The 72,089-nt window shown below is 36.5% G+C and overlaps 5 protein-coding genes and 1 non-coding gene across 8 annotated transcripts in view; 4 read left to right on the forward strand and 2 right to left on the reverse strand.

The window, feature by feature from the left end:
* LOC132165695 (transcription initiation factor TFIID subunit 4b) overlaps positions 1–2,844 on the reverse strand; it is an 8,823-nt gene extending 5,979 nt beyond the window's left edge. For all 3 annotated transcript variants that reach the window (XM_059576354.2, XM_088511845.1, XM_088511846.1), the window contains exons 1-3: positions 2,738–2,844; positions 2,541–2,646; positions 1,347–1,894 (exon numbers count right to left, since the gene is read on the reverse strand). In XM_059576354.2, the coding sequence (XP_059432337.2) occupies positions 1,347–1,894; positions 2,541–2,646; positions 2,738–2,776 (693 nt within the window). In that variant the 5' untranslated portion in view covers positions 2,777–2,844. The remainder of the gene's footprint in view (positions 1–1,346; positions 1,895–2,540; positions 2,647–2,737) is intronic.
* Positions 2,845–21,866: 19,022 nt separating this feature from the next.
* Positions 21,867–42,996, forward strand: LOC132166551 (UDP-N-acetylglucosamine transporter UGNT1-like). The gene is made up of 10 exons (XM_059577388.2): positions 21,867–22,003; positions 31,114–31,190; positions 38,368–38,529; positions 38,625–38,758; positions 39,231–39,361; positions 39,459–39,503; positions 39,608–39,705; positions 40,073–40,180; positions 42,621–42,677; positions 42,780–42,996. Exons 1-10 carry the CDS (start codon positions 21,877–21,879, stop codon positions 42,852–42,854), a joined length of 1,014 nt encoding a protein of 337 aa, XP_059433371.1. The 5' UTR covers positions 21,867–21,876; the 3' UTR covers positions 42,855–42,996.
* Positions 42,997–50,059: 7,063 nt separating this feature from the next.
* Positions 50,060–51,916, forward strand: LOC132165272 (uncharacterized). Its single transcript, XM_059575764.2, has 4 exons — positions 50,060–50,147; positions 50,241–50,340; positions 50,655–50,754; positions 51,782–51,916. The coding sequence occupies exons 1-4, from the start codon at positions 50,060–50,062 to the stop codon at positions 51,914–51,916; spliced, it is 423 nt and encodes a 140-aa protein (XP_059431747.1).
* An 8,678-nt stretch (positions 51,917–60,594) lies between these two features.
* On the forward strand, positions 60,595–61,416 carry LOC148583030 (NAC domain-containing protein JA2-like). The gene is made up of 2 exons (XM_088511784.1): positions 60,595–60,939; positions 61,249–61,416. Exons 1-2 carry the CDS (start codon positions 60,595–60,597, stop codon positions 61,414–61,416), a joined length of 513 nt encoding a protein of 170 aa, XP_088367910.1.
* A 2,409-nt stretch (positions 61,417–63,825) lies between these two features.
* Positions 63,826–63,932, forward strand: LOC132166831 (small nucleolar RNA R71). Its single transcript, XR_009438632.2, has one exon. It is a non-coding gene; the product is annotated as a small nucleolar RNA R71 (small nucleolar RNA).
* A 4,630-nt stretch (positions 63,933–68,562) lies between these two features.
* LOC132165273 (serine/threonine-protein kinase PBL34) overlaps positions 68,563–72,089 on the reverse strand; it is a 4,470-nt gene continuing 943 nt past the window's right edge. Inside the window, exons 2-6 of the mRNA XM_059575765.2 lie at positions 71,553–71,872; positions 71,314–71,449; positions 70,638–70,771; positions 70,435–70,558; positions 68,563–69,398 (exon numbers count right to left, since the gene is read on the reverse strand). Coding sequence (XP_059431748.1) covers positions 68,947–69,398; positions 70,435–70,558; positions 70,638–70,771; positions 71,314–71,449; positions 71,553–71,872 — 1,166 coding nt within the window. The 3' untranslated portion in view covers positions 68,563–68,946. The remainder of the gene's footprint in view (positions 69,399–70,434; positions 70,559–70,637; positions 70,772–71,313; positions 71,450–71,552; positions 71,873–72,089) is intronic.

The following is a 72,089-nucleotide window of genomic DNA, read 5'->3' on the forward strand; positions in this document are numbered from 1 at the left end:
CTATGTTGATTTCATTGGGATAGATGCTATTTTATCAAATTATTCTAACCAAAATTGTGATGAGATCTATATGGTGGAGAAAACTTTTCTATCAAAGATTGAAAGGGTCTTTACGAGTTCTTTGGGGATTCTCATGACTTGTGGGAAGAGCAAAGCACGAGAGAAGCATGACAAGTCTACACAGCAAAAAGGTGTGTGGGGATTTCACGACAAACATCAATGTACTTCGATGATGAGAAGCGTCACGCTTATTGTGGGATGTTACCTCGTCTTTATTTTGAGGAACGGCGAGTGGAATAAGTTGACTGGGCATCTGAAGGACCGTGGAAAAAACCAGCCGAATTCGAGGACGAATTCTCTCCAACGTGGGGAGAATGATGCAGATATAGTTTAGAACGGCTTATCTTATCTTATCTTATCCTATTTTACACTTCATTCTTTTGTTTAAACTAGGTTTCTGTGTTAGTTTGTTATTCTATCTTATCTTTCAGTCTTTCATTTTGAATTAGGTTATTTGTTAGTCTTTATTTCATTGTTATTTTAGGGCTAGGAGTCTTGGGCTATAAATATATGTTTATAGCCTTTAAAAATTCAGTTTATGATTATTATTGAGTTTGTTTAATAAGAATTACTCAAAGTTGAGTTTCTTTGTGTTTTTCCTTAAACCATAGATAAAATCTATTGTTTAAGAAGATTTCTTTGATTCTTGTGATAGAATTACAATCTTAGGAATATTTATCCCTTCTACTTGCTGTTTTTCTTGTTCACCACAATCTTACGCTGCATCAGTTGGTATCAAGGACGAATTCTCTCCAACATGGGTAGAATGATGCAGATATAGTTTAGAACGGCTTATCTTATCTTATCTTATCCTATTTTACACTTCAGTCTTTTGTTTAAACTAGGTTTCTGTGTTAGTTTGTTATTCTATCTTATCTTTCAGTCTTTCATTTTGAATTAGGTTCTTTGTTAGTCTTCTATTTGGTTTAGTCTTCTTTCATAGACTTCTAAACCAACTTTATTTCATTGTTATTTTAGGGCTAGGAGTCTTGGGCTATAAATATATGCTTATAGCCTTTAACAATTCAATTTATGATTATTATTGAGTTTGTTTAATAAAAATTACTCAGAGTTGAGTTTCTTTGTGTTTTTCCTTAAACCATAGATAGAATCTATTGTTTAAGAAGATTCTCACAATCTTAGGAATATTTATCCCTTCTACTTGCTGTTTTTCTTGTTCACCACAATTCTACACTGCATCAAAAACTAAGGACACACCCAGTTCATTCACACAAAGAGACATGTACAACACCATATTAGTTAAGAAACTGGTATTAAGGGCCCACCTTGAGTTTAACAAATATTGTTTGAAGTTGCATGGCTCTGTCTTTATCAAGTTGGGCTTGTAGAACGGGCAGCAATACGCCAAATGGTACTTGCCCTGGTTTAGTACGATTTATTGGGTTGCTTGCTTGCTCTGTGATTGTTGCCTGCTGATTACTCATCTTCTGTAATTTTGCATATTGAGATTCTCCTTCTAGACTAGGTCTCCTATCTGGCTCATCTATCGGTGTACGAATTTTTTCAGAAACCTGCATTTCAGTTGTCTGAGGATTCTGGAGGGAAGTTGGATGCCCCTTCCCCTGTTGACAATCATCTTGGGACTTTTTCTGTGGCATTTGGAGGTGCTTGAGTTCCTCCTGGACAGTATTCTGTTGCTGACTTTCAATAACAGATCCATGTTGCTTTAGCTCCATTCCAGATAAAGTATGTTCTTGCTGCTGTGCACTTCTTTGGTCTTGCTCAATTTGAGATTCACTGCTTTGATCTTGGCTAGCATTTTGCCACTGTGGTAATGACTGACTGGAGGTATGATTGCTTCCTTGGGACAAAGCTGCTTGTACATATCATGCATAATCAATAAATTGCAAGACAGGATATTTTAATCTATTCATAGCACATAAGAGAAGGCAAAAGACATTTTATTGAAATGTTTGGGCTCAATAGCTTCCATAACATAATTTCCATGCATGAATGCGCTTTCCATATGCAGACAACACGGTAGATTATTTGATAAAAACAAGATAAAATGATTTTCATTTCAAACACATAATCATAGATAACGACAATAAATTCATGCTTGCAGGAAATAAGGGGTTGAGATGTCAAGCTTCAACCCACGAAGTAAGATTTCTCCTCCACATAATGAGAAATTGCTAATATTTAATTCCTTAGATAACACCTTTATGGAAATTTGAGCAACTTTCTATAAAAAAAAATAAATAAATAAATAAAAAGAAGAAAAGAAAAAGGAACGACATTTGTGGATGAATTCAAGTATAAAGCACCTTCTAACCTGAAATTCTGCTAATTAAGTCTGTTTATAAGAAACCTCCCAAAAAAAAAACAAAATGCTTGTCCAAAGAAACGTACAAAACTTAGGTAATTCCAAAGCTACGCTCGTACACTATGATTAAAGAACCTGGAAATAGGGGGGGAAAAGAAGAAAGAAAGAAAGAAAGAAAAAACAAAGGACGCACCATTATCTGAATCAGGGGGCTGAGAAGTTGAGGCATCTCCGCCTATGTCTCTATTTAGGGCAGCCTGGAATGCCTCCACAACCGCCCCTGAATGCATACTCTCGTCCTGTGCATATCAAAAACTCAAAAAGGTCAGAATTCCAATCCCTTATGCTCAAAATTGAAGATATAGAGACAGAGACGGAGAAAGAGACAACCTCATCTTCTTCAAGGAGCTTCATTATGGAAGGGTCCATGATATTCTCTATGCACCACAACCTTTGGAATTTCTGATCTCGCAGGCGGGCGATCAAACAAATCTAGGTCCTTTGGTATATATACTAAACGATCCGGCTTAGGTGCGGTAGTTCAAAACTATCGCACCATGCGGCAGCCCAAAACGACCCAGTTTGGGTCGTTTAGGGCAATAAAAAATAATTTTTTAAAAGAAATAATATAAAATTTATTTAATATTAAAAAAATCAATAATTTAAAAAATAAAAATATTAAAAAACTAAAAAACTCTACTGCACACCGGCTTCATCTTCTTGTTGCTCCTCTTCTTCTTCTCCGGCTCGGTCATTTCTTTTCTTCTTTTCTTCTTCTTCTTCATCTCCCCCAGCTTGCACATTGTTTTTTGTTTTTTTCACTACCATTGACCCTTTTTTCAAGGCAAGCATAATTTTTCATACTTCATCCATGGAAAATGACAAAAGCTTATAAACACTACAAAAAAAATGCCATTTTTTGACGTGGCAAATAGTATCTATTTTTTGCCACGTCAGTAAATGTTGACGTGCCAAAACTGGTACGTCAACAAATTTTTTTTTGTTGACGTGCCAAAAGTGGCACGTCAACATTTACTGACGTGTTGAACACAACACATCGGTATTTACTGACGTGTCAATATTTTTAAAATATTTTATTTAAATAACTTAATAATTTTATATTTACTAACGTGTCAAAGTTAGACACGTCATTAAATACTGACGTGTCAAAGTGACACGTCAGCAATTTATTGACGTGTTAGTTTGACACGTCAATATTTACTGACGTGCCAAAGTGACACGTCAATAAATTTCTGACGTATCACTTTGACACGTCAGTAAATATAATATATATATATGATCTGGTTTATTTATACTATATTTATAAATAACATATAAAATGATCCCAACATTATCAGGTTTAATATTGTACAATATGATCGATCCCAACATTCAATAAAATTAATTTCTACAAAAGAAACACTTAATTTACTTCCCATTTATAACACCGGTACATACCCCATTTCAACATTAAAAAATATAAGACAATTAATTTCTAACCGTTAGCCATGCATACAAGAAAGCGCGCATGCTTTAATATATAGCAAAACCAAAAGGATATATATATAACATTTTTCTTGTTCATTTGAAATCTCATTAAAATAATTAAAGTAACATTAGTCATATTAAAGTTTTGACATATATATAATATAAACCATGCACGTTATATATCATTTAGGTTTGAACCATAAATTAATGGTACAGTTGTTGGTAAGATTGCACTCTCTTCACACCAACCTTATCTATTTTTAATACTATTTGTTTATTCAAGTTATATTTGTTTATTTGTATGTCGTAATTTCGAATTTTTTTTTTTCCCTTGTCTTGTTCTCATCTTAAGTTTACATGTCTATGTATGCATGTATATATTTGCAGTTTACATGCCATGAGTACTTCAACAAAAGATGCAGCAACTATAAGCTTGCAGCTCAGTTCAAAGATATTAATTTGTTCATTGATCATTTACTACACATTTCTATCATTACATTAGTTTGTATTAAAAATAAATAAATAAATAAACATGATATATATATATATCATGTTTATTTATTCATCTAACTTTTATTTTTTATTAAGAAGGATTTTAAAGGAAAATGATACTCAAAATCTTTCCACATTTTTATTAAATAACTCTATTCCTGCTCTTGGCCTTCCAATCCGGATTTATTTGATTTATTATTCTCCATTCGTTTAGTATAGAAATTAATAAAATAAAAACTTGTTTCATGGTCTATGTCTATTTTTTTTTTTTTTTTGGACGAAAAAAAAAACGATTTATTTGCAAATGAAATAAAATTGTCGTTGTCTCTACTATACCCAGGTTTTCTTCTTCAATTCTTTCTTCCTCGTCTTCTACTTCTTCTTTTCTAGTCAAACAATCAGACCATTTTACAAAACTATTTTAGTGTACAACAAACAGTTATATATAGTACGGGCATGATGACAATTTGATATTTTCACCGTGCCCATATATATATGTTAAAACTTCAACATCAATAATGTTAATTTAATTATTTTAATCAGATTCTAAATGAACGAGGAAAATGTTATATATCCTTTAGGTTTAAACCATGCACGTTATTAAATTTTTATTTAGAATTAGATCAGTGTGGGTTAACCACATCTTACTTATTGAGTTACTTAATTAATATATCTTCATTCATCTTTTTTACTATTGTTAATAATTTTTACGATCACCTTATTATTTAGTTTGAATTTGCCAAAAAAAAAAAAAATTAGTTAAAAGAATTTCTAACGTGCCATTTATGGCTCGTTAGAAAATTTCTAGCGTGCCATCTTTGCCACGTCAGAATTTCTTTTATATATATATTTTCCGTTATTTTCTTCTTCTTTTTTGTATTATATATATATTAATTAATACATATATATACTACTGACGTGCCACACGTAGCATGTCAGGAATCCCTAACGTGCCACATAGTGTGCCTTGGGAAGGCCAGCACCTGCTGGCCGTCCCGTCGCCCACTCCTCCTTTAATTTTTTTTTTTTGTTTTTCCCTCTCTCTCCCTTCATTATTAGCAGTACTCTTTCTTCTCTCCCGCCCCTCAGCTCCCCCATTTTTTCCTCTTTTCTTCTCCTCCCTCAGCTCCGATCGGCTCTCCCTCACTTTTCCTCATCTCCTGCTCTCTCTCTGTCAGCTCAATCTCTCAGCTAGCACATCTCACAGTAGGTCTCTAGCTCACTCCCCATCTTCGGCGGCCAACTCCACTTTGCCGTTGCCGTCTCCGGCGATTCTCCTGCCGAAACTGCTCCGTCAATCTCCTCCATCTCTGCTGCAGGTATATATATATTGTGTTGTTTTATCAGTTTTATGTTTTATTTTGTCATGAATCCACACGATGTTTCGTTAACGCACTTGATTGAGTATTTGTGAGCATTTAATTGAGGTGTTTGTTTGTTTGTTTGTTTTTTTTTGTATATATATTTATTAATTAACGTTGGATATGCACATGCATGCAAAATGATGTTTCTCATGCTAGCTAGGTTTTTGTTTCAAAATATAATTGTATTTTAAATGTGGCTTCAGGTTTTATTTTTTTATTTTTTTTTGTTTAACTGAAAATGTTAGCTTATTAGTAAGGAATTTATAGAACATATATTATGTCAATTTTAATCATTCATTTCAATTGTTTGACCTTCTAAGTACGTGTAGTACGTGGTGATATATAATATTTATAGAGATTTAATTTAAGACTTTTTTTAATTAATATTAAAAGTTAATGAGTCTTAATATTGAAAGGAATGATTAATATTCAAATGAATGAGTAAAAAGTCATGACTTTTAAAAAAAAAATATTTTTTTCTTTCACACTTTTGTTTTGAGTTTTTTGATTGGTAGTTGTTCACTACATGCACATTACATCAACACACTTAATTAAGCTGTGTATTTGGTAAAATTTGATATATATCTCATGTAGCATTATGAGTCATGCATACGTAAGGTAGTGGATATTTTTAGGCCTGTAAATGAGCCGACACACTCGACAGATCGCTCGATACCCGCTCGACTTAGCTCGACCCGAACTCGAGCTCGACACTGTACTAGCTCGCTCGTTACTGTTGAAACTCGCTCGATTAACTAGTGACACATACCCGGCTCGCTCGATTAAACTCGACGAGGGCTCGTGAGTTCGACTCATTTAAGTCGAGATCGTTTAAAGCTTGCCCGACTCGTTTAGGGCTCGCGAGCTCGACCCGATTATCGCTTGACCCGACCCGACCGCACGAGAATGTAACTATGTTTATGGACTATGTTATAAATCAATAATAATCATATATTTAATGTGTATACAATTAACTAATTAAGGGTATAACTCGCATTATATTTATATGGACTATGTTATTAATTATAGGTTTAATGTCCAATTCAAAAAAAAAGAAAAAAGAAAAAGGGTTTAATGTCTACAATTAACTAATTAAGGGTATAACTAACATTATATGTACTATGTTATTAATTATAGATTGAATGTGTAAACGATTAACTAATTAAGGGTATAATTAACATTATATGGACTATGTTATTAATTATAGATTTAATGTGTACACAATTAACTAATTAAGGATATAACTAACATTATATGGAATATGTTAATAATCATAGTTATAATTTTATAATTTAATAACTTAGTTAATACTTAATACTTAATATATACTAAATTACAAAACATAAGAATGAGAATGTATGATATAACTTATAAGTTATAAGTAACTACAAAGGTAGTTAATATGTAACTACTAACTAGTTATATACTTTTTTTTTTTTCCTGAGCAACTAGTTATATACTAATTATGTTACTTGTTGCTAGTTAATAGTGTGTGACATTATTATAATTTAATTGTAACAATTTAACATATTAATTATTACATATATGATATATGAATCATATAATATATCATATATGAATCAATATGATTTGAAATTATTACAAAGATACTAACATGTAACACAATATACAAAGTTGATTATAAATTATTACATATATGATGTATTGATTGCAAATTTCAAATTTAATATGTAATTAATGACAACTATGTTTATGAACTATAGTCTATATATGTTACTTACTTACTTGTTTTTGTCTTAGAGATATATTAATTAGGATTAGGAGACTCAAAACACTAAAACAACTAGACATTATAGACTACTAGTTAGTCTAGTTACTTAGTTAGTAACCTAGGGATAAGTTGATAACTAAATAATTTAACATGATAAGTTATTAATATTAACTATTAATTACTACTATTACACTACTAGTTAGTCACTTAGTATTTAGTAAGTTAGTGTGTTATATATTAATGGTGTTAAGTATAACAAGTTAACATATTAATTAAAATTGTAAATAATACTACATATAATATGATAATAGTGATTAGTGTGTGTGACATAATGACATTATTTGACAATACTAATAGTATGTGAAAATGTGAGCCGTGAATGTAACTATGTTTATGAACTATATTATTAATCAATAATAATCATAGATTTAATGTGTATACAATTAATTAATTAAGGGTATAACTAGCATTATATTTATATGAGACTATGTTATTAATAATGGGTTTAATGTATTAGTGTATGATATATTAATTACAAATTTCAAATTTAATATCTAATGTAGCTATGTTTATGAACTATAGTCTATATATGTTACTTGTTTTTGTCTTAATGACATATTAATTAGGATTACGAGACTTAAAACACTAAAACAATTAGACATTATACACTACTAAATAATGATAAATAATACAACCATTTTTAAACCTATTTAGTATTTAATTAAAATTTTGTTTTAGAGTTTTTATGGGGTACTATTGCAAGCACAGTTTGCTGCGTACTTTAGTTAATTATCTATCTTTGATGTTTTTTGTTCTGTTGTGCTTGTGTTCTCTTTCGGTAGGTACTGCTTTTGAGGGTTTTCACTCAAACTCTCCCCCTCCCTGTTTGTTTGTGTGTGCCGCCGATCTCCTCCGCGCTTGCTTCGCTGCTCATCGCTCGCTGTCGTGTCTTTTCACGCGCCCCTCCCGTGCCAAGCTTTTTGTGCCACCTTCCGCGGCGTTTTCCGGCCAGCTCGCGATCGGCCTCCTCCGGCTGCCGTGACCCGCTTTGAGTGTTTTTCGCATTTATTTTCCTGTTTTGTTGTTTTTCTGTTTTGTATTTCCTTTGAGTTCCCCTGTATTTGGTTTTATTTGCTGTAATTTATTTTTCTGCATTAGTTTTATTGTTCCCTTTATTTCTCTGTATGGTTTTATTTATGCTTGTAATAAGGCTTTCTCCTCCTACTTTGTTGCGCCCGGTTGCTGCCCGATATTACTGGTCCAAACCTTTGGGTTGTGGATGTGAAATTTATCCTGACTTTCGAGTCGAGGAGGATGAGTATCGGCTTGTGGGTTTTGCTCTCAAGGCTGAGGAATAAGCGCTACCTATGCATTAGATGGTGTCTGTTTGATGCAGATCTGAGTTTTCAACCTGATATTTAGTCATAGGTTAGCAGATGCTGTGTTTTGGTTGATTTGGTCTGTTGTTGATGATTGTATCTTTAGCTTTGACTATGATTTACTTCAGAGCTTTTTGCTCTGTTTGTAAGAGCTTTAGGCTCGCAACTTTTATCAATGAATGAGTATGATATGTTTCAAAAACGGCTGTGATTTAATTGATACAAATTTGTATTTAATTGTAACGGTTTTGATCATTTATTGGATAATTAAGAGACAAGCTCATCTAAAATCACCCATACTAGATTATTCTGATTATTTGAAATTTGAAATATTTCATCTTAGAATCATAGCCGTCCGATTTTAATTGATTTAATAATAACCGTTGGATTTGATAAATGGAATACAGCTGTAATCCATTCCTAATGTGAGAGTTATATGATGTTTTACATAACACCTTGAGCTCACAAATCCGTCGTTCTGAATTTAATTCGAAAATAATGATCAAAATAAACGGTCAAGATCATTTATTGGATAACACATGGAACCGGATTCACCAACTCACGCACGCGGAGGATAAATTCACTCTCGTACTCCCCCACACATGCACGGTCTACGAGACTACAGCAATCTCGGTTTTCATGCAGGCTATCTCAACCGTCCACAATTTTGTGATGAAATCGAAGCCGTTGGATGCATTCAATGGACGACAGCTGTAAACCATTTAATTGCGTAGGAGTTATATGGTGCATCTGAATCGTTGTAAGCTTCCCCTGATTGAGCTAATCCAACGTCCTTTATTGAATGAGAAGATAAGGATCAAAATAAATGGTCAAGATCATTTATTAGATAGCTAATAAGCGAGCTTATATGAAATTACCCATACTATATTATTATGATTATTTGAAATTTGAAACTTTTCATCTTATAATTATAGCCGTCGGATGTAACTTGATTTAATCCAAGCCGTTGATTCATCTCTTTCAAGCTTCCAGCAGCCTTAACCCCAAAACAAAACTTCAAAACCCTCTCTCTATCTCTCGCTCTCTCGGCAGCCGCTTCAATTTTCAGATGAAATCCTAGATCAAAGCACTCTCTATTTCTTTCTCTTTCATTGATTTTTGTTTGACTGTGATAGATTTTGGCTTGATTGTTTGTAGATTGGGTATGAGTTTGAAGGTCTTCCTCTGGGATTCTAAGTTTGAGGGTTTTCCATCTTCGTGGAAGCCGATCGCCCAAAGGTACGTTCCAATGCATAATCTGGTTGCTTTTTTTTTTTATTTTTTCTTGACGATTTCAAATCAAAATAAGACCATATTACTTTGATTTTGATTATGTGTTCGGGTGTTCTTTAGGGTGCTCTGTGATAGTCTACTCGGGATCTCAAACTGTAAAAGAAATGCTAAGTTTTAATCCTATATATGTTTTCAAACACTGATACTATTTTTTTTCTTTGTCAAAACAGTATCGAAACCATGACAATATGTGCTAAATGACAAAGGTAAGGTTTCAATCTTATAAGTTATTTGCATAACAGTATAGAATGACATAATGACATAGAAAATCTCATAAAATTGGTAATTTTAAGTTTCTGTATTTTATATTGTCTGAAAATCTCATAGAATTGTGCTTATAAATATCATGTTTATATCTTTATGCTATTGATCTATTTTTTCATTGAATGCAGTGTGGTGTTGGCAGGCTGGCAGCTGGTGGCTAGGTTGTAGTTTGTAGTCTCTTTAGATGAATTTTGCCTTTTGATCATTTCACTCATATAAGTCATTTGTAATTTTTTCAATTTCATTTGTAATTCTGGTTGTAATTTTGTTTGTAATTTAATTCTTCAATTTGATTTGTAATTCTGGTTGTAATTTTGTTTGTCATTTAATTTGTCTTCTTCCATTTGAAGTTGATTGTAATTTGGAAGGCCTAATTTCATGTTTTTATAATTTCTGCAATAAGCAAGTTTTTATTTTTAGGTTTTCCCATGAATCATGGCTCTGTTATAACTTATAAATATAATTGTCCTGAATTTGACCTGATTTAGTGAATCTTAGATGATTTATAATTGACTTTTGGAATCTTAATATCTTATAAGATTCAGTGTTGAATTTTAATTGTTTTAGGGAATATTAATCTTAACGAGCCGAGCTGCTCGTTTAAGGTTCAAACGAGCTTTTAACCAAGCTCGAGCTCGGTATCACAAGGTTTTAATTTTTTTATCTAACCCAAGCTCGAGCCGAGTCGAGCCAATCGAGGGCTCGACTCAGCTCGAAAGTGCCCTTTCACGGTCCTGAACTCGATCCCGAGTGTGTCAAATTCCTTAATGAGCCGATCTTGAGCCATAGGTTTCAAGCTCGGCTCGAGCTCGAGATCGGCTCGTTTATTTGTCTTCCTAAATGAGCCAAGCCGAGTTTGCTAATACCTGGCTCGGCTCGGCTCATTTACAGGCCTAGATATTTCATACATTGTATACGAAATTAATTGGGTTTGTGGTGTTTTTCACAGGGTACCATGAGTACTAGGGGGAAGACAAGAGCACGGAGGGGCTCGTTCGTAGTGCGGTAGTCTATGTCGCATGGGTCTCCGCCAGACCAACTTGATGATAGCGAGCAACAAAACGTTGCTCAGCTTCTGGGGATGCAGGAAGGATATCGACCAGTTCTTCCAGCTGCTATGGAACGGGAGATCCTTGTCCCTGCTCTATACGGTCGGACAGGCATAACCCATATGGGGTATTGGCCTGATTTGTATCCGTACAGCGAGTTAGGACAGAGTTCTCAGGGCGATGTCGAGCGGCTTTACAGCCAGCATAGCGCAGGTACGGCCGAAAGTTTTTTTAAAGATTGGAAGTTTTGAAAGTTTCTAACTATATTGGTACGATATCAATTATATTTAACTACAACTACAACTTCATAGAATTCTAAACATTCTAAAAAAATACAAAGCAGGTTTTGAGGACAGTGAGACAGAGGCCGAGGAAGACATGCCTGGTGGGGCACAGGCCACGAATGACCCGCAACCCACCGACCCTGCTCCCGACGACCGATTAGGCCCTTCGCAGGTCCGGACCATAAGTAAGTGTATATGCTCGAATGTCATGCATATTATTCGAAATAACTTACATTGGTAATTTTTAATTTGTTAGGTACCGATTCTGATGGAAACACCATTATTGAGGTGTTTACCATTCTTGACTCGCACAGGCTGCCGGGAGTCCCTGCCGGCAAACGGATCATAATGAAGTACAATGCATCATTGCAACCTGTTGGATTTAGCGCCTTGAGGTTTAGACAGATGACCGGAGACGTAGTAAGGAGCATAAATTATGTCCGAATATTGGATTATTGGACGAAGGTACCAAAGCGTACCAATGAGGATATTTGGGATGCCTTGATGGTATGTATTACATATTATGTCAAGCACTCCTAATGTATATATGTATATATACGCTCTAAGTTGCACATGTATATGTGTGTTTATATCTATATACATATACACATATTTTAGGTTTTTTTAATTTCTCAATGTTGAACTTGTGCAGGCATACTTTTTCGTCACACCCGAATACAACTTGAAAGCCGTCAAGAATGAAGCATTTCGGGATATGGGCAAAAAGCTGCGGACTTTGAGGCACGACCTTAAAAAAATTTGTGCAATTATGGAGAAAGATACTCTGGACACTGTACGGGCAAGATTGGGGGAAGAGATGCTAGGCACGTACAATGCCGTTGACTTGGATATCTTATTGGAGAGATGGTGTAGCCGGGAGAATAAGGTAGGTCATGAGTTAAACTCTTTGTGTTGTGTAGTGTCATTAATTGTAATTGTGTTAGTATTAACATATTAAAAGTGTTAACTGTGTAGGATTATGCGGCGAAAATGAAGAGCTTGCGAGCATTAAATAATACGCCACATTGCACCGGATCAAAGAGCTATGCCAGGTTGACACATGAGGAGGTAAGTGTGTAATTTATCTTATACTTATAAATGTAAACATGTTATCATTTGATATATTTAAAAATATATGTATGTCCTATTTTATCTGCAGGCCGAACATTTGGGCAGTCATCCTACTCGTGCATAAAATTATATCCGCACACACATGAAGAAGGACGGTACATATCCGAATGATATTGTGAAGGAGAGATGTGTATGCTACTCACCTTTCATATGTTGTTTTGCTTATATATTTGATAAATTATTTGTGATTAACAATTGTATGACCCACTGACTCAATAATTAATGTGACATACAGGAAAGGATGAAGGAGCTTATTCCCACCGACCCTGTAGCATCGTCTAGCATCACAAAGGGAACGGTCAGGTGGGTGCCAAACGACGCATTCGCACAAGCGATTGAAAATAAGCTTGAGTATGCCGGTAGGGTTCGGATGGCTAGACCAAATATTCTGCCTGTGCGGGGGACCATACACTCATACTATACACCGTCACATGCACGGTCAAAAAATGCCAGGCACTCCACGATATCACAAGAAGCACTTGATAGAGCGCTTGAGGCGAAGAGGGCAAAGCACAAGGAAGAGATAGATGCCTTGTTGGCCGAGAACAATGCGCGGGAAGCTCAGCAAGTGGCAGAGCAGATGGCTGAGAACAATGCGTGGGTAACACAACAGGAGGTTGAACGTCAGGCACTGTTTGACGCCCGTTTCCGCCAAATCGAGGAAATGATGCGGTTTAACACCGCATCAGACAGAGCTTCCCCACTTTTTTCGATGGTGCAATCGTCGGTCGACAGTGGATCAGGTAATGACTTTTTTTAATGGTCAATTTAGGTTTATATATATATATATATATATATATATATATATATATATATATATATATATATATGTGTGTGTGTGTGTGTGTGTGTGTGTGTGTGTGTGTGTGTGTGTGTGTGAACTTCTAAATTTAGAGTTTGGATATGTTGTAGTCATTCTTATTAATTAATGATGTTGTAAATCCTATTGAATTTGGTTAATATATCATGGTTGGTTTGGTGATGAATGTGGGTTAAAACTTTGCATTTGAAGTGTTTATTGGTATCATGAGATAGACCACTATGGTCCTTGTAAAATATTAAGAATCTAGTGTATGTGATTGTGTGAGAGTATGAAACGATCAAGTCTACACTAGATGAATATCATAATTTTAAGTAGTTAATATAACATGATTTGAATATATATAAACTCCTATGTGTTAATCTCCTCAACAAATTAAAATATTACGGGAAGATTATCAAAATGCTGCATGCACTATATTTATATTTCAAATTGTTGACTTTAATTTGGTCTGGTATGAAATAGTGTTGGTTGAGATAATTATTTAGAGTTATTCATGGGCGTATAAATGGATATAACTGCATGGCACAAAGCAATACATGCATATCAATATCATCAAGAACAGTTGTTCAGAAACTTAAGTTTGTAACTTTAAATATAAATAGATATAAATGCACTCAATTCTAGAAAGGGTGCTTTTCCTTTTTGTTTATCATCTCTTCTATTGAACCCCCAACATTAATAACCTATATGGAAGCTCTATAATTGCAATGGAAAAAAGAAAAAGTTCCTATGTCTCACATAATTGTCATGGCAAAAACGAAGTTTATCTTCTCATGTCTATATATTATTGATTGATTTGTGATCATATATATATTGACTTAATTTTTTTTTTTCTTTTTTATATGAATTTTCTGCTAACTTCAACGTTTTACCTATTTTTGTTATATCATTTACTGTGGAAGAATCAACAACTGAGTTGGGTGAATATTCAGGCATTTTTCTTTCACTTTACATCGTGACGTTGCTCGATGATTGTATGTATTATCATTTGCAGCTAATGGATTTTATTTGTTTGGTGATTGTTTTATCGGTGAATATTATTTGGTGATTGTTTGTTTTATCATTTGCAGGTAATGGACATCGTAGAGAGGATGCTATCGATGTCAATGATCAACATTGAACGTCTGGTTGGCTATTCACACTTGTATATAAGTTACTTTATTGATGTAATTGTATTTGTGATAGTTTTATTGCTGATAACAGAGATAATTAAATTGGTGTATATTATGTTATTTGTGATTGGCCATTTGCACTTGGTATATATGCCATTTTTTGTGTCTTGAAGTTAGTTTTGGTGGATAGTTTGTGATTGATGTTAATGGATATGATATATGTTATTTGATGGAAAAATTGTAGGATATGACTTGTGATTGATGGAAAATTTGTATATTATTTGCATGGATTTGATGGATAGATTGTATATCAGGTTAATTGTAATCTAAAATTCGGGTATAGTCCTAAAAAAATTCACAAAAAATATAGGGGAGGAGGAAAAAAAAAATTTTAAACTAACCAAAATTTCTGATGTATCAAAAAATGACACGTCAGAAATTCCTGACGTGTCACATTCCATGACACGTCAGGAATTTCTGATGTGTCTATGGTACGTTAGGAAATTTTTTTGATGTGTTAAATCCAACACGTCAGAATTTTCTGACGTGTTGGATCTAACACGCCAGGAATTTCTAACGTGCCATCTTTAGCACGTCAGAAAATTTTTCATTCCTAACACCCACAATCTTGACGCCTGAAACACGTCAAAACCGATACGTTAGAAGGATTTTCTGACGTGTCAGACCACCTGACACGTCAGAAATGGAGAGTCAACAAAAAATTAGTTTTTTTTTATAGTGAAAATTCATTTTTATATAAAATAGCCATGGATGGACCATTTTTTTTTTTTTTAAATCCTAAAAGGAAAAAGTGTGAGAGTTAGGGGAGATGAAGAAGAAGAAGAAGAGGAGGTGAAGATGGAGAAGTTTTTTCTTTGATACGAAGCTTTAGGGAAACTCTTTTTTTTTTTGGAATCCAGGGAAACTTTTTTGCTCTGATACAAAAGTATATAAAACTACCCCAGCCAATTACCCAGAAATCAAACAAGAGCAGGGCCCAATAAAACTCACAATCTTTCCAAAACCGACACTTTCTTTCTATTCTCCAACATTTTCTCAGTAACCAAACAGAATATCCACAAACTCAAGCCAAATCCAGAAAATCAATAGAAAAGAAACTCCCAAATTCAATACCCATATGAAATAGGACCCAGAATTTATACCAATTGAAATGAAGTTTTGAGTTTAGAGGCCTCCTGGCTCCAGCAATGGTTCACCGGAGTGTTTAGAGGCCTCCGGGCTCCGGTAATGGTTCACCGGAGTATTTTTTAAAATTTAAAATTTTTTCTGGAATTTTTTTTTAATTAAAAAATTTATTAATTTAAATTAATTTTCAATTAAATTATTTTTTTATTAGGAATTTCTTTGCACCACTCGTGGTGTACAGAAATGAAAATCTCTGCACCACTCAATTTTATTTTTCTCTCTTCTTTTCTCAATTTTTTCTCTCTTTCTTCTTTTCTCCGGCCAGTTCTCCATTTTCTCCATTTTCTCACTCTCTCTCTCTTCTTTTCGATCTCAATTTTCAAAAACTCAAACCCAAACCCAAACCGAAAAAATCTTCAAAAAATCAAAAACCCAAACGTCAAACCTAACAAATCTTCAAAAACCCAAAAATATTCTTATTTTTTATTTTATTTTATTTATTATTTTTTTTTTTTTTAATGTACCCAGCTTCTCTTCTCCTTTTCTTTTTCTTTTTCTTCTTCTCTTCTCCTTTTCTTTTTCTTCTTCTTCTTCTTCTGCTTTCTTCTTCGATCTGCTGCTTTCATTTTTTTCTCTCTAGATCTAGAGGGAGCTGTCGTGCAGTGTTCAGAGAAGGGAGATTGAGAGGAGAGAGAGAGTGTGGGGGAAATAAATGAAGAAGCTGCTATGCAGCGTGCAGAGAAGGGAGATTGAGAGAGGAGAGAGAGAGTGGGGAAATAAATGAAGAAGTTGCTGTGCAGTGTGCAAAGAATGGAGATTGATAAATGAGAGAGAGAGTGTGGGGGAAATAAATGAAGAGACAAAGAATAAAAAGAGTGAAAAAGTTGAGGGGAAACAAGAAGAGAGAAAAATTTTAAAATCCTGCCTATTTTTTTACGACATGTCAATACCGGGTATCGAGGGGATTCCTGATGTGCCATATGTGGCATGTCAGGAGTTTTTATAAAAAACTAAAACATAATTAATATATTTTATGACGGTCTGACGGGCAAAGCACCACGTCAGAATTTTCTGACGTGGTAAATGTTGACCCGTCAGAAAATATATAATTTTTTAAGTTTTAAAATCTTAAAAAAATTTTTGACGTTGAAATATTTAACGCGTCAAAATTTTTTGACGTGCTAAAACCAACACGTCAGAAAAATTCTGACGTGGCACTATTCACCTGTCAGGAAAAAAATTTCTGACGTGGCAATTTTGCCACGCCAGAAAATTAGTGACGTGGTGACAAAACATGTACTATTGCCACGTCAAAAAATGCTAATTTTTTTGTGGTAAGATTGTTATTGAGATGATAGTTTGAGGGGGTTCAGTGGATTTTACCTTATTAAAAATTAAGAAATTTACTCCGTTTAATGAAATAAATGCTCACTTTCATTCATCAAATGTGTTATACGAGTTGTGACTTGTCACCTTCCTATTTAATTAGGCGGTTTCAAAATTAAAAAACTTTTCCCGTTAAATAAAATAGGGAAAAATACAAAATCAATTCTTGTGATTTACCTGATTTGTAATTAAGTTTCTGTGGTATTAAAATGAATTCAAAGATCCTTAAAGTATGCCAAAAAAAATAATTTACTCCCTACAACCAAATTTCGTTCACTAACTTAACAGATTATAATAGCGTAAAATGTTAGAGCCAATAAAATTGTGATACTTATCTTATTGAAGTTAGTATCACACTAACAAAATCTGTTAAATTAGTGGACGAAATTTGACAAATACTTTAGAGACCTTTGAGCTCATTTTGATACCAAAAGGAGTTAATTATAAATCAGGGAAACTATAAGGACTAATTTTACATTTTTTTTTTTTAAAAAAAAAATCAGATCTTATATTAACTCATAGAAATCTATATCGGACCCAAATCCGATAGCAATCAAGAATTGCCTCCCCCATTTGGACATTCCTCATAGTGCCACTCCGAGCCATTATTTTCGCACCTGTAATGCTTTAAAGTTTAAAGTTTAAAGTTCCACTTGTGTCTCGTACAAGTGGGATTCATACATGCGAGAAAGACCCAGCAATGTTTAGAAAATTGCTGGCTAGCAATAGCAGCAATTTGAGCCGTCCGGTGCAGTAAACGGTCCAAAAGAAGACAAATCATTCAGGCCACGTCATCGATTCGCGTCAGGCTTAAAAATTTAAACCCAGACTAAAACACAACATTTCATGCAATGAGTCAGCCCCCACTCTCCAATCTACTCAGTTCCAGTTCCACCGTAACGACTCAACAACGGAAATAGATTTGGAGGCCACCGAGTCACCGACGACCTGAAGCGGTGTGGTTGGGGGGACATGAAAGGGCAGATCATTTGAACGTTCTTCTCTCCTCCAACTCGGCCTCTTCATGGCCACTTCATCCTCTGCTCAACCAACCACACTCTCAAGTCTCTTTTTTTCCTGAAAGTGTTTTTTTTTAGTTAGATGGGCAAATAGTTACTGCCATCGTAGATGTGAGTTTTTGCAGAATTCTGTGATTGGCTGGAATTTTAATTCGCTAAGTTAATGTTTGATAGAATGCCATAACTTCTCGGTTTGGTAGTGTTGCTGTTGCTAGTGGAGGAGAGGTATTTGATTTCTTGGAATTTAATGATTAGTGAGTATGCGCAATCTAAAGAGGAGCTTACTCTTTCATGGGTACGGTGGGTTTTTTTTTTTTTTTTTTTTGGGAAAATGCTTGCTAGAGAATTCTCTTGCGTGCGTAACACATGGAAATATGGAAGATGCCTATCATTTGTTTAAATCAGATGCCAAACCATGATGCTGTTAGTATTAGATGGGCAAATAGTTACGATATATGGGTATGAAAAATGCGGTTTTGATGTTGCTAGAAGTTTATTTAACGAGAAAATTATACTTTACCCTCTTAAAGTTGACAGCGTTTTTCAATTTGAATCCCAAAATTTTAATTTTTGCAAATTTATCCCCCTAAAGTTTAATTTTTTTCAATTCAGCTATTCCTTCAATTAAATGCACTTTGACTGACGGGATAGTAATCATGTGTGCCGCAACTTGATCACTTATGTGTAATTCTTCCCCAAAATGCCCCTCATCAAAGTTTTTTTCCCCTCTCTCTCTCTAATTTCACTTATATGGAGATTTCTCAACAACCAAGGTTAGGGCTTTCTGATGTCGCTTTTTGATTCCTCGTAATCTCCTCCATAACATCTTTCCCCAAAGGCGCCGGAGAGGTTGTCTCCAACCGCGGCTACAAGGAGTAACGCAGAGCCCCCAGAAGAAATCAAACAAATTAGCTTAAAAAGTTAAATTTGAAACAACCACGTGGAAAATCAGAACACCGCAAGACATTGAAGAAAAAAGAAATTGCACCCAAATCGAAGACTGAAATCCCACACCCACTACCCAAAAACAAAAGATAATCAAAGCCCGGCCAATTGAAGAAAACACCGGCAGAGAAGTGTGAGGGGAGCGACAGTTTCAGGGAGATGGGGGGCATTTTGGAGAAGAAAGGTGCATAAGTGATCACGTGCGTCGCACATGATCACTATTCCGTCAGTCAAAGCGGCTTTGACTGACAGAATGGTTGAATTGAAAAAGATTAAAACTTTGGGGGTAGTTTGCAAAAATTGAAACATTGGGGTTCAAATTGAAAAATACTGTCAACTTTGAGGGGGTAAAGTATAATTTTTCATAAGATTTCATAAAGAGATCGAGTTGCTTGTAATGCTTTGATGTTCAAAATGATTATTGCTTGTAATGTTTTAGTACGTATAAGATATCAAGTTAATTAACCTCATTTAGTCCCACTCTATTTAGCTCTGTTCAAAATTTCTGTCTTATGTAAACACCAAAAAAGAAAAGAAAAAGAAAAATGATATAGTAATTATAGAGCATTTACTATCTTTACAATATTGTTAATTTTTCACAAGATGCTGTTTGATGAGAAATGAGGTAGGTGAAATCAATTACCAAAAATGATATTCAAACAAATCTGCAAAATTTCGATTTAGTTGAGATTTGAGAATTTGAGGTCTACATTGCTAGCTTCAATTCAAGCAAGCAAGCAAGCCCCAAGCTTAGAAAGAAAACACAAAAAAAAAGCCCCCAAGCACTACATAACTCCTATGCCATGATCATCATCACTGCAATGAGTAATTATGATCATTTACATTTACAAATAAACTTTGTACAGGCATGCCCCAGGCAATACAGACCTTCAGAAGAATCAGAACCATGTGTCCAACTACTACAATGAGAAGTTTATACCTTTACAAGAACCCACATCTACGAATGTCATTTGAAGTTCATGACTTCAAATTGATGGTACGTGGAGAGAATTTTCTCCCTCATGCACGGGGATAGGAGGATGTGCACAACTTTCCAATAGTCACACCCTTTTCCACTTGCACGCATCTAAGTTCACTGAATTCATCAAACCCAGAACCTTGTAAGCTTCGGAAACCCCGGGTCCTGAAGTACAGTGTGTGAATTAATTAATTTTTTTTTTTTTTTATAAGTAATACAATGTGTATATTAATACAAGCCATGACCATTTTTGATCTACCAAATCTCTTTCCGACATTCTATCAAACAATAGACTAGCTAATTCAACAAACCGGCAACTCTAAGTCCAGCCAATCACATAATTCTGCAAAAACCCGCATGACATCTACGATGGTAGAGCATTACAGGCCCTGCAAGCAGAAAACATGAAAAACATAAGACTTCATCATAGTTTTAGAGGCCGAGTTGGAGGAGAGATGAACACCCAAGCGAGTCCAGATTTAGCCGCTTCATATCGTCCCACCCAAACTGCTCCAAGCGAGTCCCGATCTAAGACTGGGAGCTTCTTAGCCTCATGACCGTGGATAATACGGATCCCGTAGAAGCCAAATAAGCTGTGGTGGATGTCTACATCTAGGAGGCGGTTAAGGAAATCGCCGGTGAAGGTACATGTGATGATGGGTTTTTCACACCAAAATTTTCAGCCTAAAACCTTACCTCCACGGAAACAAGCACGCACCTTTCTCCGGTCGTCGAAGGCCTCCAAATCCATCTCCATTGTTGTGCCGTTACCGTGGAACTGAGAAGATTGGAAAGTGGTGGCTGGTTCGTTGGAATGTTGTGTTAGTCTGGGTATCAATTTCTAAGCCTGACGCGGATCGATGACATGGCCAAAATGTGTGGCTTGTTTTGGGCCATTTACTGTAACGGATGGTTCAGATTGCGGCTATTACTAGCCTGGCAACTTGCTCGACATTGCTAGGATCTTAATCCGAGAAATGATGTCATATAAGACGAGTAATGTTAGGTATCATTTTTTTATTTTTTTAAAATTTTTTTAAAGTTGATGAGGGCTTTAAAATTACAATTAAATTTTATATGAATTATACTTAAATTTTGATCTAATGGTAATTTTGAAAGTTATATCAACTTTAAGAAAATTAAAAAAAAATAAAAAGACGACACCTAATATTACTCTTCGATTACATTGTAGCATTTTCCTTTTTCTTATGACCATTTTAGCCATTAATCGGAGAAGATCTGAATCCTCTTTAGTGTCGGTGCCCGAGTTGTAACTTGTCAATTTCCTATTTAAATAGGCCGCGTCAAAATTAAAAAACTTTTTCCCTTAAATAAAAGAAATCAGATTTTGTATTAACTCATTGAAATCTAAATCAGATACGCCATCATGAATTGCCTCCCCCAGTTGGACATTCCTCGTAGTGCCACTCCAAGCCATTATTTTCACACCTATAATGCTTTCAAGTTCCACTTGTGTCATACAAGTGGGATTCATGCATGCGAATGCGAGAAAGAGGACGTGCACTATAAAAATGCGAAAAGCAACGTCTCGCCAATCAAATCGTAGTCTTCACTGTAGACTGTTTTATTTTATTTTATATTTTTTTTGTTTATCATAGACACAGTTGCTTCGCGCCTTGGCCATGGCTTCAGAGAAGAATCAAAAACTCCCGGTTTCCGAACCCTCAAAGAGCGACGAGAGCTACAAGAAAGGCTCAGCCCTTACCAGAAAAGGAGCCTACGCTGCCATCTCTTACATGGCGTCTGCAGGTTTTTCTTCCCCCACTCTTAATTCCATTTTTTTTTTTTCCTTCATGCATGATTTTTTTTTTGGAAGATATTTCCAACGTGAATCGTTTCTGCTCTGTTTGATTGGTGAGAAAATGTAGGGAAAGTAGAAGCTACAAGTTAATTGTAATGTTTTGGAGTTTATTCTGAGAGGCTAGGAGAGGAAATGGACCCCAGTTTCTTAATTTGAAAAACAAACTAGAGTGATGAATGAAACGGTGGAACTTTGGATGGGATTCGGCTTCTTGCACTACCGCTTATGTGCAGTTTTGAACTACTGCAGGAAGGAATCAATGGATGGGTAATGGGTGGCCCCACTACTCAATAAAATATAATAAATAAATTATTAACAAATAAAAATTATAAACAAATCAATACTTCAAAAACTAAAAATATTAAAAAATAAAAACAAAAAGCTTTCAAAATCATGAGCATCTTGAAAGTTCTCCTTTCTTCTCCTCTTCCTTCTATCCACGAGTTACAGAGCCTTTTCAAATCTCCATGTGCGGCCGCAAAAGCATCCCTGCTCGATTTCCCTTCCGACAAGAAGGCCAAAACTGCGGTTATCCTGATTTCAACCTGAGCTGCAACGGTCAGAAGTATAACGGTTCTAAAACTTCCTTCCTCTGGAGAGTTCTTTGTCCGCATCATCGATTATATGATGCAACAGATACAACTCTACGACCCTAATAACTGCCTTCCACGTCACCTTTTGCACTTCCATCTTTCTGGGTCCCCATTTTTTGCTGCATATTCTCACAAATCAAAGGGCCTGGGGGCGGCTTTGCTACCCCATACCGGCCATAGATCACCCTCAAAAATCAAATTATTATTTTTTTAAAATTTTTCTTTTGGCCTTGTTGGGGTGACCGGCCGGCCACTCCAATCGACATGAGGAGGTGGTTTGGTCACTTTCAAATCAGCCATTTTGCTTCGGAGGTGACTGAAGCATCCTTGGTTTTCTTTTTTCTTTATTTTTTTGGCTTTAATTTTTTAATATTTTTAGTTTTTTAATTATTAATTTGTTTATAATTTTTAATTTTTAATAATTTATTTATTATATTTTATTGAGTGGTGGGGCCCACCCATTACCCTCCATTAATTCCTTTCTGCTGTAGTTCAAAATTGCACCAAGAATGAGTAAGCAAAGACTCAGAGACAAACCAAGAGCACGGTGCAATTTTGAATTACCCCAGCTTTCACTACGGCATAGAAGTCAAATCCGAAAAAATGAGTAAGCAAAGACTCTGAGACAAACCTAAGAGCACTAGTATTGAGCTGGTTATATTTCCTCAGGAAAGGTTTTGAGGAGAAAAATGAAGGCATTAATAGGAAATAAGATAATATATCTAGTATATATATTGATGCAATTGAGGACACAAATTTGTTAGCATTTTTCTTCTTCTTGTAATATGTTTTTTTTTTTTTTTTTTTTTTTTTTTTTTTTTTTTTTGACACCGGTTATGGATTAAACTAAAAGCCTAAGAGTATATACAATGTTGAGACTGTGGTAATTGTTATTCGATTGACAGTATGAAATTGAAGAAGGGCAGACGATACTCGAAAAAAAAAGAGAAGACATTTTCTTTTCTTTTGTACATGCTCTGACTGAGTCACACATGCACCCTAGTATCAAAAGATGTTTTTTTTGAAGTTTTTAGAACAAGGGTGACACTGACAATACGTGAACTGTAACTTTTACTACGACACTGACATATATGGATCAATGAAACAGCTATCTTGATATTTATTATTGTCAATAGCTGTTAAAGTTGACACATAGATGAAAATAATTTCCTCACATTCCCATCTGATTGGGCTTTCATTAGCTTAAATAAAATTGAATCCTAGGGCTATTACAAAGAGATAGTGACTTACTAATTAAATGTATACGTTACAAAGAGATAATGACTTCTACGTTACAAAGAGATATTGAATCCTACAACAATTGTTACAAAGAGATAACGATTGCTTCAACCCATAGATAGATTTGTTCAATTTACAAATTTGTGTCTCCCCCTTTCGGCAAAAACCAGGTGAAAGTACCATATATACCTCTTCATTAAGATCACCTTGTAAAAAGGCATTATTAACGTCAAGTTGATGTAGAGACCATTGCTTGATGGATGCAATAGAAAGCAAGGTTCGAACGGTTACCAATTTTGCAACCGGTGCAAAAGTCTCATGGTAATCTAATCCTTCAATTTGAGTGAAACCTTTGGCTACCAAACGGGCCTTATAACGCTCAATTGTTCCATCTGATTGGTATTTAATCTTGTACACCCATTTACATCCTATGAGTTTCTTGTTGGGTGGAAGAGAAATAAGGCTCCAAGTATCATTTTTTTCAAGAGCTTCAATTTCTTTTTCCATAGCTTCCCGCCATAATGGTGATTTCATTGCTTGAGAAAAGGTTCTAGGCTCATTTGTTGAACAAATAGTAGAAAGAAACCCTTTGTGTGCAAGTGAAAAATTAGAAAGAGAAATATATTGATGGAGCGGGTAAGGTGTACCTTTCAACTTAGAGTCAGATGGAAAAGGTAGCTCGTCATGAGTAGCAATGGAGCATTGATAATCAGCCAAGTAAGAAGGTGGACGCCAAATGTGACTAGGCCGATTAATTTGCAGACTAGTAGGAGGAGTGATAGGATTTTGCTCCACACTAGGTGGTTCTAAATCCAACTGTTCAATAAGAGAGGTGATTGCATCATGTTTAGCAATAGGAAAATCAAAACTAGGATCATCACTTAAAGGTAAAGGAGTAACATCTGAAGATGAGGTTGTAAATTTAGATAAATCACGAAATGGAAAAATTCCTTCATGAAATATGACATCTTGAGAAGTAAAAATGGTTTTAGTGGCTATATCAAAAATTTTGTAACCTTTTTGAGCATAAGGGTAGCCAATAAAAATGCCAGGTTTACCTCGTTGGTCAAATTTATGTTTAATGCTATGATTGTGAGCAAAACATAAACTCCCAAAAACACACAAATGAGAATAATTTGGTTTTGAGTGGAATAGAATTTCATGTGGAGATTTTCCAGATAAAAGAGAAGATGGCATTTTATTGATCAAATATGTGGCAGTGAGAACGCACCCACCCCAAAATTGTAAGGGTAAGTGTGCTTGAAAACGAAGAGCTCGAGCAACCTCAAGAAGGTGTCGATGCTTACGTTCAACAACACCATTTTGTTGCGGAGTCCCGACATAACTTCGTTGATGGATTATGTCACGTTCTGAAAAATATTTTTGCATATCATTGGAAAGAAATTCAGAACCATTGTCCGATCTAACTTGTTGTATGCAAGAATTGAATTGAGTCTTAATCATGGAAAAGAATAATTGCAAAATAGTTTTAGTCTCAGACTTGACATGCATCAAATAAACCCAAGTACATCGACTAAAATCATCAACAATGGTTAAGAAATAACGAGAACCATTTAAAGATTGTTGGGAAAAATTTCCCCAAATATCACAATGAATTAAAGCGAAAGGTCTATTAGTAGTAATAGAACTAGAAGAAAATGGCAAACGTGCTTGTTTGGCTTGAGGACAAATTTTACAAGCAGAATTATTTGAACAAGAAATGAAAGGAATATCCTTAGCTAAATTATGCAAAGTACGATAAGACATGTGTCCAAGTCGCCAATGCCATAAATCAATGGAAGAGATTTTAGTAACTACCATTGCCGAAGCAGCCTGAAAATAGTATAGCCCCTCATGAACATTACCCTGCCCAATCGTCCTCTTCGTTGACAGGTCCTGAAAAAAACATTGAGTAAAAGAGAAAGTCACTAAGCAATTATTAGTTTTTGCTAGTTGACTAACAGATAAGAGGATAAATTTGAATGATGGGATGAAGAAAACATTCTCAAGTTTAATGGTGGATGAAAGATTAATAGTTCCAATATGTGTAATAGGTACATTCAACCCATCAGGAAGTTGAACAAAAGATGGAGTTGGACAGGCTTTATAAGAGGAAAACAAAGATAATGAGTAGCACATGTGGTTAGTAGCTCCTGTATCAATAATCCACATCGAAGCAGAGTGAGCAATAAGTGCTATACCTGCTAGAGAAACACTAGAATTGATGCTACCTGAAGAGAGCATAGCAAGTAATTTGTTGTATTGCTCTTGGGTGATGGGTGGTGGTGACACCATGGCACAATCTTCAGCTTTAGTGGTCTTAGCAGGAGCCTCGGTCTTCTTTGGAGGATACCCAACAAGCTTGAAATAGCGATCTTTAGTGTGACCGTCACGGCCACAATGATCACAATGGTAGCATGGCTTACGGTTGAGTTGGCCACCACGATTTGTGGGCTTGGTGGTAAAAGTTGCAGCATCTGGAGTTGAGGATAATGAAGAATGTATCTTTTGTTGTTTTTCTTCTTGACGAACGAGTGAATAAATTTTGGTTGTGCTAGGAAAAGGTTCCATGAGAAATATTTGGCTACGAAGTGCAGCATATCGTTCATGAAGGCCTTGTAAAAATTCCACCGCCCTATCTTGTTGAAATTTTTCTACAGTAGTTCTCCCATGTCCACATGTGCATGGTTGGATACTTACAAGAGATTTGAGCTCATTCCATAGTGACTTGAGCTTTGTAAAATATGTAGAAACAGACATATTGTTCTCTTGTTTGAGAGAAGAAATTGACTGCTTCAACTGATAAATTTGTGGTGCATTGGATTGAGAGAATCGCTCCGAAAGATCCAACCAAATCTCCCTTGCAATCTCAGCATATAAAATACTGCTACGAATCTAACTCGAAACAGAGTTGAGAATCCATGAACAGACAAGATCATTACATCTCTCCCATTGAGGAAGATCAGTAGGTGAATCTGGCTTAATCAAGGTGCCAACTACAAAACCCAATTTGTTTTTGGCACGCAAAGCCATAGCGATAGCACAAATCCATGTGCCATAATTATCGCCAGATAGAAGAGGTTTAACAAGCACCATGGTTGGAGTATCCGAGTGATGAACATAATGAGGATCATTGATTGATCCCTGTGAATCACTGCTCTCAGAGGAAGAAACTACTTTAAGTTGTGCTTCAGCCATTGTAGAATGAGCAAAAAACATACGAATAGTTGAGGAAAAAAAATGTCTAAAAAAAAAATCATTGCCTAATGCTCTGATACCATGTTAAAGTTAACACATGGATGAAAATAATTTCCTCACATTCCCATCTGATTGGGCTTTCATTAGCTTAAATAAAATTGAATCCTACGACTGTTACAAAGAGATAATGACATACTAATTAAATGTACACGTTACAAAGAGATAATGACTTCTACGTTACAAAGAGATATTGAATCCTACAACAACTGTTACAAAGAGATAACGTCAAATTCAATTAACTACTCAACATAACGTCAAAAACAAATATCTTGGAGCAATAAACAAAGAGTAACGTCAATAATAGCTTTGGTGTCTCTTGGTTGCAGATTGGATATTTGTTTTGGTAAGTAATTCAAATTCCCTAAAAGTGCATAGGGGTGCAATATACAAGAGAATCCCTTATTTATAGAAAAAGAAGAACAAAACTCCAAAAAATTAGAGAAATTAGAAACAGGCAAAGTATTGAATGCTAGAATTAGAGCAACATTTTCTTCAACTCTAACATTGTAGTCTTACGATTTTCAAAGCTCTTTGCATTTTGCTCTCTCCAAGTACACCACATTAAACACAAATGAGCCAGCTTTCATATTTCCAAAGCAGTATATTGTCCCATTTGTCCTCTCCAATTCACCAACAATTCTCTCACCCTTCGAGACATAACTCATGCAACATCAAACAAATTGAAAAAGCGAACTCCATAATTCTCGTGTAACCACACAATGAAGAAGGAGGTGATGACTACTCACTTTCTTACACACAAAACACTATTTTTTTTTTTTCTAATTAAAAGGGGGAAAACAGAATTACAAGGGAGGGTCCTTCCCACTCTGGATCCGAATGGAAGAGAGAATAGGGGAACCTAAGAGAATGCTATCAAAAACAAGATGGGTAGCGGCCCATTTAGCTAACGCATGTGCACGAAAGTTGGTACATCTGGACACTTTCAAAGCATCCCAGCTTCGAAAGAGAGTAAGATCAACACAAATGTCAGAAATTATAGAAATAAAATGCTAAGAAGAAAAAAGAGCAGGCTGATTCACTGCTAAAATCACCAAAAGAGCATCCCCTTCAAGAGAGAAAACATCCAAGCTAGAAGACTGAGCCAATCAAGTAGCAAGAAGAGCAGCCATGGCTTCTCCTAACAGGACATCAGAGGAATGGAGCTTCAAGGTAGGAGCAGCAAAAATCTCCCCAGAAGAGTCACTAAGAATAGTTGCGGCAACTGCAAAATTGCCTTTAATGGCAACATCAAAATTCCCCTTGATACAACCCACAAGAGGAGGAATCCATAAGGAGGGGAGAGAAGCATGCTTCCAGGCCAAGAGGTGGATGCCCAAACTAGAATGAAGCTGCTGAGTAACCTTAACCGGATCTGGATGGGAAGCCTCATGAATCAATTTATTCCTGGACAACCAAATTAGATCCAAAGTGAGAGCAGCAAAAAATTGAAAATGACGAACATCTGAAAAAGGAATAGCCAACTTTTCAGCTGGATAAACAACAACAAGAATCCACTCATGAATAGGTCTGGATGAGTATGAGGATATCACGTTTGGCCAAGAAGAGCTACTACAAAGAGCACGAGCAGATAACACTCCAAGAAAATATGAGTCAGGGTCTCAAGAGGACCTTTACAAAAAGGGCACACCCACACATTAGAATCATTAGAGACAACAAACCTACCAATATTAGCCTTAGAAGGAAGCAAATCCCAAGCAATCTTCCAAAGAAGGTGCTTCAAACGAGCTTGAAGCTTAAGGCCCCAAAGAGCCTGCCAATTTGCCGGAGAGAGAGGGGAAGATCTGCTAGCTGAAGACAAAAAGGCTTCATGGGCAGACTTCATAGAGAAAAGACCGGAAGGAGAGGGCGCCCAAGACCATTTATCTACTGAACTAACCTGAGGGATATGAATGCTGAGAATGTTTGAAACCGTGGAGGGAGAGAAAAGATCTCTCAAAAGATCCACATTCCAAGAACGCACACCAGAGAGCAGAAGATCAGCCATAAAAAAAATCAGGGAGCTTCGTAAGAAGAGCATTCGGGCTAGGCTTAAAATTTGGTTGAGAAGGAATCCAAGGAGAACTCCAACTAGGGATATTCATGCCAGTAGAGATAGACCCACAAGCTCCCTTCTCCACCATCTTCCTATTCTTCAGCAACCCTTTCCAAATCCAAGAAGAAACAGGATTATAAGGAGCCTCCAAAAAAGAAAAACCATGCTGCAAATACTTAAGGGCCTCAACCCAAAGAAGAGGTTCATTTGAAGTCAACTTCCAGCCAAGCCAAGCCAAGCCAACAAAGAGTTATTTAGAAATTCCATTGAGCTAATACCTAGCCCACCCAAACTCTTTGGCTGGCAGATGCTATCCCAAGAGAGAAAAGAGAGGTTGTGCCTTTTTTCTTGAGGGAAGCCCCACCAGAATTTTCTCAAAACCGAATCAATCTCTGAGCAAAGAGACTTAGGAATAAGAAAGAGAGACATAAAATAAGTAGGAATGGCATTAAACACAGATTTCAAAAGAGTGGTTCTTGCAGCCTGAGATAAGAGCCTCGCTTTCCAGCCCATCACCTTGGCCAAAATCCTATTCTTGAGCTTAGAAAAAGAATCTTTCTTATTTCTGAGAATAAACAAAGGGATCCCCAAATACTTGGCACGAGCTGGAATAGGGGGCAACTTGAGAACACTATTAACAGAAGCCTTAACAGCAGGCTTACAATTCTTGCTGAAGAAAATTGCAGACTTGGCTTGATTAATACACTGCCCAGACCAGAGGGAATACGAAGAAGGGCATTTGAGAATAACATTAACTTCAGCCATATTAGCCTTGGAAAAAAATCATGACATCATCTGCAAAAAATAGATGAGAAATGGGAGGACACATTTTAGCAATTTTAATACCATAGAGAGCACCCAAATTTTCTTCCCTTAATAAAAGCCTCGATAGGATTTCAAAGCCAAGAATAAAGAGAAAAGGAGATAGGGGGTCTCCTTGCCTTAAACCCCTGGAGGGAAAAAACTTGCTAAAACACAGAACACCATTCAATCACATAATATCCATTTTTTGTAAATTATCCAAACTTAAGATTTTTCTTAATGCCGTTGTCCACACAAAGAAGGTCACCCTTGAGGGGGTCTTAACTTTCCAAATGCTCTTCTAAGGAAAAATAGAACTTACTGGAGTAGATAACACATGATACTAAGACGTCACTTCAAATGACTTCCTTTTAGCAAATTTTATCCCCCCCCCCCCCCCCCCTTGCCTAACTGTTTGAGAATACAACAACTCAAAGAAAATAGAGACCACTTCCATCTCCCAATCATGCACATTTTGTAAAGAAAATATTTTAATGAACGTTTTCATTTCGGTTAAATTGAATCAAAATTTTCACCCCCAAACCCTTTGAAATTATCGGAGTACATATTTTTGACCACTTCATTGGATGAAACTTAAACTCGTCACCTATTTACCCCCCAAAGAAAGTCCCCCTGAAGTATTTTTCAGTCTATTAGCCACTTCTATCGGAATAGGAAAAAGGGACAATTAATAACTTTTAGTTGACAACGTTATCTTTATAAATACATATATGTGTATGTGTGTGTGTCCGAGTATATATCCAAAATGTACACATATATATACATGTATCTACTCAAGATTATTCCATCTGTAAGTAGTAAGGGTTTTTATATTAATAAAGATAGAAAAGAAGGGTGGAAAGAAATTACTGCAATTAAGTTCACCTAATTACAATAAAGCTCATTCTTATCTGTTTATACTTGGCTATAATGTATGGGGTTTCCGTTAATCCTTTTTAAGTGACTACTATCTTACAATAAGATCTGGTCTGAATCGTTCCATGTTAGGTTTTTGCTACCAACTTTACCATGTACTGGTTAATAGGTTTTCTGAAGGCATGCAGCCATGTTCCCTTATAATAACTATGATCATGCTTTTTACTCCATCCTGCAGTTCTCTTGGTAATGTTCAACAAAGCAGTCCTTTCTTCTTACAATTTCCCATGTGCAAATGTCATCACACTTTTTCAGGTAGTTCATTTACTAAGTTGTTCTCATTTGCTCTTCTATATAATTTGAATTGTGACTATTTAGTTGCCTGTGCTAACAATATTCTTCAATTCTACTGCAATAATTAGCACTTATTTAAAATTAGAGAAAAATATAATTTAGCCCCTCAAATTGTCAGCCATTTTCAATTTAGCTTCACAAACTACTAACTAGTTACAATTTGGTCACCATATTAGTCATTACCGTCAAATAGAATTGAAAATTCAATACGACATAGTTTTGGTAAGGTTAAGTTACTAAAATGCCCTTTTGAAATAAAAATCAATTTAAAAAATGCATCCAAAACCACGTCGCTTTGAGAAAAAAATAAATAATAATAATATAATTCAGCCCATTGACCCCCAAAAGAGGTATTCCCAAACCCAAATGTTAGAAATTTCAAGCAAAATCCGAAGTAATACATATAAATCATACTAACGAATTGCATGAGAAAACTAGATGTGTCATTTCAGATTGGATTTGGTTTTAAACCGTCAAAGATCAGAATATAGAGTCAAACCTAGTTGTTAAGACACCCATCAACAACTCTGTTTGGTTGCTGAGAAAATCTTTGACATAAAAATGAATTTTCTCTCTCTTAATTTTTTTTTTTTGCAAAAAAAAGACAATGAAGCTATGGGGATTGAGAGGGAGTGAGAGATGAAAAGTACCAAATGGGGCACTTGAGTAGTCTGCCCATCTTCTCCAGATGGCTCGCATCCCCCATTTTTGCTCATCTGATTCCGATATGAGAGATAGTGAGAGAGGTAAAGAAGAAAAGAAGATGATGCAGCGGAGGTTAGTAGTGAACAAGAAAACAGCAAGTAGAAGGGATAAATATTTCTAAGATTGTGAGACTATCACAAGAATCAAAGAAACCTTCTCAAATCAATAGATGCTATCTATAAATTTAAGGGAAAAGTGATGAAGAAACTCAACTCTGAGTATTCTTATTGAGAAAACCAAATAATAATCATAAACTGAGTTTGCTAGAGGCTATAAGCATGTATTTATAGCCTCCAATACTCCTAATACTACTAGAATACGGAATAGGGACTTTCAAAACCCTAATCCCAACAAAATAAGGAAAGAAAGTCGTTTTACAGCGAAATAAATGCGGAAAAGTAACATAGGCGCCCCGAGTGCGCTCGATCGCAGGTAACTTGCGATCGATCGCACTTCCAGAGGCTAGGTGCGCTCAATTATGCGATCGATCGCTGAAACAGGGGCCATCGGTCGCAGTTCCAGGAACTCCATTCTCCAACACAGGGGAACTGCGATCGATCGCAATCAGGGTGCGATCGATCGCACTTCCAGGGACTACTTCTTTTGCTGCGCGAGTCTGGGATCGTGTCACCATCTTCTGGGGCGTCTTCACACACTTATCCATTCCCGTCTTCTTCATGAAGTCCCATACACTTCGGTCTACATCATCCTCCCCAAGTTGGAGAGAATTCGCCCTCGAATTTGCATCCTCGTCCGAAGAATCTTCAGTGAACGGGACAAGGTGTTTGACATTAAAGACATCAGACGTCTTAATATGGCTAGGCAACTTCAAGCGATAAGCATTTGAATTGATTTTCTCGACAACCTCGACTGGACCAATCTTGCGAGCCGCCAACTTGTTGTATTCTCCCACCGGAAACCTATCTTTAGTTAACACGGCCCACACGAAATCTCCCTCCTCAAATTCGACAGCCCGGCGCTTCCTATCCGCATCCGCCTTATACTTTGCTGTGGAGGCTTGTAAATTTTGAGTGGTGAACTGGTGACCTTCGATGATCTGGGCTACTAAATCTTCGGCCTTACCATGAGGTCGCTTCAAATCCGGAATAGGCGCCAAATCCAATGGGGCACGAGGATTACTCCCATAAATGATTGTGAATGGGCTAAGGCCGGTACTCCGGTTAGTGGAACGGTTGTAGGCGAACTCGGCTTGGAACAATTTCTGGTCCCACGACTTGAGGTGCTCCCCTACCAAGCTCCGAAGTAAGGCTCCTAGTGAGCGGTTGACGACCTCTGTTTGCCCATCCGTCTGTGGATGGTAGGCGCTGCTAAAGTCAAGCTTAGTACGAGACAAGTGCCACAAACATCGCCAAAAGTGGCTAAGGAACCGTGTGTCTCGGTCAGAAACAATGGACAATGGTAGCCCATGTAGGCGGTAGACCTCTCGAAAATACAATTGTGCCACATGTACCGCATCGGCTGTTTTCTTACAAGCAATGAAATGCACCATTTTAGAGAATCGATCAACAACCACAAAGATAGAGTCGTTACCTCTTTGGGTCTTTGGTAAGCCCAGCACGAAGTCCATGCTCACATTGGTCCACGGCCCCTCTGGAATGGGAAGGGGCATATACAAGCCAGCATTGGTAGCCGACCCCTTGGACACGTGACAAATTCGGCAATTTTTCACCAATCGTTCCACCTCTTTCCTCATGCTCGGCCAATAGAACTGGTCCGCCACCAGTTGTAGTGTTTTATCCCGCCCCATGTGCCCCTCATTGTGGCGTTCTTGGATAATCTTCAAGCGCAGGCTGCCCTCAGGAATGCACAGTTGAGTACCTTTGAAAAGGAACCCATTGTACAAACCAAAGTCGTCTCTGACCCCCGACGAGACCTCTCTAACAATGGGACCAAAAAACGGATCAATAGACAAAGAATCTTTCAATAAGTCAAAGCCTAGTACCTCCGAACTCATGGTGGTCAACAGAGATGATTTCCGGCTGAGGGCATCGGCCACTTTGTTCAAGGTTCCCGACTTGTGCTTGATTGTAAATGAGAATTGTTGGACAAAGGCAGCCCATTTAGCATGTCGGGATGATAACTTATCTTGACTATGGAGGTGTTTGAGGGCCTCATGGTCTGAATACAAGATGAAGTCATTGTAGGCAAGGTATGAGCTCCAATGTTTCAGTGCTTGCACCAATGCATAAAACTCAATATCATATGTGCTATAATTAAGTTGTGCATTCTTCAATTTCTCACTGAAATAAGCCACAGGCTGGCTCTTTTGGCTGAGTACCGCCCCAATGCCGATCTTTGAGGCATCACAATGTAACTCAAAGGGTAAGTCAAAGTCCGGAAGGACTAGTAATGGGGCTGTAGTCAATTTTACCTTGATCAACTCAAAGGCGGTAGTTGCAGCGTCACTCCACACAAATTTTCCCGCCTTCATACACTCCGTAAGAGGTGCCAAGATGGTACTAAAATTTTGAATAAAACGCCGATAAAAAGATACTAACCCATGGAAGCTACGTACCTCATGAAGTGTTGTTGGGAGAGGCCAATCCCGAACTGCTGCGACCTTGGACTCGTCCACCGCCAACCCATCTTTGGACACCACGTAGCCAAGGAAAAGAACCGAATCGGCCATGAAAGAACACTTAGCCGGTGCCGCGTAAAATTTTTCTCTGCGCAACACATCGAGGACCTCCCGTATATGTCGAATGTGTTCCTCCGCGGTGGAGCTATAGATGAGGATGTCATCAAAGTAGACGACTACAAACTTCCCGATGAAGGGGCGGAATGCTTGGTTCATCACCCTCATGAAGGTGCTAGGAGCATTGGACAACCCAAATGGCATCACCAACCATTCATAGAGCCCTTCGCGCGTTTTGAACGCAGTCTTCCATTCATCGCCAACCCGTACCCGAATTTGGTGGTACCCACTCTTCAAATCCAGTTTTGTGAAAACCCTTGCCCCACTCAGTTGATCCAATAAATCATCCAAACGAGGGATAGGAAATCGGTACCTCACGGTGATTTTATTGATGGCTCGGCTATCTACGCACATCCTCCATGTGCCATCCTTCTTAGGCGTGAGTAAGGCGGGGACTGCACATGGGCTTAAGCTCTCCCGAATATGCCCTTTGACGAGAAGTTCTTCCACTTGTCGCCTCAATTCTTCATGCTCCTTAGGACTCATGCGGTAATGTGGGCGGTTGGGAAGACTAGAACCGGGCACCAAGTCGATTTGGTGTTGAATGTCACGAAGGGGTGGAAGCTCCTTGGGTAACTCTACCGGGAACACATCGGAAAATTCGTCTAACAAACCCGTGACCGCAGTCGGAACTACCTCCGTAGAGCCACACTCCTTGCCATATAAGAGATACACACAATCCGAATCGAGCATCTCCTTAATGAACTCATGCTTAGCTAGCAATGTTTGACCCGCCCCTTTAGAAGGTTTGGAATCTTTTTTCGAGTTTGGAAGGAGAGTAAGTTTGACATTATCCACAAAAAAACTATAGGTATTCTTCCTCCCGTCATGATGAGCACTCCGATCATATTGCCATGGCCGTCCGAGTAATAAATGGCATGCATCCATGGCCACCACATCACACCATGTTTCATCTTTATACTTATTGCCAATTGAAAAATTCACAAGGCAACGTTTGGATACTATTACCTCGTTTCCTTTCTTAAGCCACTCCAAGCGGTACGGTGCCGGGTGTGTCTCGGTCCCAAGGCCCAATTTCCGAACCGCTTCCTCCGCTACTACGTTCTCACAACTACCCCCATCAATGACAAGCTTGCACCCTTTGCCCCCAATTGTGCATGTTGTCTGAAACAAATTATGGCGTTGGCCATCGTCGCTCTCCGCCTTCCGGGGTGTAAAACACACCCTCCGAAGCATTAATAGAGGGCTGTCATCCCCGGTGACAAATTCTTCATCCACCCTACCATAGTCGTCGAACACCGCTTCATGCTCATCCTCCTCTCTTGGTTCTCCGAATGTGTCTCCCGAGTCAATGAGTAGCCCCTTACCATATCTTTCTCCTTTGCGGCAATCCGCCATCCGGTGGCCCGGTTCTCCACACTTAAAACATTTAGGCCCATTGGATGTTGCAGCTCGAGTCGGGGGCCCCATGGTGGTTGGGGTACGGCCTTGGTTTGGGGCGGGAGTGGTGCTGCGTGCCGTGAAAGGCCCACTTGATCGGTTTGTGCTGCCCCCAGTCCCTCGACCAAATCCTCCAAAGGACCCTCTAGATGCCGTCCTTTCCAGCAATAGTGCTCTTTGATGGGCCTCGGACACGTTAGGGGGATCAAAGAGGTTTAGGGAATCCTGAATTTGTTGGCGCAAACCTCCAATGTATCGTGACACTAATTGGTCGTTTGTTTCGGCTAGATCCACGCGAGTGAGGTACTTGTAAAATTCTTCCGTATACTCATCCACGGACTTCGAACCTTGGCTCAAATTTTGCAGCTTTTGATACATGGTTCGGGTGTAATTGTATGGTAAAAAGGCCGGTCGCATATGCTTCAACAATTTATCCCAACTGTTGATTTTCTTCTTGCCCTGTCGTTCCCTTGCTTGCTTCAATTGTTGCCACCATGCCGCTGCTCTTCCCCGGAATTTGGTTGCGACCAAAGAAACTCGTCGATCCTCGGGCACCCCTTTGAAATCAAGAATTTCTCCAACTGCTGCTATCCAATCCAAAAATTCTTCGGGTTGAAGGCCCCCGTGGAACTCTGGAATATCGAGTTTGAAACCGCTCTCCCATCGATTGGCATAGGCTTGTACATGGGGTTGATGGCCATGTACTCGGTGCCCTGCAAAAGGGTTTCCAGCTTCATTCTCCGTACCTTGTTCGTCTTCCCCATCCGAGCCAGGCGGTGGGGGTTGGTGGCGACGCTCACGGTGGAACTCCGGATTGGCCAACCGAGTATTGGCGGTTGCAAGTTGTGCCCTCAATTCTGCGATTGTGTCCTCCATAAGTTGCCATTGTGCTGCCGCTTGTTCTCCACGAACTGAGTCCTCACGCTCATACACGTTCTCCAAATTTGCATAGCGGTTACCCCTTCCTCCTCTTGTGTTTGGTGCCATGGAAAGAAACTTGGGCTCTGATACCAACTGATGCAGCGGAGGTTAGTAGTGAACAAGAAAACAGCAAGTAGAAGGGATAAATATTTCTAAGATTGTGAGACTATCACAAGAATCAAAGAAACCTTCTCAAATCAATAGATGCTATCTATAAATTTAAGGGAAAAGTGATGAAGAAACTCAACTCTGAGTATTCTTATTGAGAAAACCAAATAATAATCATAAACTGAGTTTGCTAGAGGCTATAAGCATGTATTTATAGCCTCCAATACTCCTAATACTACTAGAATACGGAATAGGGACTTTCAAAACCCTAATCCCAACAAAATAAGGAAAGAAAGTCGTTTTACAGCGAAATAAATGCGGAAAAGTAACATAGGCGCCCCGAGTGCGCTCGATCGCAGGTAACTTGCGATCGATCGCACTTCCAGAGGCTAGGTGCGCTCAATTATGCGATCGATCGCTGAAACAGGGGCCATCGGTCGCAGTTCCAGGAACTCCATTCTCCAACACAGGGGAACTGCGATCGATCGCAATCAGGGTGCGATCGATCGCACTTCCAGGGACTACTTCTTTTGCTGCGCGAGTCTGGGATCGTGTCACCATCTTCTGGGGCGTCTTCACACACTTATCCATTCCCGTCTTCTTCATGAAGTCCCATACACTTCGGTCTACATCAGAAGAAGAGGCGGTCTTCAAATGCGAAATTGAAAATAGCTGTTGGGATTTTCAACAGTGTCACCGGAGAAGACACTGCGGCACTTGAAAAGGCAATGGTCATCGGAGAAGACCGTCCAACAGTATCGCCATCACTGTTGGGATTCACCTGCGAGTCACTCCTAAACCACATTTTTTTAATTTGATTTTTAATTAATTTTTTAATTTTTTTTTTCTAAAAAACGACATCGTTTTGGAGGCTTTTTTAAATTGATTTTTTTTTTTTTTTCTAAAAGGGTATTTTAATAATTTAACCTTGCTAAAACCATGTCATTTTGTATTTTTCATCAAATTTGACGATGTTGACTAATAGAGTGGCAAAATTGTAACTATCTAGTAGTTTGTGGGCTTCTTTATTACATTTTGAACATTGGGGGACTAAATTATATTTTTCCCTTAAAATTATAATGGTAATCCAATTCAAGTTTGACAATCATCTTCCTTCTTTAATTTTCAATGTCTTTCATGTGCTACATGCATGTTAATTAAAATTTCAATATTTAATCCATGCTGGCCTGACGCTATTGATGCTTGTTGAGAAATTGTCTGTCAAAAGTTTCTTCTGATTTTTCACTCAACTAATTGGGACATGTTTTTATTTCATGGTTGTTTTAGACGCTATGTTCATCTTCATTTCTCTATGCAATGAAACGCTGGAAGATCATTTCTTTCACAACGGATGAACCACAGAGCATTACTAATAACCCAGCCACCCTTGTACCGTTTAAGACATTGGTTCACACTCTTCCTCTTGCATTATCGTATTTGCTTTACATGGTATGTATATGATGATACACAATAGTTCACATTTGTTCCCCTGTAGAAAACATAATCTTCTAAAGAATGCCTATTTATCTGCATTTTGGTAAAAGCTTGTCTCAATGGAATCTGTCCGGGGTATAAATGTTCCGATGTACACCACCCTCAGGCGGACCACTGTGGCTTTTACGATGATTTTTGAGTATCTTTTAACTGGGCAGAAGCATTCACCTTCTGTTATCAACTGGTACGCAACCCTCTTGTATTGTTACTACCTTCTTCCAATGATTGTGTCAATGGGTTCAAGTGTTGAGTACCTTTTGACTGGGCATGCACATGAAAGCAAGATAGGTATCAAAGTGCAAATGGGTTTAAGTGTTTGTAACCAAGGGTACTTTGTCAAATGAATTAATATAATCTTTTTCATGTACTAAGAAAGAAACTGTATTCCAACTAATTCAAGCTAGCAAATTTTGCATATCAGTAAATTCCCATGTCAAATATTGTGAGTTACCTTTAAGATAAAGTTATCTCAGTTTATAGTACTACAAGCGTGGTATTTGTGTTATGTGATGATGTTAAAATAGTATTCCATAAGCACGACTAGATTCCTATGTCGTTATTTTATGTATGATAACATTATATATGTATGATGTAATATTCATCTTGCTTATACTGTTATACATTTCTTAATTGATTAAATCCAAGGATTTCATCAGTGTGGGGATCATTATACTGGGTGCCTTTGTTGCCGGAGCTCGGGACTTGTCATTTGATGTCCATGCCTATACTGTTGTTTTCATTTCAAACATCTGTACAGCAATATATCTTGCTTCTATAGCTCGTATTGGTAATAGATTCTCTAATTCTTCTCATGTCTCAATTATGGTGTTATTAGGACTTTCTTTTAATTTATTTAATTCAATATTGTCTCCTCAAATTTTCAGGTAGATCCAGTGGCCTGAATACCTTTGGGCTTATGTGGTGCAATGGTAAGATCGATAAGGGTTCTGACAAACCTGCATGCATGGTCTTTATCGCCATTTAATTTCTCATCGGAGCAAAGTATGAAAGTCTAGTTGCTTGATTTTTGTAGGAGTAATATGTGGGCCAATCCTGCTGTTCTTGACATCAATCAGAGGGGACCTACAAGTGACGCTGAATTTCCCTCATTTGTTCTCTCCCGGCTTTCAGGTGCTTGTTATTCACTAAGGGCCTGTTTTAGATTGTGTTTAAGGGGCCTAAAAATGTTTTTAACACTAAAAAAGTTCGTTTGAAAAAAAAAGTACTTGTTTGATAAAAAAAAATTAAAAGCACTTTTAAGGGTTAAAAAAGTTTAAAAATGGCCAAAACGCACTTTTGGCAAAAGACTAAAAATGAAGCTTTTGCTCAAAAGCTCTTTTTGACTTAAAACTCTATTTTTCAAATGCAATCTCAAATAAACTCTAAAAGAACTGTTGTGTTAGAACGAAGTTTTCGAGAACCCCATAGCTAGCATTACACATTATTGAATGGTTTGTTCGGTCTAATTCCAAAATTGCTCCATTGTAATGTTTTGCAGGCTGTGATGCTTCTTTCTTGTATTATGGCTTTCTTGATAAATTATTGTGTATTTTTGAATACAACTCTCAATTCAGCTCTCACGCAGACAATTTGTGGTAATTTGAAGGTATGTAATGTCTGTTTCCAATTCCATGTTAATTACCCTGCCAACAAGCGTACGTGAAGCTTCTTAGTATCATGAATATATCTAACTATTGTTTTCCAAGTCATATCCTCTAGGTCAATGAAGTAGGGGTGTCAATACGATTATGGTTAATGGTTATTGCCAGTAACCGCTAACTATAACCGCCTTAGCAGTTAGTAGATTTCACTAACTGCCGGTTAGCGGTACTTAGTGAAATAGGTAACTGCCCGCTAACCGCTTTTTCAAAATTGGGTTTTTTTTTTTTTTTGCTTTTCGGGCTTTTTTTTTTTTTTTTTTTTAATTACTGTAGCATTTTTTACCCTAATTTGTTTTTTGTATTTTTAGTGTCTTATTAGGCCCAATTGCTATAAAAAGAGCCCATATTGAAAAATAAAAAATATTTGACCTCAAATTTACATTTACTTGTACTTAATCATAACTAGTTAACTTTTTTTTAAAAAAAAACAAAAACACACACACACACAACATATAAGAAAAATAAAATAAAATAAAAATCAACACAACATATAAAAAAAGTTCAACACAACATACAAAAGAAGTTCAAATAAAACATATGATATATATGATTATATGTATTGTTTGTTATTGTATAATCATATGATTTAATGATCAATTCATCATGTGATATAATCATATCAATTATAGTGATAATACATTAATACTTCAATTGTGTTTATAAGTAACACATTGTTTAATCCAATGTCAATTACTTAATTTGATATTATACGAATCACATTATCATTCTACATTAATAATATGATTCACTTGAATAAAGTATTTGAATTGTCATTGAATCATATGATTAAGTATTGATATTATACATTTATATTATTCATATGCATATATGTATAATTATAATTTATAACATATATAGACTTATAAGTTTATAACATACATTGGAACTAAGTCTCTAGGTACTTAAGTGTTGTATTAGTATGAATTACTATACTTATGACTTATGTCATATTGTATATGTATAATTTGTTATTATATAATCATATAAATTAGAATGATAATACATTAATACTTCAATTGTGGTTATAAGTAACACATTATTGAATCTAATGCCAATTATTTAATTTGATATTATATGAATCACAATTATCATTATACATTAATAATATGATTAATTTGAATAAAGTATTTGAATTGTCATTGAATCATATGATTAAGTAATGATCTTATACATTTATATTATTCATATGCATATATGTATAATTATAATTTATAACATATATAGACTTATAAGTTTATAACATACATTGGAACTAAGTCTCTAGACACTTAATTGTTGTATTAGTATGAATTGGTATCCTTATGAGTTATGTCATATTATATATGTATAATTTGTTATTATGTAATCAAATGATTTAATGATCAATTGATCATGTGATATAATCATATAAATTATAGTGATAATATATTAATATTCAAATTATGATTTAATTATTTTTTAAAAAAAATTGTGATTTAATGATCAAGTGATTATGTTATATGTATAAATATTATTATAATTATAATTATAAAAATATATTATATAAAAATACGGTTATCGGTTAGCGGTTACGGTTAGTAAACTCAATAACCTCTAACCGCTAACTGATAAGCGGTTATAGCAATTAGGCGGTTAGCGATTAATACAGTTAAGCGGTTAGCGGTTATAGCAAGAAACCGCCCGCATTGATACCCCTACAATAAAGTGCCTGCCGGGTCTTGGGTCCCATATGCCACAGGCTGGATGAGCCTGACTATGTCACTTGGACCTTTTGAGCCAACAAATTATTTATATTAGCCCAACATATAGCATTCAGATGTGTCTTTTAAGCCCTATTTTGGTTACCCGAACTTTCTTTCAAGATGCATCGAAGTAAAATCACAAGCATTTTTGTTGATGTTGTCTTGCACGTGTGGGCTCAATTTGCTTCTTAAAAAGTTGATTGGGACTTTAGGGCTGAATTTCTGTTAAGGCCATTAGTCAGAATAGTCCTTGGACTTTAGGATATGGATCCAAACTGAAATTTTTTTTATTTTTTATTTTTTTTCACTAAGCCCTTACTAATTTAGAGACTGATTTTCTGTAACACATCAGTCTCATATTAGAAAGATGAGAAGAAGCTCATATAGAGTGGGTGGTTTATAAAGATAGTCATGAGTGCATGCTAAGTCCCACATTGCGTAGTTATTAGGTGAAACTGAGCTTTATAATGAATTTTAAGGAAGCTCAAAATTGACTAGTCCTTTTGGAGTAATAGCGCGGCTAGTACTTTTTCCTGTGTCGTTACTAAATTGCATTTTTCTCTCTCTTTGTCTATATATATATATATATATATATATTTTTATATGCCCTTTTCACCGCTCTTCTCAATCCTTTTTGTCTTGACTCCTAATTCTGCTGTTATAGGATCTTCTTACAGTTGGGCTTGGCTGGCTACTATTTGGTGGGCTTCCATTCGATCCAGTGAGCATACATTTCTACCAATATTATTTTTCTGCAGTGTCTTTAACACTGCCATTCTTAATCTTATGTTCTCATGTGAACTTCTGTTACATTTGCTTCCAGCTCAATGTTCTCGGCCAATCACTTGGTTTCCTTGGATCCTGCTTATACGCCTATTATAAAATCAAAGGAAAATAAGAAATATTAAGCTGCTGCATGAAAGTTTCCCTCTTGTCACTGGAGGTAAATAGCTCCAATGGCTCACTGTTGCTGCTTTTGTCAGCCGCCTAATTTTGATCTCATGATTAAATGTTGTTACAGAGCATGCATGTTGAAACACAGAATTTTCTCCTTTGCAATCAGGTTTTTCCTATTTAAATTTTGCCCTTTAATCCTAGAAGGCTGGGAAAGTTTTGGCTGAAAATAAAATCTGAACATTATAGCATCCGAAAGAGTTTTAGACAAGATGCCATCTTTATGAGGTTTAGATGCGATTGTGTCGTTGGTAATGATAATATGCCATTATTTGATTGGACAAAAAGATCAGAAAAAAGAAAAGAAAAGAAAAGATGCTAATGGTATTATTGTAGACATGCTTGTAATGGGTAGTGTGAATTGAATGGGACCTGAAATGCATGATATCTTATGAATGAAGATGCATGATTAGGCTGTTTTTTTTGCATTACAGCTCGGAACATGTCATTTTCCTTTCACCCAACTCTGAGCTTTATGGGAATTTTTGAGCCCTTATCGCCCCTCTCTTACGGTTAATTTCTACGATTTGGCTTAGGTACCGTAAAAAACGCTCTATTTCTCATGGAAAACTTGGAATTAAATCTGGTTTTTTCACGGCAACCTAAGCCAAATCGTAAATTTTTTTAAGAGCTATTTTGTGGTAAGGAAACAGACAGTGCTTAAACCTCCAGACATGATGATAATTTTTGTATACCGAGGAGTTTATGGGAATGTTATACTTTGGTTAGTTAGGCTCTGCCAGGTCACATGGGACGGTTGAGGTGAGTTTTATGTCCCAAAAATTGGTGAAGATGTGTCCCATTTGTGGCCTTAGTGGGTTATATTTTGGTCTGGCATTCCTCGTTCAACCTTTCTTAAAGTGAAAAAAGCTTCTTCCATTCACTCATTGCTTAGAAATTTCAATCTGGAGGTTCTACTTTCTAGGAGGTAAGCTGTATGCCTGCCCGCATGTGTGAACAGAGATGTCTCATACATAAAGATAACCGGCATGCATAATCCAAATGTGTGTGTGCGAGAGAGAGAGAGAGAGAGAGAGAGAAACTGAAGTTTGTGAAGAGAGAGGGGTGTTTCTTTCTTGTCTCCACAACCTGACAACTGACTTCGGCCTAATTGCCATGCATGATTGAAACATACCCATCATCCCCACATTGCAATAACTTAAAAAAATCCTCCATAATTCATGCCAAAATGTTTGTAAGAGAGAGAGATTTTGCACCCCACCAACCTCAATTTCTAGAAGCGCGTTAAATTAATACACTTAAAATTTTTTGAGATAAGTTGTGATTAATTTTACACAAGAAACTTCAAATTGTGACACTACTCGCTAGAGGTGACGGGGATGTCAACAACAACAAAAAAAAAAAAAAAAAAAAAATTAAATTAAACAAAAGAGAGCATAATAAAGTGGTTGAATTATTCTCTGGAATAGTAATATCCATAAGAAAGCGTGATTGCTTTTATTTATTTTAAGAGTAAAAAAGGGGCAATATGGCCCGCGGCTAAGCTTTAAGAACAATCTCAGTTATGAGAACACGGGTGTCTCTTTGTCCACCCTCTTTAATCAAGAGTCTCAAAGACCAGCAGCAGCAAGCTGCAGCCTGATCACCTTGGAATATATTTCAAATTAATTTCCACTACTTTCCATATTTCTGCTTCAAGAACACACACCCATCACATGGGGGGGACTCATTAAAAATTAATGTAAAAAAATTGAGGCAAAAATTTGTAAAGCACCACAGAAAAAGCCTAAGAAATAGAGCTACCTTTTGACCTTCTCCGTCTAGGATCTGGTGAGGAAACAAGAAGAAGAATTGCAAATGGTTTAAGGCGTGGGGAAAAAAAAGAATCTGCTTGGATAGTGGCACGCGAACTTATCGCCTCAAATTATGAGAGAGAGAGAGAGGAGGATGTTTTAATAAAAAGGGTCTTTTACAGTTCCCAAAATGTTCAAGAGGGGGGGTGGGGTGGGTCAAATTTGAAATAAAAGAAAGAGTAGGGAGGAGAGGGAAAAAGAATAAGCAAAACCCAAGGAGAGTGTTCCCCATTGCAGGCCCAAGGCAGGGCTCCTTTAGCGCCGGTGTCCCCGCTTTGCCCTATTTGCTTACTGCTAAAATGTGTGTGTTTAAAAGCTAGCAACTTTGTACGTACCCCCCCTTCCATTCCGAAACTTCTTTCTAGACAAAATCCCTTCGCTGACATTCTGCACTCCTGTTCCCAAGATTCTCTCTCTCTCTCTCTCTCTCTCTATCCACCAACACACACAAAAAAAAGAAAAAAAGAAAAAAAGAACAAACGCATACATTTTGACCATCTTTTGCTGCCCTACGACGTATTCATTTGTTAATTTAGGTTAACTATGAAAACCTACTATTTTATCCTAAGCTAGAAGGTATGTTCTTGGTGGAATAATAATAATTGTGGTAATGGGTGGGGTGGGATTGGGATATAGCCTTTTTGAATCATGCATGCAAAGTGTGTGTATATATATATATATATATATAAAAGATTGAAAATCATCTACTTTTTATAAGTGAATATTAAAGAGGAGATGTTGGATATATATATAAAGTATATATTTTTGTATCATGGTGTGTGTGTGTATATATATATATATATATACAAAAATATATACTTTATATATATATATATAAGCCAAGTATGTTATTCTCCGTAGGAATAAATATAATGAGGTGCAAGCATGATACAAAAAGGTGGGGGGTTAAAATAATAAGAATAGAAAAAAGGGTGGAGGTACAATCAAAAGGAGTTGTTTGGGTTTTCTGGTGGAGAATATTTCAGGTGCATGCGCAAGAAGGTGGTGTTTGATTTTATTTGAGTACAAACTAAGCATGACAAACCCTAAAGTAAGTGATGCTCCCTCTTGACATCATTCCACTCACCTTCTTCACCTTCCCATCCCGAGGCACAACCTACCAGTATACATTCTCTCCCTCTTCACCCCTTCTCCTCCTCATCCCTCTCTCTCTCTCTCAGCTCTTCTTCTTCTTCTTCTTCTTCTCCTTCTTCGCCTTCTCTCATGTTCTATCAATATATATATAGTTGTTGGTTTTCTTTAACATATGTTGTGTTGATCATCATGATCATTGTTTCTTTGTCATTCATCATCATCTTCTTCTTCTTCTTCTTCTTTTTCTTCTTCTTCTTCTTCTTCATAAGCTCTTCCTTTTCCAAACCCTAATTTAGTTCTTTGTTGAAAAGACTCAATATGAGTGATAATTAGCACGACCATTTTTCAGTTGGATGAAAACCAAACCAAACAAAGTTTTGTTTGTTCAATGAGTGTTGTCTCATGGTTTTTAGTAGCTTCATGTAAACCATACGTGCGGTGAAACCTTGCACGTTGCTCATCATCTTCTTCATCCCCCCCGTGATTTATGGAAAAATAATTACAATTTTGGGACCCCACTAGCTAGTATTGAAATATAGAGCTTTTTATGCCTTGCATTGATACTGACTCGCTAGCTAGCAAGCCAGAAAATAAATCATGATTGGAGATCCCACTTCAACATTAATTAAAAACAAGTTCCCCCACCTCCTTTTCTTTCTTTTAATTTTTAATTTTTTAATTATGAATAAGTTCTTTTCCCCTACCATGGGTACTTAAAATTATGATATTATTGTCCTTTGGTGGAAAATGGGACCATATATGGAATTCTTTAATCAAGTTCATTTTTTTTCCTTTCTATTTCCAGGCCAGCAAGCTTGAAAGCCAAAAAGATCACTGCAAACTCTTTAGTATCGCTGTGTGTTTTTGCTGTGGCAGTCGTAGTGGAAGAACTTTATAATTTGCTTTATGCTTTTCTTATGGATGGATGGATGGATGCATGGGATGCAAAGAAAGCGATGTTGGTGAGGTTCAATCTGATGACGGATTTACGTGTGGAAAAGTCGTAAAAGTTCTCGGATTGAGCCGCGCCAATATCACTTTCCCATATCATTTCCCCAACTGCATGCTTTCCCATATCACCTGATGATTATCAGTTTCTCTTGAAAACTTGTTTTTCTGATATATATTCTAATATTCGATTCTACTTCTTGCATGATATTGCATGTTTTATATATCTTAAATTATCTTTTCACAAAAAGCATCTCTTAGATTTATCCCTTATACATATGCCAATATATGTAAATTGCATTATTGTTGTTGTTTGATGATCACTTGGAGACTCTCTAAAGCAGGTCTATAGAATAACGTCCGGATACTTGCAATTGCCGGCAAACTACAGGTATCATTTAAGTCCGGATTCGAACATAAGACCTCGAGGCATAAGTATAACATTATTGAAGCTTCCATTCGAGCTGCCCGTGCGGGACATAAATTGCATCACGCGCGTAGACTTCTTTTCTTGCAGCAGTACTTATTTGTTTTTCTGGAGTACCAATGTTGAACATATTGGCCAGATGAAATTGAGGTCTCACTTTAAACACTCTCCAAGGTATTACATTAATTCTCCCATATATATATATAATATTGCTTTTATTTTTTATTTTTTTTTTCTGGTTCCAAGCAGTTCTCCTCTATAGACAAAGCACAGGTATGCACTACAAAAAAAACTAGTATTTTCTGACGTGTGAATAGTGCAACTCTGCATATATATATATATATATATACACAGTTTCTAAGAGTAAAATCTTTCTCTCTCAAGCAATGGATTTAAAATTCTCTCTCATTCTGTGAAGTGCTTAATTCTGTGTGTAATTAGTAGCTAAAAGAGTGTTTAAAAATGGTATACTCTACAGGAATAAAAACACTTGATTAATCAACAAAACATTGAAGGACAACCCATGGAAGGAGGTCATATCATAGTCATAGAGGCAAAAAAGTGTCGAATCATCATTTGGATTTCATTGGAAACTTGATGCTTCTAATCTTTTGCCATAAATAGCTTCACTGGTTCCATTCCTAATAATGAGTTGTCTTATATAAGGAATGCATTTGTTCCCCAAATCTAAAAGCTTCATTTCCTAAGGCAACCAACAAGCTAGCAATCTATTAAGTAGCTAGTACTACAGTTTCTTGATTTAATATGCATGTTGTTTCTTCTTCTATATAACTATATATCACAGTTGGCTAAATGGGAATATGATCATCTCCAGTTTATTTGAATTAAAAAATATTTAGTTACTTATATTGGAGGGTTATTTTTGTATCATCAAAAAATTGAAGAGACAAAAATACCCTTCTAATATAATTTACTGAATATTCTTCAATTCATTTAAATTTAATATGATCCTAATTCGGCCAAATGGGCCTTTCTATCGAAAGAGAAAGAAGGGTGCACAGTGCGCTCCATCTTATTCTTTCTTATAGCTTTGTCAAAACATAATAATGAGATGGGAGCCCATAATTAGAAAAGTATGTCATGGATATACCTTTTTGCTTCACGTGTTTGGATCTGATGCAGGAGTCATAGCTAATGCTGAGTTGTTTGATGCTGAGTTGATAGCCCTGGCATACCTTGACAGAGAGAATCAGCACAAGAATGACAAGAATTGATGATTCGACATGACTAGAAGTAGAAGTAATTGGGGCTAGAAGTACGCAGTAAAACGTGCAAAACTTTCGTTACCAGTATTAGAATTGTGCATAAGACCCCAATTTGAGAAGCTTATTTTAATTTTCAAGGGGTAGTTTAATCGGCTGTGGATCACGCATAATGAAGTAGAAGTCACTAGTTCGAATCCTTCCTCTCTCTTTCCTTGTGTGGACATGTAAAAAACAAAAGAGCTTATTTTGTTGTGCATGCATGATGTCGATTCCACTAAGCTATGCTTTGGTGAGCGTCATTTTGGGCCTCAAAATCTGTTAATTGTCTTCTCCTCCGAATAAGATTTCTTTTGTCCATTTTAGAAAATATTTCCATTTGCGTTTTAGAAGGGTACGGTATTTGTTATTGGATTTTGACAGAATTTTGGCAGAGTTCTTGCTTTGATAATAGTTTGATTTTGTGACTGTTTGGGATTGTAGTTTTAATAAGTGCGATTTTAAAAATAGCGTTTTTGAAATCACTACCTTTTCCTTATTGAAATCGCAGATTTTTTTCCTATTTAAATTAAGTGCTTTTTAAATCGCAATGCCAAACGCCTTACGTTTTGCGATATCTTTTAAAAATGCAAATTATTTTTGTGAAATCGCAATTCCAAACGTACCATTTGTTTAAGAAACAGATTTTTGTCATTTTTGGTGATTTTTAAATTTCCTTTAGCTATTAATTGAGTCCGGCTTGTGGACTAAATTGATATATTCGATTTTGGAGAATAATTCAGCAGTATTTTCAGAGAATATCCTCCTCACTTTTTCTTTTTTTTTTTGGGAGAGGTGGCATGTAGTCTTATGTCACCATATTGTTTATATATATATATATATATATATATATATATATATACCATATGTATTTTTATTTTAATCATACAAAAAATGGACCGTCTGGAACTTTGAGTATGCTGTTCAGGGTCTATTCGAAACTCACTTGCTTTTTGGGGCTATCCGACTTACCTCTTAAATTAACTGAAGTGCACTTGTGAAAAACTCATTGCCGAGACCTATGCACTTCCAAGATTAGTTGGAAGCGAGCTCCAGATACTCCGTACCAAATATATATATATATATATATATATATATATATATATTAAAGGATGTTGAGAACCTAAGCTTATGGTTTTGTAACATATTAAAAAGGTCATGACATAATCTGTAAAAAAATTTGTAAAATATATAAAAAAAAAAAAAAAAAAAAAAGAGGAAAAGAAAAGAAAAAAGGAAACGAATCAGCATTATTCCTTGTGTTCCCAGCAAATCATGTCTCTGTTGAACGTCTATAACCGTCTCCGTCTTCAAAGCACAACCAAATAACGTTGAAACAAATATAAACTCTCTCTCTCTCTCTCTTTCTCTCTCTCATCTCTGACTCTTTGACCTCTTCGAATGATCACCAAAGCCCTAACCCTACCGGCCCGTTACCACCGAAGGAAATTAAACTCAGAAAATATATAGCCATTTTCAGATTTCCTTGCGGTAAAAGGTAGGGTTAGGTTTCTTTTGGTGTACGTAATTTATACTCCGGCCGGGCATGGGGCTGCACATGCCGGAACCATGCTTACGTGGCAATTAATGCATCTCTCCTCCGATGAGCGTTTGGAAGACCTTAGCCTACCACAGGCTGCCTCAACAGCCCCTCCGCCTCTCCGTTCTCAAGTTGGATGGCTCCTGCTTTGGTAATATATTTATTTCTTTTTTTTTCTTTTTTTCTTAGATTTTTAATTTGGAAATTATTACAATTGGGAAATTTTTAAATGTCAATTAAGCAGAGGTGGTAGTTGCAAGGACGGCGACAATTGCAGAATTGAAAGAGGCCGTGGAGGAGGTTTTCAGTCGGTTTCCAAGGGATAGAGAGATTAATATTTCTTGGTATGGACTAATTAGCCATGAAATTACTAATTTTAAGAAGAAAAAAAAAATGTAATATATAAAAAATTTTATGCTTTTTAGAAACTCCCTTGATTCTAATTCTGCAAATTTATTGCCACCACACACCAGAGGAATTCAAGTAATTGTAAATAAAACATCTAATCTATTGAGTTTAATACGAACAATTGGCTTAATTAGTTGTGTTGGGGTTTTTTTTTTTTTTTCCTAAACCGAATATATTATTTACCTTGATTAAATCTTTTATTTTTAATTGTTAAATTCCTAAATTAAGAAACCATTTTATGTACATGCAGGTCTCATGTATGGGGTCACTTTTGTTTATGCTACAAAGGCCAGAAGCTGGTTGATGACAAATCATCTGTCCGACTGTTTGGAATCAAGGATGAGGATGAGGTAATCCACTTTATATTAAAAGGCTACTTGTTCTAAAAGTTTAATTAAATAGAAAGAGATAAATTTAATTATTTAATTTATATTCTGATACATTTTGTTATTGAGAGTTTAAGATATCCTAATGAGTTCGTTCGATAACGCTCTTTGAGTTTGCTTTTTAGCATCAAAGTAAAGCCATTAACAAATAATTTTAAATACCCAACACTTCACATTTATCTCACATCATAAGTTTTATCAAACAAACCCAATATCTCTTCTACGTAGTTTTCATACTCAAATAGACGAAATCTATTCTTTGAATAAAACAAACTTTTTGTTATATCTCAGCCAATGGTACAGTTTTACATTGAATATTACATTACACTAAATATTTTTGACTTCACTGATAATAGAAAGTCTTTCTCAGTTGGACAAAATATTACGAGTCAGACAACTTAATATGGTAGACTAACTGTCCTTAAAGAGTAGCTCAGTCGACTGAATACTACGTCTTATGAAGCATATATTGTTTCACATATATGTCAAAACTCAAAAGCATTCTGGGACCCAGAAAACAAAATGACATGTATGGCTGAGTTGATCCTGACTCTGACATAAATCTTTACTAGATTCCCGGATAATTTTAGTATATATTTGGACAATATTCCTAGGATGTCGTATTTTAAAGGCTATATATATGCCGGGATTTATTTGAGAAGATTTGCTGTAACTTTTTGAAGTGGAAGATCTTGAACAAATCCCGATCACTTCCAAAGTTTTTTTTTTTTTTTTTTTGTTCATAGCTTCCTTGCTTGAGGCTTGTCATCTTAATAATGTTTACAAATTACTTTCTATATATATATATATATATATATATATATACACTACGTATAATACAGCAGAAAAAGGGAAAAAGAAATTTGAAATTAGTATCCTGCACTTTCTCTTGCATGCATTGTGAGCATTTCACATGTTTTTGATGCTTAATTACTTATTTAGTAGCTAATAATAGTTTTTTTTTTTTTTTTTTTTTTTCTGAAACATACAGCTGCGTTTTGTCCGACATCTTACGATTAACGATGGCCAAGAACAAGAAGAGAGACCAGTACTAAAGCAACCAAGTGCAAATATCAACAGCTTGTGTGTTGAAATGGCTAAGACATTAACAAGAGAAGGCTGGTAGAGGTAGGATGGATCTTCCTAAGAAAATTACTCCGTCTGTAATTGGTTTGCTTCACACACACATATTTATAGATCAACCCGGAAGCCTGCTAATTGATACATGTACAGTAAAACGCAGACGGGGAGATGAAAAAATAGCTTTTCTTTTGAGAAAAAGGTCGGTCTCTAGAGATTGCCTTTAAGGTCCAATTTTCACCATGAAGCGAGCACAGAAAGGTGAGTTTAAACCAACAGATTCGGACAGCCGCAGATCAGCCACCAAACTCACTACCTCATCTGATAAATCTATCACTCCGGGCTCCAGCTATCTCTTTATATGTCTATCACCGAACTAGCTATACCTCAACCAATGGATAAACTCATGCAATATCATGCAGCAATTAGTTCTGTTTATTTTGTTTAAATTTATACTCGTAGATATGATTGTACACTCAAACTTTACCATGATAAGTGGAGTTATCGTGCAAAGTCAATAATGATCCCGACAAATTTTTCTATATATTCTTTTGGGAAAACTTTCACTCCATTCATGATTTTTTATCATTTTGTATTCAAACCTTTAAACTTTAAAAATTGTCAATTTAGAGTACCAATTTTTTGCAATTTCAACCATTTATTAGGATTTTCTATTAAATCCTAATTGAGGGGTGTCAAAATTTTCAAACTAACGCTCTTTTTTTTTTTTTTTTTTTTTTTTTTTTTTGTAACAAAAAAAAAAAAAAGAAAACAATTGCAAGGATTTAGGCGTAGGTCATGATTTAACCGAATTTGATAAAATACCCACACAATCTTTAAAAAAAATTTTAATTTTAATTTTTTTTTATATATAAAAAATAGGGGTATTTTAGAAATTTTGATAGGATTTAATGAAAAATCATAAAGGAGTGGTGAAATTGAAAAAAAAATTCAAAGATTGATACACTAAATTGACAATTTTTAAAAGTTTTAAGGGTAAAATTGTAAAAGTGACAGAAGATCATGAGTAGTAAGTGAAGTTTTTTCTTTCATTTTCTTTTGAGAAGCCACAAATTCACCTAATTATAAAACACCAGAGCACTAGAAGCAGCAAAAGTCCATGTTGACATAACTTAATTACAACGTGTTCCATCTGATTACAACTTACAGAATATTACGAAATTGTACAATAGCAAAAAGGCGTGTAGGCCCACACATTCTAGCTTAGAGCATTTTCAGCAGCTATCTTAAAGTTGCTTCCTTTCTCTATACATAAGGAAAATCTCAAAAAAAATCACAAAAACTCACATACAGCAGCTTCCCTATATCTTCTCTATACATTAGGATTGCTACAGTTGAAAGTTGTAGCAATCCACATGGTTTATTATAATCATAAAATGACATTCTCTCTCCTCTCACACTTTCCTATACAAAATAAATGAATATAAAAACAAAATAAAAGTAAAACAAATAATATTTTAATGTTATAGGGAACTATAAAGAGAAGCTATTGTGGAGTGTATTTGAATAGGGAGGCAAAAAGTAGTTTGGTTTTCTAAACTTAGAAAAAATGACGAGGAAGCTGTTGGGAATGCTCTTACAAAAGTAAAGTCCCGATAGTTGAACATCAAAAGTTTGACCCTACAATCCTACGGGTCATACCGGAGATACCCCTTTGGCTCTCTCGTCTCTTGGTCAGTTGTGGCTGTAAATAAATATTTTGGTGGTGGAATTATGAGTCTACGACTTAGTAAGTAAATAAATCCAATACATAGTGTGTGACGTGATCCCTTTTTGATAACACTCTCTCTTATTTTATGAAAACTTAAAAACCAACTTGCCTTTATAAAGAATATTGTAAGACATTTCCTTAAAACTCATGTTCTATTTTCCGAAATACAAAAACAACGTGCAGAAATCCTTTTAGAGGTAAACACCAATGTTTTCATTTTTCTTTAAAATTAGAGAGAGACTTTACTTTAGATTTGAACATAAAACAGTGCACATAAAATTTTCTTTCTATTCACATGCATAAAACATAATACTATGCATAGTAATCGTTGATGTAATACCCCGATAAAAAAAAAAAAAAAAATCCGTTGTAAAAGGCTAATAACTCATTACAAACACGATTAATAATTTTGTAGAGCATAGTTTTAAAACAGAAAGACTAAAGCCTTTATATGTAACTTAACTCTTGAAGCTTTTTGAGGCAAACCACATGCCCACCCCTTTCTAACCGAACGTACGCCAGGGGACCACTTGCACGTATGCACCTAGCCCTTAATGAGAACGTACGCCGAGGAACCATCCGAACGTACGTTGACCAGTCCTTGATCCAGTGGGCAATACCCCAAAACGTACGCCTAAACCCTTTTATCCAACGTGTAATAGTACCCAAACGTTCATTGACAACCTGAAAAGTAATTTTAACACATTTTCTACATTTTCAGAGCAAGGCACGCCTACACCCCCTATAAGAACCCCTCCTTTCGACCTTCAGCCTCTCATAACCCCAGAAAACCCTAATCTTAGTATAATGAGTGACTTGAAGAAAGAAGGAGGAGGTCTTGGTGCTTTGCTATCTCCTAAGGTAACTTCTTGTCCAAACGTTTAGCATTCTTAAGCTATACTTCTTATTTTGTGTTCATGCAAGTTTTAAAAATGCTTTGACAAGTTCTTGTACCTATTTTCTTACAAAGACCAAAAATGTTTTTAAAGAACTTTAAACCCGCCTTTTGTTGCTTTGAGTTTGCATGATAGCATGATGTGTTACTTCCATGTGTCTACTAGGAGCCTAGAATTATGGGATATACCACACCTTAGAAGCATAAGATCATGTTTGTAGCTTCTGGCCGAGAGTTTCTACTCACTGGTCGAACGTAAGCCCACGGGGCCGAGCATTCGCCCAGAGAGCGGGACGTACACCCAATGACCCAAATATGTGAGCTTAGGGTTTTAATGACCCCTTTCACTAGGTAGGAACTTATTGTGTCACTTGGAGAGTTCTCTAATATTGCTTATAACGATGTGTTGTATTTCATTATAGTAGAGATTTGTGAAGTCGGAGGACTCAAGTGATTGCGCAAGGTAAGTAAATACTTATGAACACTTTCCTTAAAAACGTGGGATATGTTAGCCGACTAACCACGCGTATGATATGAGCATGTCTATTTTTTTGTAATAGCTTGATAACTGCTTTAATGACTAGTTGATAAGATGCATTGTATAACATGATATACTAGTACGTGCGGAATAATGGCCATGGGCTTACTACATACTCTTGATTCTATGGTAAAATGTGTGTTGTTATATGGACCTTGGATCCAATGGTTATTCATAACCGGCGCAACCATTGCCTAATGGTTGGTCACTAGAGGACGTACATCATTAGTACCGTGGGTCACCTGAGGTCAGACTCTGTTAGGCTGCTAATATTATGGATAGTAGTGTACAATAGTCGGTGCACTGTCATTGTATTATAGGTCTCTCGGGATAGCGCTAACCCTACTGAGAATGGATAGTATCTCGTGTAGACCCTATATGATAGTTTTTATTTTTTTGAGGAAAATTTCTCATCTTATTGATTAAGAAGAAACTTGCTCAGCAAGTACATTACCAAGGATGCAACAGGGGTAACCCCTAGTCCACAACATTTCTTCCCTAAGAGTTATTGCTAGTTTAGCTAATTGGTGGGCCATATCATTGGCCTGACAATAAACATCGTTTGCATGCCACTCCTATTGCCGTTGAAGATTTTCCCTAGCCTCGTCCATTAGCATGCAATAACATCCTCTCCACATACTTATGCGTTACAGCGCTTGGCTTATTTCCTTCGCGTCACCTTCTAAAATGCTATTCCTCACTCCCAACTTTTGGCTAACCTCTATTAAGTACCAGGCCGCCATAGCTTCCGCAGACGTGGGTTCCATGGTTGTTGGCTTGGACGTACAGAAAGAAGTAAGCACCTCCCCTGCCTGATCTCTAAGGATCACTCCCACTCCCGTTGTGTTTTGCTCTTTTGAGATGGCTGCATCCCAGTTCACCTTAACAAAAGGTGGTGGTGGTTTCTCCCATTTCTTTTCCCTTTCAGGTTGTACTGCTATTAGGGAAGCTTGGGGTTGTGACACCATGGCTCTTTCAAAAAGTGTTATCTGCATATACGCTTGTTGCATGAGTGTTGCGGGTGCTATCAGGTCACCCCCATGAACAACAGTGTTCCTTCTAAACCAAAGCTAGCATGCTACAGTGGAAAATAGCTGGAAAATGGAATCGTCCAGCTTGTCCATGAGCATCAAAAATATCTCCTAGAAACTGGTGTCATTACTTATGCATTTGGGCAAAGCCTTTGGACCCTCAAGCCAAACAACCCTGGCCGATTGACAATGCCAGAGGATAGTCCCACAGATTCAGAGTTGATATGGCGCCACTTTCGGTTCTCTTTTGTTATGCATCGCCAAGCATAAGAAGTGTTTTTCCCAAAGCATATTCCATAAATGAGCTCTGAAATCATAGACTCTATTCTTTCTCATCTGAAATTTTGTAATTCGTAACCTCCCTAAACTAATATGAATAGTTCTTTATTTATAGGCCTAAAACTAGGGTTTATAGGTTGGATTAGAACTAAGAAACGTTGCTAAATCGGACATGTGTGCTCGATCGCACACTTGGTACGCTCGAGAGCACTCAAGCACATAAGTTCCCCCTGCCGCACAGGCATGCGCGTGCGCTATGTTTTGAATTGAGCGTGTCTAAGCTCGATCGTGGTTGCGCTAGGCTCGATCGTAGATCCGTTGGCAGCTTCTTTCCAAAGTATGCAACTTTCACATAAAACCTGTAGTTTTTTCATAGCAACCTACAAAACACTAAAAGCACAGAACTAACCTAGAATATCAGATTATAACACTGCTAAAGGATTAACAAAAGTAAATTAAAGGGTCTACATATGCAATATTTGGCACACATCAAACACCCCAAAACTTACCTTTTGCTAGTCACTTAGCAAAACAAAACGAAAAATAAAATGAAAGAAATAAAACAAAAGTCCTCTTTCGTGAGAGAAACGATTGCATTTAGCATATGCAACAAGCTTTTTAAATCCATAGGCATCCCTATTAGATGAGTGAAGTCTCATGAGGGTTTAACAGGAATGATACCCACAAATATTGAAGCACTATATTGTTAACAAAAAAGAAGTTTCATACAAACCATAGTTCTCATTCATGAGCAGGCTTAAAAAGACAAACATCATCATCACAATCAAAAGGAAATCCAAAATCAAATTACTCAAAAATGGACAATTGAGACATCATATGTTCTAAAAAGTGAAAAGTGAAATTAACATACAATCATGAAGCTTTCAGTTTAAACTCAAAACAAGTTCCACAAAATTTGTAAGAATCCCTAATAGATGAAACAACCAAGGCAAGATTTCATTTTTTTTTTTTTTCACAGGCTATGCCATGTCTCACTTCATTAATATTTCTAATTGACCATGTAACAAGTGTTAGACCAGTAACTCCCAAACTAAATGATTTTAGGGCACTAGATGTAGAACATCCCTATGGGCTTATGAACTCAAGTCAAAAAGGCTACGAAGCCAAACTAGCCATACTATAAATCAACTTAAACTTCACACATTTTGACGCGAACACTCAATGCTTAATGAGGCAAGATGTCCGGTTATTCAGCGGAAAACTCAACATGATTTTTCTTCTTCTTCTTCTTATTTTTTATTTTTTATTTTATCTTGCAAGCCAAGGTTATTTATCATTAGGTCATCCAACAAATCTCAAAAGGAACAAGTTTAAGCTCAAAAATCATACCTCACAGAAAACATGCTAATGTGCTAATAATTTGTTTTTTTTCTCAAAACAAGTGAAAACTCTTTTACCCAAAAATAAGTCAAAAGACTCAATTATCATCATCCAGTCCCTTTCTAATCTGTAAAATTAAAAAATCGGACAGCATGATATCTCGGTTTTGAATAGAAGCATCAATGACAAACCTTATTCAAAGGGCCATGACTAATACTTGGTCCATTAATTTTAATACTAATAAAACACATTTTGTACATTCACATTCACATGAATATCTACCTAAAAGGAATAGAACCAAAGTGCTAATGACATCTCATAAACTGCAAGTTATGAGATATATAGCCTTCTTTCTACTTTCTAACCCAGCAGAAGCTCCTCTTAGGATTAAACAACAATTCTCTTTTTGTTAGAGTAATATAATGAAATCAGTCAGTAAAACAGATTTACAAGAATAAGGAGAAATGTGCTATTTTGATTCAAACTAATAAAAACAATCAAGGAAGTGCCTTGAAAAAGGGGACTGCTTTTAGACACTTTCTATTTGTACTTTGGGCCATATAAGTTCTAAACTTTAAGTAGAAACTTTGCTTGACATACTAATTGATATATGTACCTTTTATAGTTTTTCTTCTTATGAGGTGCACACATTCACAGACTGGACAATGCATGAACTTAGACTGGCAATGGTATCATTAAGCGAAAGTCGATAGATTGATCGCGACAAAAAAGTTTTGAACCAATGTAACAGAGGCATGATTGAATGAATCATTGAAAACCACGGTAAGTGGAGTTCCCGATATAGATTGCCTTATGAATTTTATCATATCAGGATAACCACCATCTGAAAGACATTCAAGTCCATCAACGACCTATACAAGCATCAAAAAATTAAATTAGAAATATATGCTTTAAATAGAAAGCCAATAAAAATTAAGGGCTTTTATTATACTACTGACAGATGTTACATTGCCTACTATTTAACCAAATGATATTTCATACAGAAATCACTCAAAAGACAAAATCAGTACTGCAAGGAAAAGAAAATAAAGAATAGTGTGCTCACAAATGAAGTAAAAACTATAAATATAGATAAGGATATATAGTTCAACACAACAATTTTGAGAAAATAAGGTTCGGAAGCCATAACATCATCAGAACACACACACAGAGACATAGAAACTCCCATTAGATACCAGATCACTACATTGCAAAATTCTAATATATTATGTTAGAATATATGAAAAATATATAATATTTTTCATATATTTCATAATTATGCTGATATCAAATATTCTCTATTTATGGGTTGATTGCAATTAAATATTGAGATTGTAATCAAATCAAGGGGATTTGATTACTATAATTGTATTTAGACATTACCCTTAGGGACCTTTGTATTGTAGACAAAAGAAGTTAATGAGCACAATGTAACCCTTATGGGTATTCCGAGTGGTGGACGTAGGTGTCTAACACCGAACCACTCGTAAGTTCTTTGTGTTCCTTTTTCTATATTGCTTCAGCTATAATTTCCATATCATCATTATTTCACCAGCTAAAATTACCAGCCACCGTTAACTCCAAAATCTGCCGTCAAATTTTTTTTTTCTCCCTCTCTCTAGAACATCAACAGAGACAAACACACGCACATCTCCCTCTCACACGTCCAAAGGAGTCCAAACTTTATGTCTTTCCCATCCACAAAATATGGTTTATTCATTATTGGTTGGTGGAGAGTTTCAAGGCAGCAGAAGAGCACGTCAATCATTCATTAAGCCTCACATCCTCAATACCCTCATTTGCCGATTTTTCAGATTTAACCAATTTGAAAGAGGAATCGACTCAACTCGTCTCTCACATATGGTTTCTGTGATCAACTTTTGAGATTCTGTGATCAAGTGTGGGGATTATTTTATTTATATGGTTGTTTGTATCGAGAGAAATTTACAGGAAGAGGATTGTATTTGAGAGAAACTTTTTTTTTTTTTTTTTTTTTTTTTTTTTTTTTTTTAAAGAAGTGTTCTTAGAGAATTGTTCTTTGTCAGTTCACAAGACAAGTGTATTTATGCTAAAGTTTTGCTTTTCCCCATTCCGATGAACGACATTTTAATTTTATCATGAAGTGGACCGTAACGATTGATAGAAGAATTTTCTAAGTATATACACAGCAAACAAAACTTTACTTACAAGGCTGCATGTAGGAGGCTCAACAATCTCAGGAACAAATAAGTTCATTTAAGAGTTCGTCGAAAATCAAATACTTTAGAAGCTTTGGATTGGAAAGACGCAGAGATTGTTGCAGGACAGGAAGAAAGATGTGGAGACCCGAGTGAGGGAGAAATAAAAATTTGACAGCAGATTTTGAAGTTAATGGTGGTTTGTGGACACTATCTTTTATATATATATACGTCTACATGGCACGATGCCATATTATTTTTTTGTGGAGAGAAAAAGACAAAACAAAAAGAAGATATGCCATCTTGTCACTTGGACTTTTATGGGCAAAATATGAAGTTTTTATTAGATTCTAGTATATCTGAAATTAAGATGGGACTGCCACCTAAGATTTATATGGCCAAAACATAGACTTTTTAATGCAATCAAACAATAGTTATCAAAGTTTTATTAAATTCTAGCATATCTTTTAGTGTTTGATTGAAACTCTAATACCCTTTGAAACTTGTATAAATACATCGATCGTTGCCTATTTTAACATCAATGTGATCTGAAAGTGATCCCCACCCTTGTATAAATACTGACGTCAACGTGATCCCTAGCCTCCAGTCTTAGAGCATCACCGCAAGCGAAGCCTTGTTTTTTATCTGAAAGCGTTGAAATGGGATTTGAAACGATGCCGTTAGGATTTTGATTTCACCCAACTGTTGAAGAGATTTTTATGTTTCTTCGAATGAAGGTGAAGAGAGAGGCGTTGCCTCATGACGAGGTGGGTGAGTTCGATATCTATGGGAACAGGGAAACATGGATTATATTCCATCCCACGGTGAAAAAACAATTCTTCGTCTTTATGAAGTTGAAGAAGAAGAGCAAGTCAAGGAAGGATAGAGTTGTTGGGTGTGGCACTTGGAAGATCGAACACACTCAAAAAGTTCGTGATCCTAAAAACAACAAACTCATTGGAATCAAGAAATCTTTTGTCTTCAAATACACAAAGAACAAGGCCAAAGGTACTGATCGCAATGGCCAATGGATCATGAAGGAGTTTTCTCTTCGAGACTACTCAAAGGTAGAAGATGTAAGTATATATATAATAACCAATCTCTCGTGAATTTCCTTTTCCTTTAAATTTGAGATTCTCAAATTCATAAATCTCAGGGTTTTTAGGGTCTAAAATAAGTCATGTTTCAGCATTTAATGATAAAGTTATTAAACCTATGTTTCTAGCTTCCTCATTAAATTTCGGTTGAGATTTATGAATTTGAGAATAGAAAATTCTAGGGGATCTCAATCCCTTTTTATTTGGTCTATATAGTTGATTTGTTATATTTAATTAGATTTATTATTATTATTATTATTATTTTGTGTGTATCTTGCATGCATGCAGTTTGATGAGTACGTCGTTTGTAAAATCAGAAACAAAGACTTGGATAAAATGAAATATCCAATCAGAAATTGGATGTTGGTGGTTGGTAATTTCATTATTTCATCATGGCCTTCAACATCCTTGATGTTTCTCATTGTTCCGCTATATCCAAGTGTCATGCTCCTCTAGGCGTCACCACCGGCCATCCCGCACTGCCTTCGGCCACCACGCTTCTTCCACACCTTCTGCCCATTCAACCACGCGCCGCCAAAGTTCCCTGATCACGGAGGTGGACACACCATTCGATAGATTGACCGTCGGATGTCCTAGATTTGCCTAGAATACTGCCGAAAAATGGTTCACGTGCCCTCACGCGCCACCTGATCGAACTTTCTGCCACAAACACCATGCGCTCCACGCGCAGCCGCCTTCTTCCGATCAACCTAATTTTTGGACCATTCGACAGATCCGCCACTGACCATCCTAGATCCATCCGAAAATCATCCATCAGAGTTGCCACGCTTCTACACGAGCCACTTGAAGTCTTCAGCACTCCGCCACAGGCCGCCATAGTGGTCCATTTGATTTGCTCACGCTCCCACTCGATAGATCCTGCTTTGGTGACTCTAGAACTGCCGACATTAGCCCATTCTGCCATGTCACGCGCCCTTAGAAATTGTGCGCATGAAACTCACGCGCTAAGGCGCCACCTACCGCGCGTGCACCACACGTGCCAAGGTCGTCAAGCTACCACGTCTGTCTTAGTGCCACGTCAGCCCTAGTGCCATGTCAATGCAGTACATGCCATCACTGTGCCACATTAGCACCACTGCCACACAGTCTTGCGTTGACTGTTGACTTCTATAAGAGTTGACTGTTGACTTTTTAGTTGACTTCTAGAGTTGACCAGGTATTTCCCACTCAATTTTTTTGTCCTGATTTCAAATTTGTGGTCTGTTTTTGCTTTTGGCATCTCTATATGGTACAAAATGAGATTCTTCCAAAAACAAAAAAAAAAAGGTCCGAGTGACCACATCATGCGCGCCACGCACTAGTTAGATTCGGTGTGCCGATCTAAGAACTGCCCAAGTGGGCTCTTTTTTTTTTTTTTTTGGCCTGTCGTCTACCCCTTTTGAAGTTTGGCTCATTGTCAACCCTGACCCACTGTTGGCCTCTTTTTGGATTTTGGCCCATCGTTGGCCCCTTTTGAAGTTTGGTTCATTGTCAGCCCCGTCCCGTTGTCGGCCCTTTTGCATCTACATTCACCAACCATTTGCCGCCGTTATTGGCTACCTCGCCAACCTCTATCTCTTTTAGCAGTCACCACCATCTACGGCTTGTTCCCGGCCTCCGCCACCGCTGTCATCATTGTTTCTGATTTCAAACTCAAGATTCCATAATATTCCACCTTAAGTTTGAGGGGGAATGTTAGAATACATGAAAAATATATAATATTTTTCGTATATTTCATAATTATACTGATATCAAATATTTTCTATTTATGGTTGATTGTAATCAAATATTGGGATTGTAATCAAATCAACGGGATTTGATTACTATAATTGTATTTAGACATTACCCTTTAAATAGAGACCTTTATATTGTAGACAAAAAAAAGTTAATGAGCACAATGTAACCCTTATGGGTATTCCAAGTGGTGGACGTAGGTGTCTAACACCGAACCACCCGTAAGTTCTTTGTGTTCTTTTTTCTATGTTGCTTTCGTTATAATTTCTACATCATCATTATTTCATCATATTCCATATTTGACTAGGGAATTTTCCTCTTTTTCTTTCTCCCACTTGATTGGCTAGCTAGCCAATTTTCCCTTCCATCTTTGACATAGCTTGATGGAGTCCTTGTATGTCTCTGCCATTGGCTATGGTGGCGTTCGTTAACTCCTGTATATTCTTTTCATTTGATTGCGTAGACTGGTTGACAGTTTGCATGAATGCTTTAAGTGTGTCTTCTAGTGATGACTGTGGTGCAGGCTGTGGCACTTAAGTGGTGGATCAATACGTAGGTGGTTGAGCTTGGTGAGATGGCTAAAATTGATTATGGGCTTGAGTGGAGGTACCTCCTTGGTTAAGTGGCTGATTCTGCTTCCAATAGAAATTGGGGTGATTCTGCCACCCTGGGTTGTAAGCCTCAGAAAACGGTCCATTTGTGGGTTTTCTATACTCATTGAAGGTGTTGACTTGCTCCGTCGGGTACTCTATTGACAGAGATGGACAGTTTTGAGTGAAGTGCATTAGGCTGGCACTTAACACGCATACATCAACTTGGTAAGTATCTGTTGCATTCACTAGTTTGTTTAGGGCAATAGCGTCAACCCTACACATGAGATCTTTGAGATGCCCCCTTATGTCAGCATCGTCCTTCACGTCGTAGAGGCCTCCCATACTAGAAGCAGTAAGTTGTTTACCCCAACTATCTAGAAAGTCCCATTGTTGTGCGTGTTCGGACAGTTCATCCAAAGTTTTATAGGCTTCATCCCTTGTAAGATTTAAGAATTCTCCACCATTCATAAACTCAAGTAGGTTACGCTCCATTTGAGTCAATCCCTTGTAGAAATATTGATCAATCTTCTCATTCTCAAAACCGTGGGGTGGGCACTTCGTAGTCAACTCTTTAAACTTCTCCCAGCTATCACTGAATTTATCCCCCTCTTTTTGCCTGAAATTGGTGATCTATTTACGGAGATCATTGGTTTTGGAGATTAGGAAGAATTTGTTGTAGAACTTGCTTTGCAGGATTTCCCAAAAGGTGATGGATACAGGCCTGTTGGAATGTAACCAGGTTTTCACCCTATCATGTAGGGAAAAAGGAAATAGTCAAAGGCGTACCGACTCATCCGAGAAATTTTGCAATTTAATCATATCACACATCTCGAAGAAAGACCACACATGAACATATGGATCTTTGTTCTCTAAACCTTTGAATGACAGAAGGACGGGTTAAGAGAATACGCCGGGAGTGTTTCTGGCGAATCCTCCTCCGATGCTTAAGTTAGTTCCTTCTCTTTGATTCTAGAGTGTTGTCTGGAATAAAATATCGCGTAGATGCTTTGTGATGTTCGCCTATTTATAGGATGGGTTATCTGGCATTGAAGATGGCAACCGAGCGTCAAATTTGGGATCCAGGAGTAACCGACGGGCGGGTTAATGATCCTGTCTCTTAGCCGTTATAAGTGAGTTGTAACTGCTTCTCCAATCATTGCGTATCCCGTGAGTGACACATAACCGCCATGGTGAGCAATGCGTAACCTCCGAATGATTTGCAATTGTTCTTGAAAATGATACTAGTACTCCCGACTACATGGGCTCGGTCGTTGTTGCTAACTTGGTGGGGAGTTGGTCCCATGGCAGTTGTTCCATACTTGCCATCTATTGCATCCGAGATGTACGACATTCCAAGCCAAGGCATTCTTGGAGCAATGTGTACCTTTACAAGGGCCGATCCCTTCTAAAGGTTTTGGGCTTCTAATGATATTTTAGAGCCCGTATTCTTGTTTTTCCATGACCCAGGCCCATGGACTTGGGCCCTATAAAATATGTGTAACATACAAAATGATGGGCTTTTAATGTTAAAAAATTGGAGTTTTTAGGCATGTGTTTTATAATACTTCGCACTAAAATAGGATTAAGGATACTTTAGTTAGTGCCTAAGTGTTTGTAATAGAGTTGGAACTGTCACAAATCTAAAAAATAGGAGAAAATGACATTTTAAACACTTAGGAGTAATTCTCTGTGAAAGTCGTGTGAACGGTAGGTAACAGAAAAATAGGAAAGACATTCGGTCATCGTCCACGATTCATATTAACAAATATCCAAACTATTTGATGACCATTTGAACAGTAATAGTCTACATGTGAATTACGGAAGGACAACATTGCATAAATGTAGTTGGAGGTCTTTAAGCCCCCATTATGAGCCCTAGGGCTCCATTTGGTGTGTGCCCTAGCCTCCAAAACAAGAGAGGAAGAGGGGATTTCTTGAGAGTTTGAACTCATATCTTCCGGTATGTAAGCCACATATATACCTCTTTCCTTAGCCTATAATATTGTTTATATTTTGTTCTTAATGTTGTGTGTAGATGTCATGATGAGTTTGTGTGTGTATTTTTTAAGTATGAAAGTCAAGCTTTGTTGGTGAAATATGGTGACTTTAAGGTTAGAAAGTTGATTTTTGTGGATAATATGCTCTATTTAGAGCTGCTTATTGTTTAATAATAGATCTCTAAAACTATGGTCAAATTACATCAGCTTAAAGAGAATCCTAAAAGGAAATGGCTCTAATAGGCTTATGACAGATAGAGATGTATATGCAGATGTAGTTATTGGCTTGCCGTTGCTAATAATTCATTGAAAATGCTCGGTTGATAATGGTTATCAACGAAGAAAATATCATATCTGCAATAAAAATAAAAATAAAAAAGTAGTCTCTAATAATGTTCAAGGTCGTTGTAAATAACTTTAGGACCCAAAATGAGACGCCCTGGCTGATAATTGATGACGACTAGCATCTCTTCATTGATATTTTCTTATCAGTAGCAACACGATATACCACTGACTTTTTGATGCAGTGTAGGTATAGTGGATCAGAAAACAAACAACACTAGACTAACAATTTTACCAAAACTAAGAACAAATCAAGGATTTAAGATAAAATAGATAGAAATCTGCTTCTAAATTGTTTCTTATTGAAAACCAATGAATAATAAAAAAAAAAAATGAGACTATAATTACCCATCACAAGTATTTATAGTAACTAGACTTCTAAACCTATTAAAACACTAAATAAAGTCGGTTTATCGAACTAATGCGATCCCATCCAAACAGGTCTACTTAGTCATTCGGACGAGAATGTGATAAACTAGTAGAAATCCTAAAAACTTCATCATTCGGACAACTGGAGCCTGCAAACGACCACTTCTAGTTGCTTACTTAATAGGACAAGTAGTGAACACCTCAATGAACAAAGCTCTCTAGATCTCCAAGGTGAACGTCTTTGATGCAATATGACGTCGTGAGTTGCAAAGGCAAACAACAAGCAAGTAACAATTATTATCAAAACTCAAGAGTCTATCAAGAATTTGAGGTCAAATAAGAGAAAAACTCAAACTCTGAACTTTATTATTAAAAAACTGAATGATGATCACCAAGCTACGTTTTTTTGTCTATAAAATATGTATTTATAGGCCCTAAACTCCTAACCCTAGTAGTAATAGTAAATCAGTCGGAACCCAAATTCCCATAAACTCTGATGTACGTCACTCTTAAACCTTTTGAAGTTGAGCAACTAAATCTTCAACTGGACCTAGCACCATTTGACATATCTTCTCTTTGGTGTTCCATGCTTACTTGTCTCTCTCTTATTGGAGGGCACAAAAGACTTGGTTTGTGCCAAGTCCTTATATAAGTTATTCTTTTACAAATATACAAAAACATCTCACAAATCTTTATACACCCATGATAAAACTTAAATCTAACTATATAAGCCCCTTAACCCTTCGCTTAGCATCTGCCTCTTAAATAGGCCCCGTTCCACATGCTTGTGCCGAAAAGGTTAAGTTTTAAGTGCATGCAGTCTGACACCGATTGATTGTTTTAAAGAAACAATTGATCGTTAGGTATATAATTGTACCATTCGATCATTTTAAAGCAACGATCAATCGTTCCACGAAAGCATAGCCCCATTCGATCGTTACAAAGCAACAACCATTTGTTTTAGCTACAACCCCCAACTTACCACATGTTCAAATTAACAGGGCTATTTCATTATCTTTAAACTTGTTTGGGCGTTTTACAAAATAGTGTACAGAAAATTTCAACATATTTATATATACACATTAAAGTAATACATAGTTCAACCAATGATTTGTAAAATATTTGCCACATGTTTGGGCGAAGTGTTAACAGGGGCGGCTAAAAGCATAATCACTGTCAAAAAAAAAAAAAAAAAAAGCATAGTCACAAGCGCTTGCTCGAACAGTGCGGCCTCTCAATCTTGACCGTTGGAAAAAGTAATAAGAATAAATAAATAGATCTAAAAAAAGAAAGAAAATTGGATGTGAAATCCATTTGAAAAGCTTTTAGCTAATATTTTTTTAATAATAATAACTTAATAAGGTATCCTTTTAGCTAAAATTTAGATAGAACTTTACATAATCGGACACGAATGCTCTTAGTTAGGATAATCCTAGCTTTAGTTCCTACAAATGTGGATCCCCAGGTGCTTTCTTTCTTTTTTGGGGGGGTTTGTTTTGGTTTGAGGGTAAGGAAACCCTCAATTTGTTGCTCCCTTGCATAAGGAAATTAGAAACAAGACGTGGATACAAGGGAAATTTCATGTTACCCAGCCGTTATAAAGAAGAAAAATGCTAGGGGGCCAATATTTATTTTTTCATATTTGACTCATCTTATCTTACAAATTAACCATTAAATTTATGAATTTATGTGGACCCTATATAAGTTAATGGTGGACCCCACAAATCTAATGGTTAATCTATTGAATTTGTAAAAGAATACGAGACAAATATGAAAAAAAAAATATATATATTAAGCCCTAACATTTCTCTATAAAGAAAGTCGAAAGTGATGGTAATCCTTGCTGGCTTTAAAGTAACATATTCATAATTTCCACTTAGCATGAAAACAGGGTTGTAGTGACTGGTAAATCTATCAAAAGAAAAGATGTCGCTTCTTTTATTTGGAAAGACAGAAAGCTAAAAGAAACACCTGACTGCTCTTTTTACTGCTAAAAGATAGAAAGGCTAGTGCCGGCATCTTCATTTTCCTCTTTGCCAGCATACTTTATATAGAGTTGTTAACTGCAACTGGAGAAATATCCTTTCTAGAAATTACAAACATGGACCAAGTCAAAGCCAAACATGATCCTAATCTACTCTGACATCAAAAACATGTGAAGGCAAAATGAGTAACCATACATATAATATTAGGGAAATAAAAACCTAAATAATCTATAAGCCTGGCCTTAATATAGGACGAAGGTGAGGCATTTAAACCCAAAAGCTTAAACCTATAGGATTGGGTAGAGAGGATTTGCTGGAAACTTAATTGTTGGTGGCTTGTCCTGGACATGATCAGGCTTGGTATACAACTCAAGGACCAGTGAGTTCCATAATTGCAGAAAACTCTAAAAAGTTGCAGAAACTGGATTAATATTGGAGTAAGATTTAGTAAAACCAAATGAAAGCACAAGGCCAACAAGTTCTGACTCAAATGGCACTTCTTCCCTTTGAGCATTGGGAGAAGGGTAAGTCTTGGGTTGAAGACCCACTAAGTGCATATATATAATTTACAAATTTAGAAAATTGAAAGTACAGTACCTTAGCTAACAATGTATAGAAAAATGCAATTTCCACAACTCAAAGCAGTTGGAAAAATCAGGTAGTTGCAAATAACAATCATCGAAATGAGAGGTTTTATCTAATTACAAGATATAGCTCAATTACAACACAGGCAAATCGTGAGGAATGTTCTAAATTGATGGTTAGTTCTCTAAGGTCAGGGTTTAAGAAAAGGAAACTGGTGTACCTTCCTCTTCCGTTGACCCTGCTGCTCTGGCAAGTTTCAAACACCCAAAACTTATACAAGCTTGAAATATATTCTTCTGATAATTTCCCAGTGGAAAGAATTGGCATCCAAACTTTTGTTTTATCAAATAGTTGAGCCAATCAAGGAGAAGTGACTGCCCATCATCGACAATGCTGCCTGCCAGTATTCAGTGGGGAATCTCTGATGCTCTTGGATGGGTTGTAGGTGAGCTGTGGAGTTCCATCTTTCTTCTTGCGTCTCCCTTGTTGAGGTAAACGAGAATGGCAAGATAAAATGGCAAGGTCGTTAAGATCTTGCAATGGAGTCAGAACCCTAACAACTTCATCCATTGTGGGGCGGGTTTTCGGGTCCTTACTAAGGCAGTTGTAGGCTAATTGAGAGACCTTCTGCACCCCTTTAATGGAGTACTGTCGTTCCAAGCGGTGATCCACTAGTAGGTCAAGCTTTCGCTTGTCAGCTAGAAATTGCCGAGCCCACGCAACAAGGTTTTGTTGCCCACTAGGGCGTTTTTTGTCCATCGATCTTCTGCCCGTTAAAATCTCAAGTAACACAACTCCAAAGCTATAAACGTCACTTTTGGATGTCAAGTGTCCTGGGGAAAGAAGATCCAAAAATTGTATAAAAGGTCATATCTGAAACTTCTTATGGTACAAGAAACACAAACACAAAGGATAACTCGCTTCTATGCCAAGGACATGACGCATCAGTTTCCAAGCATCTGAACTGCATCAAACTTGAATTTTTAAAAGTTTTTGGTGTTGGATGACCAACAAACTAGATTCTTAATGCTAAATAACAACATCATTATCAGACCAATATGAAAATTGTAATTTAATTAATTTGATTGGAATGACTTCAAATAAATCTTCCACTGTCTTATCTGACCTTGTAACTGTAGCACAAGATAATCAAGTCATCCTACAATTAGCCTGTGGAGGTACAAGCCCTAACTGTTTGTTAGGAGAGTAGAATTACAAAACACAGGGTTTAGAGGTCTAAACACTAAAGCTTTATAGATTTTTCTGAATCGTGTGTATATGTGTCCATGCACTGAAGCGAGCACATTCAACAGATACTCGATGCTTTTTCTAGCTTTTTAAAGGAGACTACTTACTTGACACTATAATTCAGCAGATTGAGGATTCTAATGAAGTCAGTAAACCTCATTAGTGAATATATGGATGAGTGTAGATATTAGACAATGTCTTATCACTAACTTCAGTATGTGTAAATCATCTTTATGTGGTATCCGAATGCTACATAAAGATGCTTGAAACTGATGCTTAAACAAATTTGAGCATTTAACAAGTTCAAATATCTCAGCGCTATTTTTGTTATTAAGCCAATGACAAGTTCTAATATCAGTATACCAGTATATCCTACTATTAAGTTCTCTTACCATTAATGATTAACTTCATTAAAGCCAGAACATATATATTTGAACTTGTACTTAAACATCCAGATTTGTTTATCGTCCAAGATTGAATTCAAATGCCTATTGTACAAATGGTCTCCACCCTTGTTTCTGCTCGGATGTAGAGATATAACATTCCCTCTGAGACCCAACAGAAGGCTTGTATATGTTGGAGTTTTTAATTACTTCAAAATTTATTCCGCCATCTTCTTACCTGTCATTACATACTCTGGAGCAGCATAGCCATAAGTCCCAACAACCCTGGTAGAAACATGCGTTTTATCTCCTTGAGGACCAGCTTTTGCTAGACCAAAATCTGAAAGCTTTGCATTATACTCCTATAGAAGATAATCCCTGTTAACAGCTCAGTTCAACAATATCTAAATTTCATCATTCACTAATATCATATTCACATACCGAATCAAGCAATATGTTGGATGTCTTGAAGTCTCTATATATGACTGGTTCTGGACCATTATGGAGGAACGCAAGTCCTTTCGCTGCGCCAAGTGCAATCTTAATCCTATTGGACCATGGTAGAGGTATGGTCCCTTCAAAAATTTTGACAAAATTAGCAATTGTTTAATAAAAAAATTTGATAGTGCATGATCATGCCAAGTATACAAGTTAAAAAGAGGCTTGAGAAAATAAAATAAAGAAGTTAAATTGAAGGCATTGTGCTAGATTTAACCATCCATCAATGTATTATAATCTTGAAGAATTATGTAAGAACTTACAACATATCTCAAGGGCTTATACTCCTAAAGAAAGATCTTTTGAACATGGGAACCTTTGTAGGATTCATTCATTGTATGACATATTCAGCTATAAGAATTAGGAAGAGAAACTGGAGAAAGAAGAGGGAAAACAGATAATGGAAAAAGAACAAATTCTATGTTTGATACTAAAATTTACTTGTAACAACATCACTTACATCTTAAGAAGGCAGATTCCTTTTACTAAAATTTAGAAAACAGTGATCCCAAGCAACATTCTGATGGCAGTTTTTCAGAATAAACAACACAATATAAAAGTTTAGCAAGATGAGTTGCATAAATTGGAAGTAAGAAAGCCTAATAATAGCTACACTCACTTTTAAAAAGATGGTTTTCAAGACTTCCACGCGTCATAAATTCATAAACAAGCAGCCGTTGATCATCTTCAATACAGTACCCAATAAGTTTGACAAGATTAGGATGGTGAAGCTGTCCAAGAAAATCCACCTCAGCCTGCATTAAGGAAATGTCACGGTTACTGTCCCGATTTCCAGCATCTCACTGAAAACCTCTTTTTGACATCAATCTACTAACCCAAAGCAGATATTCTACTAACCACCCATTCTCTATGGCCCTGAAGACCATCCGGCTTCAAGCTTTTAACTGCAACCGTAACTCCGGACCCGGGCTTCGCTGGTGCTGTCCCATTTTCCTCAATCCATCCTTTGAACACATAACCAAATCCACCCTCTCCAAGAATGCTATCGGGTCTGAAATTTCCGGTCGCAGCTTTCAGTTCCTGAAAAGTGAATTGGAGGAGCTGGCGAGGAGCTTCACTTTCCAATGGTGGTCGCTCAGAATTATCTGAGGATAGGTGAGCTTCATTGGGAGGACAGAGTTCTCTGTTGCTAGCATTTAGATATCGTGTTTCAGTCGCTGCATTTGACAGAACGAGTGTGAAAAGATCAGCTTTGATCACAACCCTCTCATAGACAAATCGCATGATAGATGTCAATTTAGCTTACTTTGAACTTTTTTGGCTTCACAAAGAACATCTAGAGGTGAAGTTTGCAGAAATAAAGTATTACCATCAACATCTTGACTGGATTGGGAGCATGAGAACTCAAATTTTGCGGTGAGATATCGAGTGGAA

Source organism: Corylus avellana, chromosome 11, assembly GCF_965113065.1.
Source record: "Corylus avellana chromosome 11, dhCorAvel1.hap1.2, whole genome shotgun sequence".
In the NCBI taxonomy this organism is placed as follows: Eukaryota; Viridiplantae; Streptophyta; class Magnoliopsida; order Fagales; family Betulaceae; genus Corylus; species Corylus avellana.

Bases quoted from the DNA above. Each gene is read 5' to 3' on its own strand.
- LOC132166551 (XM_059577388.2), top strand. From the start codon at position 21,877: ATGGCTTCAGAGAAGAATCAAAAACTCCCGGTTTCCGAACCCTCAAAG. The intron at 38,530-38,624 runs GTATGTATATGA...TTTTGGTAAAAG, and splicing joins TATCGTATTTGCTTTACATG to CTTGTCTCAATGGAATCTGT. The intron at 39,504-39,607 runs GTAAGATCGATA...TGATTTTTGTAG, and splicing joins TGGGCTTATGTGGTGCAATG to GAGTAATATGTGGGCCAATC.
- LOC132165272 (XM_059575764.2), top strand. From the start codon at position 50,060: ATGAGCGTTTGGAAGACCTTAGCCTACCACAGGCTGCCTCAACAGCCC. The intron at 50,341-50,654 runs GTATGGACTAAT...ATGTACATGCAG, and splicing joins AGAGAGATTAATATTTCTTG to GTCTCATGTATGGGGTCACT. The intron at 50,755-51,781 runs GTAATCCACTTT...TGAAACATACAG, and splicing joins GAATCAAGGATGAGGATGAG to CTGCGTTTTGTCCGACATCT.
- LOC148583030 (XM_088511784.1), top strand. From the start codon at position 60,595: ATGAAGGTGAAGAGAGAGGCGTTGCCTCATGACGAGGTGGGTGAGTTC. The intron at 60,940-61,248 runs GTAAGTATATAT...GCATGCATGCAG, and splicing joins ACTACTCAAAGGTAGAAGAT to TTTGATGAGTACGTCGTTTG.